This window comes from Mustela nivalis (assembly GCF_964662115.1).
Source record: "Mustela nivalis genome assembly, chromosome: 1".
In the NCBI taxonomy this organism is placed as follows: domain Eukaryota; kingdom Metazoa; phylum Chordata; class Mammalia; order Carnivora; family Mustelidae; genus Mustela; species Mustela nivalis.
In genome coordinates this window covers 210,812,606-210,880,185 of record NC_139020.1, presented here as the reverse complement: position 1 = coordinate 210,880,185, position 67,580 = coordinate 210,812,606, and the positions used below count along the sequence as shown (strand labels likewise).

General features: G+C 56.9%; 3 protein-coding genes and 1 long non-coding RNA gene across 14 annotated transcripts; 2 read left to right on the top strand and 2 right to left on the bottom strand.

The window, feature by feature from the left end:
- Nucleotides 1-1,074: 1,074 nt before the first annotated feature.
- LRRC8E (leucine rich repeat containing 8 VRAC subunit E) lies at nt 1,075-8,354 on the bottom strand. Of its 2 annotated transcripts, none has more exons than XM_082691860.1 (3): nt 8,240-8,354; nt 4,916-5,058; nt 1,075-4,337 (listed from the first exon to the last, which is right to left on the bottom strand). In XM_082691860.1, the coding sequence occupies exons 2-3, from the start codon at nt 5,051-5,053 to the stop codon at nt 2,094-2,096; spliced, it is 2,382 nt and encodes a 793-aa protein (XP_082547986.1). In that variant the 5' UTR covers nt 5,054-5,058; nt 8,240-8,354; the 3' UTR covers nt 1,075-2,093. The 2 variants fall into 2 exon arrangements, with proteins under 2 accessions (XP_082547986.1, XP_082547985.1); XM_082691859.1 differs by lacking the exon at nt 8,240-8,354 and adding an exon at nt 5,230-6,581.
- Nucleotides 8,355-13,338: 4,984 nt separating this feature from the next.
- Nucleotides 13,339-18,444, top strand: PRR36 (proline rich 36). The gene is made up of 6 exons (XM_082691756.1): nt 13,339-13,775; nt 14,329-14,603; nt 14,720-14,819; nt 15,034-15,146; nt 15,240-17,429; nt 17,622-18,444. Exons 2-6 carry the CDS (start codon nt 14,336-14,338, stop codon nt 18,125-18,127), a joined length of 3,177 nt encoding a protein of 1,058 aa, XP_082547882.1. The 5' UTR covers nt 13,339-13,775; nt 14,329-14,335; the 3' UTR covers nt 18,128-18,444.
- A 2,837-nt stretch (nt 18,445-21,281) lies between these two features.
- Nucleotides 21,282-49,747, bottom strand: EVI5L (ecotropic viral integration site 5 like). Of its 10 annotated transcripts, none has more exons than XM_082691779.1 (20): nt 49,568-49,745; nt 38,298-38,481; nt 36,969-37,158; nt 36,343-36,567; nt 36,165-36,239; nt 35,467-35,592; nt 33,937-34,080; nt 33,661-33,750; nt 32,478-32,575; nt 32,335-32,395; nt 29,033-29,086; nt 28,135-28,167; nt 26,894-27,034; nt 25,415-25,585; nt 23,794-23,934; nt 23,557-23,712; nt 23,306-23,452; nt 23,131-23,226; nt 22,948-23,043; nt 21,282-22,771 (listed from the first exon to the last, which is right to left on the bottom strand). In XM_082691779.1, exons 2-20 carry the CDS (start codon nt 38,447-38,449, stop codon nt 22,487-22,489), a joined length of 2,481 nt encoding a protein of 826 aa, XP_082547905.1. In that variant the 5' UTR covers nt 38,450-38,481; nt 49,568-49,745; the 3' UTR covers nt 21,282-22,486. The 10 variants fall into 10 exon arrangements, with proteins under 10 accessions (XP_082547905.1, XP_082547907.1, XP_082547902.1 ...); XM_082691781.1 differs by having other exon boundaries at nt 25,415-25,543; XM_082691776.1 differs by having other exon boundaries at nt 23,557-23,934; nt 49,568-49,747.
- On the top strand, nt 27,043-30,787 carry LOC309844696. The gene is made up of 2 exons (XR_014300838.1): nt 27,043-27,694; nt 28,290-30,787. It is a non-coding gene; the product is annotated as an uncharacterized lncRNA (long non-coding RNA).
- Nucleotides 49,748-67,580: the final 17,833 nt, after the last annotated feature.

The following is a 67,580-nucleotide window of genomic DNA, read 5'->3' as shown; positions in this document are numbered from 1 at the left end:
CTGTTTTGCAGAGAAAGGCGGGGGCGGGGGGGGGTTCGGTGCGCCTGCGTACGGAGGGGTAGACGCGATCCCGCGCGTGGCCTTTTTTACGCATGCGCAAGCTTGGCCCGCTCTTTTGCCGCTGTTCCCGGGAGTAGCTTACTGCTGTGTGTCCTCCCCAGCGTTGTTTTCGCTCTTCCCCGCCCGGCCGGTTCTCTGGCACCCACGCTCCCTCACAACTGCCTTTCTCGTCTGGGACAGTGCTTCATTAGGATCCCTGTTAGGCTTAATTGCTGCCTTCTCACCATAATTAGGCGCCCGTGGGGAGCCCTTTCTATTTCAGCAAGCTCGGGGTTGGGCAAGGACTGGCGGGAGGGGCGGGGTAGGGCTCCGTCACTGTAGGGTCTCTAGGACCAGCGGCATGACCCCTGATCTCGAGGACACGGCCAGGGTCATGGCCAGAGTTCCAGGTCAGACCCAAATCGGGTATTTCAAGACTTTCCTTCTTCTTCCAGCCCCAGAATGTGAGCCCTGCTCCTGGGCAATGCAGAAAATGGGCCTTGGTGTTAATGCCCCTCAGCCTGTCTTCCCCGAGGCTTAGCTAGTGTGATGAGTGCCTCGGAAAATGTCCCCAGCTGGAATCCTGGTTTTCGGAAAGCAGTTTGCCTCTGCTCTCAGTTGCCAGGAAGAGGCTCACATTTTGGAGACACCTCGTGGTGTCCAGTTGCAGGAGGTCAGGGTCAGGCGGCCTGTCCCATATGCCCCACATACTCCTGGTCCAGCACAGGAACACTGGTGGGCGATGAAGCCTTGTGGGAACTTCTGTGGTGACAACTGACGAGTCAAACCGGTACAAGAGAGTGGGGTCTGGAGAACTAACAGATAATGTAGAGGAAAAGGGGTTCTCCAGAAAATAGGTAGGCAGAGGATGCCACGTCATTTCTCCTGGTAAATCAAGATCGCTCTGCCTCTGCTTCCAGGACAGAAAAACTCATACCCTCGATGCTGGCAGGTGAGTATCACTGCTTGCCTATAACCGACCGGTCTGGTGAAATGGAAGGCTTAGACAACAGAATGGATACCAGAGATCAGAAGTTTAGTTTTCATAATTCGTATTATTTATTGAGCATCCTCTGATAGATGCTCCCTCATACAGGGAGTATTTGAAAGACAAGTTCCTGCCTGTGCTCAGAAGAATGTAACCTCCATCGCAGGCGTTCTGAACCCTGGAGTCTGCCATCCTTCGGATGTCCATGAATGGCCCTCTGGGACGTCTGGGGGAATCTGCTGCCTGCCTGAAGTCGCTTGTGGAAATTTGCATGTATGTGTACCTGAGCATTTTCCTGGGAAAGGAGGTGCCCAGCTTTTGTCAGATGTTTACAAAAGTCTAGGACTTAAAAAGGGTTCAGAATCCCTGCACTGGACATCCAGATTCTGGAGGCCCACAATTCCCAACATACAGACCTAGGACCACCTTCATTAGAATTACCTGGGATGCTTACTGACAGTCAGGTTCCTGGTCTCCAGCCAGACCTGAGTCAGTCTTTCAGGGGTGGGGCCCAAGATGTTTTGTTTTGGGGATGTTGATTTTGATGCGTAGCCAAATGTGAGAACCATTTTTCTGAGTGCACGTGTACGTAGCAAACAACTTCTAAATAAGGGATTGGCATCAAAGCTGGGGGTGAGGGTCGCCGGTCTCCTGTGTCTGTGTCCCCTCCTTGGGAGAGGACCCCAGATAGAAGCTGTTTTTGGTCCAGGGCGGGGGGAGGGTTAAAATCCCATTGGGATGTGCCGCACCCCCTTATATGGCACTAATTGAGCTAGAATGTCCACGGGCGGGGCAGGCCAGCCAGCCAGCCAAAGACACAGGTGTGGTTTTAGCCTGAGAATCCAAGGACTGAGTTAATCCCTCTCTGACGTTCCACCCCAAATCCACGGCCTCCCGTCTCTTCTCAGACCAGCCCCAGGATCTTGCCTGGACCCCACGAGGCTGATGTGTCTGTTCCTCCTCTCTTGGCCTGGGCCGTCTTGGCCACCTCTCTTGAAGACAGCAGCAGAGACTCTGGCGTGGAAGCATCCAGAAGGCCTCTACCCCAACCTTCCCCACCTTCGCTTCATTCCTCCTCCAGTTTCTCCCGCACCTCTGCTGGCAGGCCCTCGTAAAGGGCATCCTCTACCACGAGCCCCACTTTCCTGAGCCCCACGCAGTTGCCAAGCTCTTCTGGCAGCACCTCCAAGCGGTTGCCCCTGAGCTCCAGGCGCCCGAGGGCTCTGAGGGCCCCCACCTGGGGCGAGAGCTGGCTCAGGTGGTTGTAGCCCAGGAGCAGCGTCCGCAGCTTGCGGCAGAAGAAGAGCTCGTCGGGCAGGGCCTCCAGGGCATTGTAGGACAGAGCGAGGTGCTGCAGGTTCTGGAGGAGGCCCAGCTCAGGGGGCAGGGAGCGCAGCCCATTGTGGGAGATGTCCAGCAGGCGGAGGCTGCAGCACATGCCCAGCTGGCTGGGCAGGGTCTCCAGCTTGTTGTGGCTGAGGTAGAGCTGCTCGAGCCCCCGGAGCTTCCGCACGTGCTCGGGGACATAGGCGATCTGGTTGTGCCACAGCCTGAGCGTGACCAGCTTGCGACAGTGCTGGAAGCTGAGGATCTCCTCGATGGACCGCAGGTGGTTGTCCTTGAGGTCCAGTTCCTGCAGCGCGCCCAGGCTGAAGATGGCGTGGGGGATGCGCTCCAGCCCGCAGGCCACCAGCTCCAGCTCCCGCAGCGCCGCCAGCTTCTTGAGGCTGTTAAGGGCCAGCAGGCGGGCCCCATCGTTGTGCAGGCTGAGCCGCTGCAGATGGCCGGCCACGTCCGTCACGCTGGCGGGCACCTTGCCGGCGTTGCTCCGCAGAGATAGCACCTTGAGCTGCTTTAGCTCCCGGAGGCTCTCAAGGGTCGCCGCCCGAGCCAGCTCCGGGGGGAAGAGCCCCTCGAGGTGCAGCTCCTCCAGGCCCCGCAGCCCAAACACCCACAGGGGCACCTCGCGGAGCTCCTCGCACTTGACGCGGATGACCTTGAGGCGGTCCCGCAGGAAGACCTGCAAGGAGAAGGGCAGCCTGGCCGGCGAGTGCAGCAGGCTGAGCTCCTGCAGGCCCACCAGCTGCGAGAGGCCCGGGGGGAACGTGACGTCACAGATGGCCTCCAGCCGCAGCGCCTCCAGCTCGCTGAGCTCGAAGACGGTGTCGGGCAGCCCCGGGAGCATGCAGAGGGCCAGCTCGAGCCGGCCGCGGGCGTTGCGCTGCAGCTTCTGCCGAAGCTTCTCGGGCGTCCACTCGTGGTTCAGGTTGAGTTGCTTCAGGCGGCTCTCGCTGACCTCGGAGAGGAAGACGGCGAAGCGCTTGGAGTAGAGCGAGTCATACTGGTCGATGAGGTGGAGCATGAAAGCGAAGTCATTCTTGACGTCCGGTATGTCCCCCATGCCGGTCTCCTCCCGCACCGAGCGGAAGGAGTACTCCTTGAGGGGCCGGTGGAAAAGCCAGTAGAGGGTGTAGAGACAGGTCAGCCCGTAGACGCACACGAAAGAGATGTAGCAGAACGCCAGCTTGGAGAAGAGGTGGGCCTTGGTGTGGTTGCAGCAGAAGCTGGCGTAGCCTGTCACCTCCGAGGTCTCGACCCTGCAGGCCACCAGGAAACTGATCTTCTCCACATAGACCAGGTTGTAGACCAGGATGGCGAAGAACTTGCAGACCTTGAGCACCGTCTGCCGGATGTACATGGTGTACAAGATGTCGCCTTCCTCCACGTGCACGCGGAACTTCTTGACCTTCTCAAACAACGCCTTGGCCTGTTCACCCTCCTTCTTGTCCAGCAGGGTGACGGCCGGTGGCTCCGTCACCACCTTCTCAGGCTCCATCAGCACCTTTTCCTTCTCACCCTCACTTGCCTTTCCTGGCCCCGCGGACGCCTCCACGGTCGCCGTCGCCCGTCCCGCAGCGGGGCCCTTGTGGTTGTCCCCAGAGACCTCGGACAGGGCCCGCGTGGTCCACGGCGAGTCGAAACACTTGCCCAGAATGGAGATGAAGTGCTCGATCTTGGAACTCGTGCCGGGGAACTTGAACCAGAAGCTGGTGCAGACCATGAAGATGAGTGTGTGGATGACGACCAGGTAGGGGAAGTACTTGGCGTACCAGTGGAGGGCGGTCTCGTAGCACAGCTGGTTGATGAAGCTGTACTGCTGGAGGTCCAAGTTGTTCTTGAGGCCGCTGACCTCCCGGAGGCCCCCCATCTGCTCGGAGACGCCCCGGGGCAGCAGCTGCTGGCATGGGGCTTCGGATAGATTCTCTCGGAGTTCGTGACTGGGCAGACAGATGATCTTGTCCTGTGTCACCTGGGAATGAGGCGAGGGAAGAGGATCAAGGAGCTGGGTCGGCTTGGATAGCTGGTGTGAGGGGGGCAGGTGGGCTGAAGGTGGGAGGAAGCCCCAGGCCCTGCTGACTGTCCTCAGCTGGCTGTGATTTTGGAAGAGTCGCTAAGCCTCTGAAAGCACCTCAGTCTTTGAAAAAAGGAGTTTGGTTGAATGCGATGCTTGGTCTCTCCCCCTCTTAGCCCTGGCAAAAGATCCTGAAGTCCTAACCCTTAATACCTGTGACTAGATCAGTCTTTGCAGAGCACACGTGATCAAGTTAAGGTGATGTCATTAAGGTGGGCCTTACGTCCTTTGGACAAAGACACATGCACAGGGAAGAGGAGCTACGGGCATCTATACACCAAGGGATGTCAGAGGCCACGGGAGAGCCGGGAAGGAGAGAGGCAGGGAACGCAGGCTCCCTCTGCCTCACAGCCACGGAAGGAAACAACCCTCGTCAACGCTTTGATGTCCCCCTTCCAGGCTCCAGAACGGTGGCACCCCCGCAGGAAGACTTCCGGAATCCCCAGGCCCCGCCCCGCCCCGGCAGAGCGCCTTACCTGCAGAGTGCAGCCGAAGACCCCGATCATGAGCATAGCCACCGTGAGGTACTCAGCCAGCACGTCCCACCAGGGCTTGAGCACCTTGAAGGCGGGCTGCTGCTCCGTGAACTGCTTGAACTCGGCCACCGGAATCATCTTTCCTGCGGGGGAGGGGCAGGCAGGGGTTGCAAAGACCCTCAAGAGGGGGGACCTGGTCGTGGGCCCCCAGCGAGCGGGACACCTGCCTCTGCTCCCAATTTGCCTTCTCGCCTGCCCCAGCCTGGCAGAGCGCACGAGCTGTGTGCCCCCTTCCCCTCTGCCCCAGACCTCACCTCCTTCCTGGAGCCGAGCTCCTACTGTTCTTCCCACTACTGCTCCCCGGCTTCCTCGCTCCCATCTGACGCTGCTGGCCCTTTCAGAGGTCAGGACCCGCAGTCCACAGGGCCGCAGTCCCCCAGCTGGCCCGTGTGGCGCTCTCCCAGAACGCAGCCGCCGCCCACCCTCGATGCAGAGCCCGAAGCGCTCGCTCTGCGGCTCTGACTCCAGACACCCAGCCCCAGCTCTCTCTGCCACTGGGCCAGAGCGCGTCTGAGGCAGGCTCAGAACTTCCGGGGTGTGGGCCCCCCACCCTCTTCAGGGGCGCTCCGGGCACCACCTCCAACCTCCAACCGGAAAAGCCGGCTGGAGCCTGGCTCTGGTTACAGGGCCCGAGGGGCAGGGAGTGGCAAAACCGAAGGCTGGTCAGTTAGGGGGAGGGAGCACTAGGACACCTGGGTTTCTACAGGGGTTGGTGCCCAGAATCAGAGGCAGAAAACAGAAGCCTGGGTAGGGGGTGCCAGGATGCCTGGAGGGCAGAGGATCAGGAAATGGAAAACACAGGGAGAAGCCAGAGTGACACCTACAGCCCGGACTGGGGCAGGGCGGCCGGCCCACTCTGTCTGTCCCTGGGTTTCATTTTAGACCAAGGTATCATTATTTCAGATACAGACGGCCAGGAGCAAGTCACATGGGGGCGTGGGCCCCAGGCTGGGACATCACCCTCCCAAGCAGGGAGGTGGGGGGGGAGCCTGCCTCCCACAGGGAGCCTCCCTGCCCAGCGCCCTGAGGCTGAACAGAAGGAAAGTGAGGCAGCAAGACCTGCACTGCTTCTCAGGGGCCTCCGAGGCTGGACCGCCCCTCCCAGCATCCGTGCTCCTCTACCCTGCCAGTTTTCCCATATGGGGTTCCCGGCGACTGGGCAAGGGAGGGAGGCATCCGGGCCATCAACGGGTCCCCCAGCCTCTCACCCATTTCCTAGGGGAGGGGAACCTGGCCTTGGCCCACACCTCAGTCAGTTACTCGACATTTCCCTCCGACCCTCCTTTTTGTTGGTCCCCAGGTCAGTGAGGCCTTGGGTTGGCTCCTGGGTGGGGATGGGGTGGAGGTGGGCAAGGATACAGGATGCGGGTTCTGCCCACCAGGCTGAGGGCGGGGCAGTCCACCACACCTTCTAATCCCATCAGAGGCCCTCACTTTGGGATGGCAGGGGCAGGGCCCCTTGACTCAGGCCCTGACTCACCCCAACCGGGCACGCAGACAGGGGGTGCTCAGACAGAACCGAGGCTCCCTCCCACAGTGCCCCATCCTTCACTCTCACTGTGACACCCGGTCCTAAAAGGAACACTGTGTGTATCAGTCCAGTCCCTGGGGAATCTTAAACACGTGGGGCTCATGCCCGGGGGGCCCCAATGTACACGGCAGCCATCCAAGGGGACACCTGGGGGCATTCTGGAGTGTGCGCCTGGATGTACACGCTGAGCTGAGGGGAGAGCCGGGAGCCAGCTGCTGGGGACCTGTCCCTGTGAGGGACCCCACTCCGCTGTTCAACCTAAGGAGAGCACTTCTGGGGGCTGTGGCAAAAATACATGGGCAGGGACCAACGTTCTGCCTGCGTCCATCTCGCCTGGCCAGGAGCTCTAGCGCCCACCATACCAGGACTGCAATCAAAGGCAACAAGGCAGAGACACCCAGGGTCCCCAGTGGAAGGTCCTGTGGCTCTCACGGAACAAGGTATACATACACAACACCATCGGAGGCAGACAGGGGGGTTATCATTATCTGTCTCCATGACTCAAACTGGATGGCCCGAACCTGCCATTAAGCTTCCACAGACACAAGATGGCCCCCCCACTTTGTCTGAGCTGGGCCCCAGGGCGGAGGGCTTGAGGGAAGGGGAGTCCGGAGGAAAACAGCCACTGGGCCACACGATCCTTATGGCCACCAGATGCTTCCAGGACCTCCTTTCATCCCAACTCTCGGAGGGAGGGTGTTGCAACCCTCATTTTCCAGACTCTCAAGGAGGGAAATAATCAGCTGGAGGTTTCACAGCTACCAGTGGTATTTAAGGCGTAACCCCCAAGTCTCATCTGCCTGGTAGCACCCCCCCCCACACCGCCTTGTACGCTTGTGGGTGAGAACCTCTGCTGAGATGCCACCGTGTCTTCTCCAGGAGACCCTCAGAGGGGAGCTCCGGCAGAGCAGATGGGCGGTCGGCAGCTGCTCGGATGGCCAGGCTGGAGGGTCCTGGTCCACCTAACCACCAGGCCCAGCCCGAGCTCCACCCATCCGTAACTCACCCCTGCTTCTGCTCTCTCAGGCCCTCCCCGGAGCTCCCAAGTGGCCTCCCAAAACAGGGCACTGGTGGGTGCTCCTGGTCCCGGCCCCCCCTCAACCCACAGCCCATGCTCATGGGCAGGGAAAACACAGTGATAGTTGTCAGCCCTGAAACAGGCTTTGGAACACACGGGTCCAATCTTTGACTTTTACACAAGAGAGAAACTGAGGGGGGGGGGGGATCTTAGTAGCAGATCTTGGGCCAGGCCCCGGCTTGGGGACTCCCAACCTAGTATGTTTCCAAGCCGCACTGCCAGGCAGGACTTGGGAGCGGAGGGAGTCTTGAGGTTTAAGAGTTCTGGATGGGACACCCTGGAGAGGATCCCAAGGGGTGAGGTTCTGGGGGCGCTGAGGGGTTCGCAGAGGTGAGTTGTCGCTGTCTCTTTCCCCCAGCAGGCAAGGAGAGGGGAACAGGATCAAGACCCCGGGGATTGGGGGGGGGTCCTCCATCCTGCTGACCTTCGTTCCGTCCTAGCCCAGACCCCCCACCCCCACCCCGCTCCCTGACAGGCGCCCTCGGGCTGCCGACGGCCGAGTCTCTCGCCGCCCCCACCCCCTCCCCAGTTCATTGTGCGTCCCAGCGGGCCGCGGGCTCGGGCGCCAGGGTCAGCGGCACCTGGGGCGGTCCCCATGCGGGCCAGACCCGCGCCCCGCCGCCCCGTCCCCGGGGACAGACAGCCATCTACTCACCGCTCCGGCTGGGACGCTGGGCCCAACTCCTGGGTCCCTGGGAGCCGAGCGGCCGGGACTCCCGCAGAGTTCCCGGGCCGGCCTGGGTGAGTCAGGGCGGGCGGGCGGGACAGGAGCCCGGGAGCCGCCCCGCCCGCCCGCCCCGAGGACGGCCCGGCCCCGCCTCCCTCTGGGCCCTCTCAGGTCGCCCCCAACTCCCGGCGCGGAGGGGTTGTGGGAGGAGGGCAGTCGTGCCCCCGCTCTCCCCGCGGTGGGTGAGGGGCGGGCCGGAGGAGCGGGGGTCTTAGACCTTTGGCTCAGGCTGCAGTCGGGGAAACGGAGGGGCCCGGAGGGACTGCGCTCCCAGAACCAGCCTCGGGGCTTCCTTCCAGGATCCAGGCTGCTTAGACCCTGTCTGGAACAGGTGACGAGCCTCCCCACCCCCGCCCCTCCCCCAGGTGTAGCCACCTTCAGGCATAGCCAAGGGACCAGTGAACAGAGTCTGGGGAACCAAGGGGGGTTTCCCTTTTCCTGCTCTGAGCACCAGGCGAAGGGAAGCTGAGCAGAGTGGGGGCGCTTCTTGGTCTGACCCTGCCCAGCCTTGAGTTCTGCTCTGGACTTCCCTGGGAGGCATAGGAGCAAGCTGCCCTCAGGTCTGGGGTAGGGTGGGGGGTGCGGAGCCAGGAAGCACAGGGGCCAAAGGGCTCTGAGATCCCAGGCTTGAGGGCAGCCTGGGAGGCCAGCTTCTAGAAAGGATGACTGCCTCTCCACCCCCACTCATTCCTCCCCCGCCGAGGAGGCCTACGCTGAGTCTTAGAATCAGAAAGCACCCGCTTCAGCCTGAAGGCCTTTGATGAACCTTGATCGCTTCTATCTGTAAACCTCAAGGGATAGGGGACCTTGACGAAAGGGGAGAATGAGATCCCTCCCCTGCGGGAATAAGGAGCCCAGGAGTCCGCTAGACCCGAGATAGCCAGACGCTCCAAACCTTGAGGATGGGGACCACCCCCTCTCCGCTTAGGTTCCTCTGTGAAGCCTTGCGATTGGCATGACCCTGGGAGGCACAACTTCTCCAAAGTGTCTGTGAGCTCCCCCATGGGCAGCCCCAATGTAGACCTTCATTGTGAGGCCGAGATAAGCAAGGCCCCGTTCTCTCTCAGAGCTTCTGCCGGAGCAGGGGCAGCCAACACAGAGGTAAGCAGGCAGACAGGCCAGGGAATGAGATCTCGGTCTGGGAAAGTGCTGTGCATGACACTACGCAGGGTGAGGTGGGTGAAAAAGGCCAAGCGCCACTTTGGGGCATTTGAGATGGAGTCATGTCTCCCTCTCCTTCACCCCTTCCTGCCCAGGAGTAGCTCCTTAGATCCATGTCCTGTGGGTGGGGGTGGTGTTTAAAGCTTTATGTTGAAGTGAGCATCCTTTTTTTTTTTTTTTTAAAGATTTTATTTATTTATTTGACAGAGGGAGAGAGAGACCACAAGTAGGCAGAGAGGCAGGTAGAGAGAGAGAGGGAAGCAGGCTCCCTGCTGAGCAGAAAGCCCAATGCGGGGCTCGAGTCCAAGGGCCCTGAGATCATGACCTGAGCCGAAGGCAGAGGCTTTAACCCACTGAGCCACCCAGGTGCCCCTGGAGTGAGCATCCTTAAAAAAAAAAAACAAAAAAACAAAAAACAACTTTATTTATTTATTTCAGAGAGAGCGTTTGCAAATGTACATAAGAGCATGGGGAGCAGCACAGGGAAAGGGAGAAGCAGACTCCCTGTGGAGCAGGGAGCCCAACACAGGGCTCCATCCCCGGACCCTGGGATCATGACCTGAGCTGAAGGCAGACCCTTAATGGACTGAGCCCCCCACACACCCCCGGAGTGAGCATCCTGAGACACCTTACTTTACACCCTTGTACGAATCTCTGAGGTCACTGGGATAGAAGCCCTAGGACCCTAGCACATGAGATTCCTGCTCCCCGCTGGGTCCCCAACATTGGCACGGTGCCTGCCACCCCATGGGGCTTCAGTAAATGATGGGCGTGTGGAGGATTGAGGTGTTGTCTCAGTTCAGACGCCTCTAGGTGCAGACCCTGAGACAAGGAATCGGACTCCAGTGGTCTCCCTGGAAAGTGATCTCAGGAAGCGCTGAAGTGGGCCGAAGATGGGGAGGGGAGACCCGCAAAGGAAGGAGGTCGGTAAGTATTAGCAGTGGCACACGAATGAGGGCAAATGAACAGGTGCGCAGGCCGCTAGGGTTCTCTTCTGCTGGGGAGCTCTGGGAGATGGTGCGGGACCGACCTCCACGGGGTCCCACCCAAGAGCCGAAGTGTTGACGCGCCAGCTCCTGTCAGACTAAGAGCTGCTCTGGGGAAGGGGGATATAGAGGGTATTAACTCCCTGGCACTTTGGACTTTCTGCCCACGTGGGGGCTGTGGGTGCTCAGATGATACAGAGGAGTTTAGTTGCGGGAGTGGAATGGCTATGTCACGGGACACGCATACTCACTCTGCTTTCACACAGTCTCTCACTAAGACTGCAGACTTTACATTCCCATGGGTCCCGCGTGAGTTTTTCCACATTGATAATAACCAGTCTTTAAAAAAAAAATCAAGGTAAAACACTGTAACACAGAACCCACCATGGTAACCATTGTTAAGTACATTCCCCTTGTCCTGAAACCACCACCACCGTCCGTCTCCGGAGCACTTCCCATTTTGCAAAAACTGAGACTCTGTCTCCATGAAACATTAACTCCTCATCCCCCACCCCAGCCCCTGGCTTCCACCATCTACTGTGTCTTTATGAATCTGATTCTTCTAGAGATCTCATATAAATGGAATCATACAGTATGCGTCCTTTTGTGACTGGCTTACATCACTGAGTACAATGTCCTCAAGGTCGATCTGCATTGTAGCAGGTGTCAGGATGTCCTTCTTTTTTGAACGCTGAGAACTATCTCATTGTGTGGATGTACCACGTTCTGTTCATCCACTCATCCATGAAGGGGTACCTCGCCATTGTGGTTCATGTTACCATGAACATAGTTGAGTTTGGATCTATTTCTTTTTTTCTTTTCTTTTCTTTCCTTTTCTCTCCCTCTCTCTCTCTCTCTTTCTTCTTTCAATTCTTTTGGGTGGGATTGCTGGGTCATATGATATTTCTTTAATTGTTTCCTTTTGTGAGGAACCACCATACTGTTTTCCACCGCGGTTCCCCCATTTTGTACTCCCACCAATGGTGCACAAACCTTCCTATTTCTTCACATCCTCACCAATGCTTGGTATGGAATACCCAACTTTTTAGGTTTTGTGAACATGAGGTCGTTTTTTATCTCCCCACCCCCTGCCCCATCCTAGCAGCTTAAAACCACTTGCGTTTATTGTCCCACAGGATTTCGGAGGCTCAGGAGTCTGAGACTGGCTACAGTGGGCCGTTCAACAGTCTCCCTCCCCCACCAGCACCGGCTACCAGTGCTTTGCTTTCTGTCACTGTAGATTAGCTTGCCTTTTCTGGAGTGTTATATAAATGGAATCAGGCAGTGCATGGTGTGTGTGTATGTGTGTGTGTGGGGGGGGTTCTTTTGTTCGGGAGAATGTTTTTGAGATGTGTCCCTGTTTTGAGTGTCTTGGTAGTCTGTTGTTTTTTTCTTGCTGAGGACCATTCCACCGTAAGGCATACTTTGTTTTGTATAATCTGTCCCCGTTGATGGACATTTGGAGTGTTCTTAAAAGAGGGCAGAGTCCAGATCCCAATGGAAGGCAGGATGGATTCAGAGTAGCCTTGGAGGGATCTTGCCCTGTACAAGGTAGGAGGCAGATATCTGGGTGGGTGGCTGTGACTCACTCAGAAGGGCACTGCTGGTGAGGGGGCGGGTGGGCTGGCGGAGGGACCAGGCTGCTGTCGTGCCAGAAGGGGCTCACACAGGTGACGCTCGGGAAGACTTGGGGGCAGGAGGCAGGGTCTAGAATGATCTGATCGAGAGGGCAGTGCCCCGAGGAATGGTGAGAGGACACTCCCGCAGTCTGGAGGAAGGTTTTCCTTGGAAGAAGAGCTACTGCAGAGTTCCGACCTGTTCTCTTCCATTCCCTGACCCTCAGTGGTGAGCACAACTCCTAAAGTGCAAAAACCCAAAGCCCTACTTCCAGCCCCACCCTATTTAAGTCTGTCCCCCCACCCCCTCCCTCCAGGACAGCTTCAGCCAGGAGACAAATGACTCCTCTTCTTGTCCTGTGCATGGAAGTCCCCCAGTTCCAGACAAGGAATGAACAGCCCATGTGTGGACGGACATGCAGACATGCGATGGAGAACGGGTTGGGTCCGAGAGCGCTGGTGCTTTGGGATGGGGTAGGGGGTGGCTAAGTCCGGAGAGAGGAAGCATCCTAGGCAGAAAGCACTATGTGTGTTTAGGGTGGTGGGATGGGGAGGGTTGGGGGGGGGTAGCTTGTGTAGCAATACGTAGGGGTGCAGGAGGACGCTTGGCATCAGTGGGCCAGTGTGGAACAGCTGAGGATGGCCATCTCCTTCTTCACGCTTCTGCCTCCTCCATGCCACTGTCCCTGGTCAGGGCCCTCCACTGAGACCCCTGCAGGAATTGTTTAAAGTCCCCAAAATGACACCTCCAGCTCCGCGCCCCCCCCCCCCCCGGCTGTGCTGGGCAGCCTCGGCCAGGATGGGCTCTGCTCCTTCATGCACCAGTTTTGACCCCTTCCACCCCATTCCCAATTTTGTATCTGCCCGCTGCCCTCGCCCCCAAAAGCTCGGCTCTGCCGACTTGACTCCGCTTTTTCATATGACATAGGAGGGCGTGGAGGGGGTGGTGCTCTGCCCTGCCAAAGGCTGGATCACCTCTCACAGTCCTGTCTCCTCCTCCCCGTCGTTCCTTTCTTTTTGTGTTCCCCCAAACCCGAATCTACCCCTAAACTTCCAGGGCTGTATTCTCTCCGTAGCCCGCCCCCCCCAACCAATTAGGATTTTTCTGGGGTCCGGGAAAAGTCTTGGATATGAGAGGGGCCGAGGCCCCCGAGGATCCTGGGGGGGCCGGGCCTCCGCGGTCGCGCGGTTGCGAAGGCGAGGACTGGGACAAGGACCCCGAGGGCCGGATTGGTTGAATGAGCACGAGGCACGATGCTCCCGCCCCCTGGTTGTCAGGGCCCAGCCTATCCGCGTCCAGGCGGGCCTCGGTCGCCAGGTGGTTGGGGTCGGGGGGGCCGGGGCAGGTGTGTGTGTCGGGAGGAAGGGGCTAGGCCCTCCCGGGACTCCCAAGGGATTCCGCCGAAGCCCCTGCGGCTGGGAATCGGGGGCCCTCCGGCTCGGGAGCGGAGAAGCCGCGCCTCCCTCCACAGCGCCTCTCCCCGCCGCCCCCCGGCGCGCTCCCGCCCACCGCCTCCCGGGTCTGGAACGAGCGCGCGCGCCCCCGTCTCCCATCGGCGGCGGAGGGGCGGGCCCGGCTCCCGGCGCCACCGCCCGCAGCCCCCTCCCCTCGCCCGCCCGCCGCACGCTGCAGCCCCGGCGCTCCCGCCCGGCCCCACCCCAGACGACCCAACGTGGAGAGGCGGGCGGCCGGAGCCCGAGGTGAGCGCGGCGCGAGCAGGTGGAGCGGGCGGCGCGGACCAGGGCCCGGCTGGGGGAGGGGGACGCGCTCCGGACGCGGCTCTTTGTCTCCCCGAGCCCCATCGCGGGCCGCTGGGGCCGCTCCTCCTCCTGGCAGGTGCCCGCATCCTAGGGGAAAGGTCTGGGGGGCTGGCGAGGGGACCCGGGCGTGCGCTCCCGTCCCCCTTAGCTGGAGCCTATAGCAGCCCCCCGTCCCCGAGGCTGGTGGTCCGGGTCCTGAAGGGGCGAGGGGTGGGGGCGTGGGTCTCGTCCTGAAAGGGAGCAGAGGCGGGCGGGCTGGGGCTTTAGCTTTGGAGGAAGGCGGTGGGGTTGGGACTAGGGGACAATCCTGAGCAGCTGGGCGGGTGGGTGGGTGAGTGGGTGTGTGCGTGGGAAGGAAGTGGATCGAGGCCGGGTTTCGGGCGCCCATGGGTGACAACGCTGGGGAAGGGGCAGCGAGGGACCAGGACCAGGGTCCGTGCAGGCAGCATAGCAGTGCAGGAGATGCTGATCCATCCGTCTGTCTCCTCATCAGGTGCGGAATGGACAAGAGGGACAAGGGCAGGTCAGGGGCGGCCACGCGGACGCAGGCTTCTCGCCCTCCAGGCCTTCCTACCCCCAGGCCCCCAGGGTCTCCCCGACCTCCTCCTCCAGTAACCAGCGCGGCTCTCCGCGTCCTGGGAGCAGCGGGAGCTGCGGGGCGAGGGCCCCTGGCTGAGCGATCCGGGGGTATCCGGGCAGCCGCTCCACCGGAGGCTGGTCCCCGGGTGGGACCAACACAGAGCGCTGGGACAGGCCCCCGGAGTCCAGGTACCGCACCATCTTTCCCCCATTCAGATCCTATCTTCCTGCCCCCCTTTCCTTCTAAGGCTCCAGTCTCCCCTTCCTTACTGGGGCACCAACTTGACTTGGCCTTCTCCCCACAGCCTCCAGGCCCCCAGCTGCTGGGAGAGGAGAGCGGGCCCCTGCCAAGACCTCAGGCCCAGGCTCTATCTCCAGCCCAGGACGTGCCAGCGGGACCACCAGGTAAAATGCCTCCCCAGTCCCTTTGGTAAAGGTTAGTGTCACTATCTGGAAACTTAATTTCACATGTGAATTGGGGAGTGGGAGCATTTGCAGGTCACTGGGTGCAAGTTGAATGAAAGCCATTATTGGTCCGCAGAGAGGGTATAAATGAGAAAATGTAGACTTGGGAGAAAACAAGGAGCTCTGTACTGAGGGCGGCCACTCCTGTCCCTAGGCTAGGCTCTCTTGCACAGAAGGGGCTTCGTCCCCCAGCTGAGGAACCCGTGACCAGAGGAAAAGCCCCAGAAACCCCCAGAAGGAGCGCGCTGAGCGCCGGGGCACGGAGAGGTACGTGACCTGGGGAGGATGGGGGTTCCTGGGCAGTGAAGGGGAGGAGCCCTGAAGTATCTCTGACCCTCCCGCCTTCTGCTTTGTCCCCAGACTCTTCTGGGCCCTCCCCAGGCGCCCCTTCCCCAGCCACCTCCCGTCGGTCTCGGGCTGCAGGCGCTGAAGTCGGTCTCCCTCGGGCAGCTCCCAGTGCCCGGCCGCGGCCTCCAACCGAGGCTCCCAGGAAATCAGTGAGCAGTGCCCCGCAGCATGGTACCGCAGAGCCGAGCCCCGCCGCCAGGAGGCGACCCGGCGCCGGCGGAGGCCTCCAGAAGCCAGCCTCGCGCCCCTTGGGCTCCAGCGCCACTCCTCTGTCCTCTCCCGCCCGCCCTGGGGCCTCGCCGGGTGGAACACCTCGGGCTCTGGGGCATCCCTCGCCGCCCAAGACGAAAGGGGTGCAGGTTCTGCGCCCCCGCCAGTCCACACCCCCAAGGAAGGGCGCAACCCCTGCGCAGGGTCTTCCTCCTCCTTTAGCCACACCCTCTCCGCCGGGTCCGAGGGCACAACTGGCACCGCCTCCGCATATCACGGGCACTCCCCTGCCTGCCACGCTCCCTCCCTCTCCACCGACCACGCCCCCTTCTCAATCAGCAAATGGTCCTTTGGCCACGCCTCTTTCTCTAGCCCCTCCTCCCTCCGCTCCACTCCCTCCTCAGACCCTCCCCTCTCCGCCGGCCACACCTCCTTTGCAAGACCCACCCACACACCTGGGTACCTCCTTTTTGGAGGCGTCCGCCTCTCCCACGAACACTTTTCTGGCTTCATTCTCTCCATCATCGTCAACCCCTCTGCAGAGTATGCCCCCAACCCAGGCTTCTCCAGCTTTGCCCCCTCTTCTGACTCCCCCCTCTTCCTTGGCCACATCTCCTTTGTTGGCTCCAGGACCACCAAGCAAGACCCCACTCCAAGCCCCTCTTACTCAAGCAACATCTCTGCTAAACCCGCCCTCTCCCCAAGCCACACCCCCTCTGCAGGGCCTTTCCACTTTGACTACTACCCCTCCACTGGCCAGTCCTTCCCTATCTCCTCCCTCTCTTGAGGCCACACCCTATACAGTGACCACGCCTCCCACACAGGACACCTCTCCGGCCACACACCCTCTGCAAGCCTCTCCCTGTCCTCTGACCACCCTCTCTTCACAGGGTCCTCCTCCTCCTCTGTGCTCCCCGTATCCCTTGGCCTCACCATCTCTGCAGGCTGCACCCTCTGCCCTGGCCGTGCCCACTCCACAGACCCCACCTCCTCTGGCCACACCCCATCTACAGGCCACTCCCTCTTCGGCCCCGCTCCCTACACAGGCCCCACCTTCTCTGGCCTCACCTCCTCCGCAGGCCCCACCCTCTTCCCTAACCACTGCTCCTCAACAAACTGCAGTGTCTCTGGCCACACTCCCTCTGCAGGCTAGTCCATCCCCGAGCGTGCTCCCAGTTCAGGCCCCACTCTCTCCGGTATCACCTCCTTTGCATGACCCTTCCTCTCCCTTGGCCGTACCCCCTCCCCAGGCTCCACCTTCCCTGGCTTTGCCTCCTCTTCAGGCTCCTCCTTCTCCCCCTGCCTCACCCTCTCTGCGGGCCCCTCCCTCTCCTGTGACCCCGCCCTCCCCGCGGGCCCCACCCTCCCCGCGGGCCCCACCCTCCCCTGTGGCCATACCCTCTCCGCGGACCCCTTCCTCTCCCCTGGCCACACCGTCTCCGCAGGCTCCACCTTCCCTGGCCTTACCTCCTCTGCAGACCCCGACTCTCCCTTTGCAGGCCACGCCCTCTCCCCTGGCCACGCCTCCTCAGGCTCCACCTTCCCTGGCCTTGCCTCCTCTACAGACCTCTCCACGCCCTTTGCAGGCTCCTCCCTCCGTGGCCACGCCCCCTCCTCAGACTCCACCTTCCCTGGCTCTGCCCCCTCTGCAAGTCCCTCCCTCTCCCCCGGACTCACCCCCTCTGCAGGCCCCTCGCCGCCCCCCGACCCCAGGTCCGGATGCCCCGATCCCGGGCCCACGGCTGACCCTGGCGCTGGCCCCGGCTCCGCCGCCACCGCCCTCGCGCAGCCCGTCCAGCACGCTGAGTGGCCCGGATCTGGCGGGCCACAGCAGCAGCGCCACCAGCACGCCGGAAGAGCTGCGCGGCTACGACAGTGGGCCCGAGGGCGGCGCCGCGGCCTCCCCGCCCGCCGACGCGGAGCTCGCCGCCTGCCACCCGGCCTCCTGGAGCCGAGGTTCCGCTCCGCCGCTGGCCGTCCGCAGCACCCCAGGTAAGCGGCCCCTGGATCCCGCCGGGCTGTGGGAGGGGCAAGGTGGGAGGGGGGCGGGGTGGGAGGCCAGGGGGTGTTCAGCTCGCGGACAGGTCACTTGGGTCTGGGGCGGGACGGAGGCGAGGGGCGGGGCCTTGTGGCGGGAGCCGCGCTTTCCGCCCCATAGGCCCAGCCCGGCATCTCTCCTCGCAGGAGCGCCCCTGCCTTGGCCTCCCGCTGCCGGCTCGGGCACCGCTGACGGTCTGTGCACTATCTACGAGGCTGAGGGACCCGAGTCGGCGCCCCCCGCCCCAGGGGCGCTGGATGCGGGGCCCGGCGCCGGCGCGGGTAGCGGGAAGGTGGTAGCTGGAGCCGGCGCGGCGGCGGCCTCGCGTGGCGCGAAGCCGGCGCGCCTGGGCGAGCTGCCGCTGGGGGCGCTGCAGGCCAGCGTCGTGCAGCACCTGCTGAGCCGGACGCTGCTGCTAGCTGCGGCGGAGGGTGCTGCTGGCGGCGGCGGCCCAGGAGGCGCGGGAGCTGGTGGCGTCGCGGGGGGCGCCCGGACTGCGCTCAGCGACGCCGAACTGGGCCGCTGGGCTGAACTGTTGTCTCCCCTGGACGAGTCCCGCGCCAGCATCACCTCGGTCACCAGCTTCTCCCCGGACGACGTGGCATCCCCGCAGGGTGACTGGACGGTGGTGGAGGTGGAGACCTTCCACTGAGCCAGACCCTTAGCCCCGCCTACGACACCCCTTCTCTCTGGTTATGCCTCTCTTGTCTTGGGCTGCCCGGCTGCCCTCTTTCGGGAGTCTGGCTCCCGGTGGATTGGACATAGCCCCTGGAGGCCTAGATTTGGGGCCAGGCTCCCATTCCACCCACGCCTCTGGCCAAGGTCTTCCCCCTGGAGCCCGGCCGGGTGTCCTGGACTCCCTCCGGCTCCCCTCGAGCCCCGCCCCCTCCCTGGTCTAGGCCCCACCCCATGTCCTGAGTATTGTCTACTACGTGCTCCCCGAGTTTGCAATAAAGGCGGGACCCTGCAGCCTGCGCTCCTCGCGGTCGCGGGGGGGTGGGGGGGTGGTCCGCCGCGGGGCGGCGGGAGGGGCAGGGCACGAGCGGGTCGTAGCTCTGGCTGAAGGTCTCTCGCACACAACGCAGCGGTGCCTTTTCTCTGTTAAGGCGCGGGCTCGAGAGGCAGGGCTGCGATGGGACCTGGTGCGGCTGAGTCCCCGCGGTCCAGCGCGGCGCCCCCACGCACGTGCGTGGGCCTGGGCTTTTTTCCTGGGAGATTTGCGGTGGCAACATTAGGCGCAGGAGCGGCCCATTGATACTGCGAGATCGAGTGCAGGAGTGATGCGTGCCGGGCGTGGCTGAGCTACCGAAACTCTTCCTATACTCCCCTAAGGGAGCCGGCATCTCTTGCCGAGAGGAGAAAGACAAGTGGGAAAGGCTCTTCCAGGTCTGGGACGAGGGCAAGGCGTCCCTTCCTGAGGCCTCCTCACAGGGCGCACCTCGGGAGTGCCCAAAGGAGGGAGGGGAGGGGTCGCTGAAGACCTGAGGGCGATCTTGGCTCTCCTGCGCTCTCCCAGCCCAACCCAATCCAGGGCGCACTGCGCTCTGTCACTGAGGAGGCTCCAACGCAGAAGGTAGGTCTGCAGTTGGGCCCTGGGCCCCTTAAGAAGGCCTGGTGTAGACTACAGGGTCCTCGTGGGTCAGGAGGCACCGAGGATTCCTTGCCCCTGCGAGCCCGCTGTGCAGAGAGGGTTCTGCGAGGAAGGAGCAGCCTCTCCCCAAGGCTGGGTGGGAGACCGAGAAGTCTTCACATTGCCTCTCGCTCCCCAGGTGCTCCCACCATGCCCCTTTGCGCCTCCCAACGCATGGGCCTCCCCTTTCTGTCCATCTCAGGATGCCCTCAAGCCCCTCCAGCCAGGCGCCCTCGCCTGTGCCCACAGCAAGGGTTCTCAACAAAGTCAGTCTGTTTTCACCTGTCTCCCTATCAGAATTTCTTGTCCTTCCTCTGGCAGCTGAATCACCCTGACCCTGGACGACTCTAGCCCCACCCAGGCCCTTCTTCCCAAATAATGGGGCCAAAAATTCGGCCCCCAGGCCTTTTTTCCCTGAGGGTCTCCTGTGTTACGGCAAGTATGATGCAGGCCTGGTGGGGACCACAAACGGGGCTGGTAAAAGGACAGAGCAGGACCTTGTTGGACCCTTAGCCCGGTCTCTGCCCCCAGACCTGGTCCCTGTAGTCCTGTCAGGCACAGATCACCGAGTCCTGCCTGTCCTCACCCCCGATGTCAGCCTGGAGTCCTAGTACAAAATCTACCTTCTCCCAGTGGGACGGTGCACCTCCGCCCCTGGGGGCCAATGTACATGGGGGGGGGGGCAGGCTGCTCCCTCACGCAAGATTGGAGTTCAGTGGCAAACCAGAGGGCCCTGCAAGGACCCAGGCGTCCTTGTTTCCACATGCTAGGGGCTGAATCCTGACGTGCTGGGCAGCCAGGGCATCAAGACCAGCCCCCGAGATGGAGCAGGGCAGAACCTCAGACATTGCCCCCTGGGACCCTGCCCCTTCCTGGGGAGCCAGCTTGGGTAGAATTACCCATGGGAACAGAAGAGACAGCAACTGTTGGGGCTCTCAGTGTTCAATCTGTATGATGGGAATGGTGTGGGGACACACACTGGCTGGGCGATGGGTCAGTGCGTGGGACTTGGCCGTCCTAGTGCAGAAGCAGCTTCATGCCTTGCTGCTGGCAGGTGTCAGGCCACTGCGGGTGGGGGCGCTTCGGGTGCAGAGGGCAGGGCCCGGCTGGCATGTGCCTGAACCCAACCAAGATTCTCCTCCTGGGAAGCCTTCCTTTGCCATCCCTGGCTCTCCCGCTACTCATCCCCCCAACCCTGCCTCAGCTCCACGGGGAACCCCACCTCTGCCTCTTTGGGCCTCCTTCCCTCCGGGGGGCCCCTACTCACTGTCCCTACTGCCCAGCTGTTGGGGTTCCGTCCTGACCTACTGACCCCCAACACTGTGGTCCATCTGATGGTGCCCCCTCTCCCACCTAAGCTCTCCATGGCTCCCCGGTGCCCTCAGTTCAGAGCACAAATTCTGGTTCCCGAACCAATTCTCAGTCTGGCCCTGCCCACTTCCTTCTTCAATGGCATCCTGCGCCTCCTGCTGACCTGCCAAGTCTCGCTCTCTGCTTTTGTCTTTGGAGAGGACTCCACCTCCCACCCCCACCTTCCAGGAAACCTTCCTTGATTCTTTTGGGCAGTTACCCCACAAGTCAGCAGGCTTAGCCCAAAGTCCCACGGCACTGTCTGTCTCTACTACACTGGGGACTCCTCAGCCCGGTGCAGGGCAGAGGACCCCGAAGGTCTCCGGAAGTGTGAGCAGAATGAACACTGATCAGATCCTGCATCTTCCTGAAGCCTTGTGCCCCCACAATCCTCCAGGTCTCTCAGGGGAGGCACAGGCTAACTTGCCTGGGTGAAAAATCATGCCTCCCACCCAATACCTCCTCACTCCCACCATCTCCAGAGCCGCCCTTTCGAAAATGGGCATGCCATAATGGTCCATGTGTCAGCCTGACATCTGAAGACCTTTGTGACTTGTCCCCCCATCAGATCCCCCCCAACCCCCAACCTTTTGTTCACACGGAACCAGCGCCTGCCCTTTTCTCTCCCATGCTGCCCCCCCACCCCAGCTGGGCAGCCTCTTTGGTATCCCTGCTGGCCTGCTGGGCCCCCTACCTCTGATTCCCTTAGACCGTGGGAGGCTCCCATAGGCAAGGACCGTCTGGTCCCCTTGGCACCGCTTTTCGGGACAAGGGGCTGGGGACTCACAGCTGCTCGCCGTTCCCCCAGGCGTGCTGTGCCCTTGTCTGTGACTGTGTAAATACACTTTATTTTCCATCTTTCCCGCCTGGGCGACATGTGGAGTGTGAACAGGCAGTGTGCAAAATGGTGGTGGGCAGTGTGGGGGGCACATGGGAGAGCCCCTCGGAAGCCCACCCTGGTCCCCGGGCTTTGTTAACACTGAGGAGCGGGCGACCGGAAAGGGGTAACTGGGCATGGATCCCCACCCCAGGAAGCGCCAGGGAGATTGCTTTTGACGCTGCTCCAGGCTCCAGGAGCACCAACAGGGTCTGAGGCCTGAAGGTCACAAGGCCCTGGGGGCAAGGGGCTGGGGGTATCGTTGGACTTTGGCACCGTTCTGGGCTCTGACTCTGCAGAGACCACGGGACCACCAGGGACCACCATGAGCAGCCGAGGGGAGGTAACGCCTCTGGAAAGGCTCCTGCCCCTGGGGCATGGCCTTGGCCAGAGGGTGAGGCTGGGGACACAGGAAAGGAAGAAGGGATGGGGAGGCGGGGGACCACTTGGAGAGCAGGCTAGCTTGGGTGGGGGAGCCCCTCCATCATTGGCCAAGACAAGGTGATGGGAGTGTCCCAAAAGGGAGATGTGGGGTGCTGGGGAAAGGGGGTCTCTTCCTTGCAGCTGCTCTGGCCCCCAAGAAGCAGGGACAGACACTGCCCAGGTGTGGGCTGGTTCCTGCTGTCCACTCGCACCCCGGCTGGCCCTGCGAACAGTAGGGGGGACTTTGGTTTCTGCTGCAGGGGCCATGATGCCCGCACCAGGCAGGAAAGCCTAGCCTGGTCATCTGTGCCCAGCGCCAACGGTCCCCAGGGGCATCACGGGGTGGTGACGTCCAGCCCAGAGCGGCCCCTTCTTCCTTACGCCTTCTTTAGCTCCGGGGCCCTTCCCAGCAGGGCCACCGTTGTCCCAGAAGAGAGACTGCTGGGAGGGGGGAGCTTCCTGCTCATCCAGTCCTGGGACCTCTGGGTCATTCCCTGCCCTGGCTGTTAAGACCCTCCAGGGAGCCGGGCTGGAGGAGTACAGACCAAGATGGGTAAACACTGCTGGGGAGAGTAGGCCTGCTGGGGGGACCCTGAGGATCCTCAGACCGCGGCCGTAGCCTCTGCGCCCCGGTGCTCTGGGCTGAGCCCTCCGGTGGGCGGGACCACGGAGGGCGTGGAGTTCATCAGGTGGGGGCCCCCCTGGCTCCAGCACGCAGGGCACGGAAGGCCTCAGTTGTCCAGGCCCTGGCTATAGGGCGCGGCCAGCTCATCCGCGTCGCTGTCTGAGCTGCCCTCGCTGTCCTTGGCCGGCCGCTCCAGTCGACGAAAGAAGCGCGCGTCGCGCGGGGACAACGGGTAGAGCGCGTCCTGCAGCGCCGCGCCCACGCCCACGCCGACCCCGAGCAGCTCCTCGTCCGACGACGGCAGCGAGTCCTCATCCAGGTGCCGCGCCAGGCCCAGCCCGTCGAAGGCCAGCGGGTCCTCGAAGGGCGGCGGACCCTTCAGCAGCCGCACCTGGGGCGGGGAACCCGAGCGCTGAAGGCCCGCCCCGCCGCGCCCCCGCGGACAGAACCCGGCCGCCCCGCCGCTCCTCCCGTCGCCCCGCCGCCCTCCCCGCCGGCACCGCCCGCCCCTGCCCCGCGGGGGCACACGCAGGGCTTCCGCCCCTCCCGCGGCCGGCCTGCGCTCACCTCCGCCTTCAGCTCCTCGATCTGGTCCTTGAGCTCGCGGATGTACTGCGACGAGTCCGAGTGGTTCAGTTGGCCCTGGATGCGGCCCTCCTCCCTCTGCGGGGCGGGCCAGGTCATCGCGGGTCAGCGCAGGGCCCGCCCCGGGGTCCCCCCCCCCCCCCCGGCCCGGCACCCCCGGCTCACCTGGATCTCCAGCTCGGCGATGCGCTGGCGCATCTCGGCCACCGCCGCCATGCTGTCCGCCTCCCGCAGGCGCACGGCCATCACCTCCTCCTTGCTCTGGGGGCAGAGGGGGCGAGGGCGGGTCAAGGGGCGCGGCGCGCCGGGGGCCGGGCCGGGGCGGCGGGCGGGGGCGCACCTTGCACTCGGCCTCGGCCTGCTTGCGGCGGCTCTCGCTGAGCTGCGTCTGCAGCCCCTTGTTCTGCGCCGCCAGGTACTGCAGCTTCTCCTGCAGCGCCGCGCGCTCCGCCTCCACGCGGTTCAGCAGGTTGCGGTGGATGTTGTCCTGGGGGCGGACGGGCGGGCGTCACGGCCTGGTCCCGCCGCCCGCCTCCCGCCGCGCCCCGCCCCGCCACACCCCCTGCGAGAGGCGCGGGCGCCCGGGCCCACCTGCGTCTCGAGTTCCACCACGCGCTGTCGCAGCTCGCGACCCTCGGCCAGGGCCTGGGCCTCGCGCAGACGCACGCTCATCAGCTCGTCCTGCAGCTCGCCCAGGACCAGCTTCCGGGGGGACTCCTTCCAGCGGCCGCCGCGGGACAGGTGGGCCTGGGGGGAGAGGGGGCCGGTCCGTCTGCAGCCGCGAGGGCCGCGCGGGCCCTTGCGTGCGCGCCGGGCGGGGGCCCTCACCTGCCAGGTGTCCGAGAGCTCCTGCAGCTGCAGCTTCAGCTCCCGCGCCGAGGCCACGGCCTCGCCCTCCCGCACCTTGACCGCCTTCAGCTCCTCCTGCAGCCGCGCCACGTTGTTCTCGTCGGGCAGCGAGCTGTTCCTCTGCAAGGCGAAAGGGGGTCAGAGCCCGGGCAGCTGCGGCCAGGCGGCCCCGACAGAGACCCCTCCGTCAGGTCTCCTCTGAGCCCCACCTTGAGCACCCCCCGGGAGACTGTGCCCCCGGCACCCCAGGAGACACCAGGTGAGGGGCCCCAGGCCTCTGCGGAGCAGACCCCACCCATGCGGCCACAGGGAGAGATCTCAGAAGTTCAGGGGTGTGGAGAGCGCCAGCTCTCACTGGACTGTCTCAGGGTGACCCCCTGACGCCTGCATTCTGCGTAAATGTTACTGCTGATAACACCGGGCAGGCTGGGCAAGGGCGGGTGCCTCCCCATCCTGGGAACCTGAGATCCGCCCCCTGGGGCCCAGGATCACACTTGGGACCTGCCCCAGCAGCAGCTGAGACCATGGGTGGCCCCTCCCTATCGCTGCTCCTTACCCCTCCAGACCCCAGGCTAGGCAGCCCCTTCTTCTGGAACAGGCTGAGGGCCAGCTTAGACCCGGAGTCCAGCGTTCCAAGGGCTCAGTGATGAGGGACTTGTGCTCCAGCCAGATGGGAATCTGGCTTGCTGCGGGGGTCCTCACTGACCCCTGTTTGAGTGTGGGCGTTGTTGGGGGGTGGTGTTGGGGGCAGGATCTCCCGGGGCTTATTTCCCTTTGATGTGGAGGCAGGTGGGAGGGAAGCCCAGCTCTGGGCCGGCGGATGGGGACTGAGAAGTCCATGGATAGGGCCGAGACACCCCACCTGGGAGGGCACCCCAAATATCACTGGCTTGAGAGGAGTGAGGCCTGGTTCCTGCCGTGTGTGAGTGGGTCCTGCTGCCCCCTGCTGGCCGGGGCACCTCTCTTCCAGCGTCTTTGCAGGAGCTGAGTCAATAGGGAGTCAGGGACAGCCGTTGAGCTCCGCCCAGGAAGTCTGGGGCCCCCTTCAGGGTAGCAGGCTCCAGAAGAGGGTGATCCCAGTCCAACCCCTGGGTGGTATCTCCCTGGGGGGGGGGTGGAGAGCAACCCTGATGGGCCTTGGCCTTCCCTCCCAACTCCATCCCCGAGCCCAGGGAGGGAGCCACACACACACAGGTGGGGCTGTCTGCCCAGGGAGCCCATGGAAGCCACCACACCGCTGGCCTGGGGCACGAGGGCAGGTGTGCCCCTTGAGGAGTCATTCTGTTTTGTGTGTGCCCTGACATGTGTGTGCATGTCTGGGGCTTGGCAGGGTCTGTGGTGAGGGGCCCAACTCCCCAGAGGCCCAGAACCTTGCCGGCGAGCATGGGGGAGCAAGCAGGGCACCAGAGGGTCAGGGAGGCTCTCTAGGTTCCTTGGGAAGCCGCAGGGCAGGGGCTGGTCTGAGGCGCCCTGCTGGTCTGCCTGGTCACCCCTTCCTGACCAGGGCCTGGCCACACGCCTCCCACAGTGCAGCCGGCACCTCCGCTTCCTCTTGCCCATCGTTCCCCGGACAGCCACCCACATGCCCACCCAGTCGCACCTTCTCCATGTCCAGAACCTTGTCCTGCATCTCTCGCAGAGCCCCCAGCGTCTCGGTCTCCCGCAGCCTCGACTGCTCCAGCTCGGTCTCCAGGTGGGCCACGAAGTCCTCAGTGAGGCGTGGGTTGTCCTGGGGGGCAGGCAGAAGGCTGTGCTGGGCCCCAGGCTGCCGCTGAAGGATAAGCAGGCCTTCCTGCTGCCTGGCTGTGGGCCCGGGCCTTGCCCCGCCCCCCAAAGCCCCCAGGCTGCCAGAGGGGCTCAGGCTGCAGGCAGACACGGCTGGAAGGTGAGGAGAAGCCGTGGATCCCCTTCCTGTGCCTTCTGACCTTGTGGGGAGAGAGCCCAAGCCCATCATGGGGGTTCTGATGCTCTGTGCCTAGGAGTGTCCTGGCTTAGCCTCTTTCCGGGGAAAGCCACAATGAAGAGACCTTCTGAAGGGGCCTTTGCAGGGTCTCAGGCTGCCCCTGGAGGGATGCCAGTGGCTGGTCCCAGGACTGGGCACCCTTCTCCCTCGGTGGTCGCTGTCAAACCAGACAGTGGGGGTGGGAGCGGGGTCGGGCTCAGGGCTGTGCCACTCCTGCCGCCCCTTTCTCCACCTCCCTGCTCTCATTGGACCCCCATTTCAAAACAGGAAGGGAAACAGGAAAGTCTGCTGGGATCCCTTTCTTGCTTAGTGCCCAGAAGGTACCCCATATGGGGGCCCAGGGAGGCGGGTGCGTGCGGCCCGAGCTCAACAGTGAAGACCTGGCTGGTGGCTGAGGGAGGCCCCTTAAAGGCTGGAGCTCGGGGGGCGGCAGGGGAAGGTCTCCCTGGCCCGGAAGTGGGCATCGTGCCAAGGTCGGGATGCGCCCGGCCTTGGTTTCCCCGTGGGCCATGCCGCTGGCGGGTCATCAAATAAGGAAGGTGGCCTGGGTGCAGCTGAAGGAAAATCCCGAATCCACATCCTGGAGAAGTGGGTTCTTCACAGTGTTCTGGCCCGAGGGCCTGCCTCCCAGGATGCAGAGGTCCTGACTCCACAGCACAACCTGGGCCGCCCCCACACCCCCACTCGGCCAGCTCAGAGTGGTGGGCACAGACCAGACCCTCTTCTGGGGGCAAAGTGCTGGGCTCTGGAGAGGGGAGCCCCCCCACCATCTCTCATGCTAGCTCCCACTCTGCATGGCTGGCCCCTGGGGAAGTCTGACAGCCCTGGGGACACTCCAGGGCTCCCCTAAGGAATCACAACCACATCAGTTGGGGGGGGGACCCTGCAGGTAGAGCCGGGGTCCCAGGATGCCTCACGGACGGGGAGCGGGGGAGAGAGAACCCCAGGATTCCCCAACCTGGGGGTGGGGCCGCTTCCTTGGAGGGGGACAGAATCTGCACTCCCTCTGGGTTTCTCCTCCCCTCCCCTGCCCCTCCCAGGGTGTAGGGGGCTGATCCAGAAAGCAGGAGCGGTGGTGTGGGGTGCAGCCCCCCCCCCGCCCCCGCTGCCTGGTACCTGCTGCTCCTGGAGCTGCCGGATGGTGCTCTGGGCCTTCTGCAGGTCCTCGGCCGCTGAGCTGCACTGCTGCCGCACCACCGCCAGCTCCCGCTTGATGACGTAGTTCTCCTCGGCCTCCTGCGCCCGAGTCACCTGCCCCTGAGCACAGGGAGGACAGGACACCGTGACCCTCTGCTCACACTCCAGGCCCTCCCTCTGGCCCGCCTCTTGGGAGGCCCCGAGAGGGCGGACGTGGGGTGGGACAAGGGCAAGGCCTCCCGCACTCAGAGCCTGGGATGGGGCGTCCCACCGGGTCTGGGCCTGTGGGGTTGGGGGGGGGGCACAGGCAGGAACAGGACACGGGGAGGAACCTTAGGGCACACACCCACCCCAGGCCCAAGCTCTGTGGGGCTGAAATGGAGAATGGGGACCTCAGGCTGGGGCCAAGGCCAGCTCTTTCCCCTGCTGGCTCCCGGCTCTCAGCCTTCGTCCCAGGTGAGGAGAAACCATCCTTATTTAGGACTGAGGCACAGCAGAGGCCGGGCTCCCCTGGCAAAGGTGGGGGTCTGGAGGCAGTGGAGGGCCCAGGGACTCAGGACCAACCCCTTAGGGCAGGGTTGGGAGGTGGAGCACAGCTCTTCTGGAACCTTCTCCAGTCCTGAATCCTGGGGCCTCCATCTACCTGGGGCTAAGACCTCCCCCTACCTCATCCCCTCAACCCACCCAATCCGGGTCCCCCCATTCCAGGCTCGGAGCCACCAGGTGGCGGGCAGAAGCTTCCAGATAAAGCCATTCAAGATGAGGCAGCAGCAGAAGCAGGTGAGAGAAGATGGCAGGCCTTGCAGGTAGGAGCAGTGAAGGGCCAGAGTGGTGTGTGTGTGTGTGTGTGTGTGTGTGTGTGTGCGCACGGCTCAGTGCAGTGCACACATCAAGGCCTGTGGCTGACAGAGCCTCGGGGTCCACACCTGTGTCCCCTGGAGGGAGGAGGCTTTCTGTCCCCGTGCGTGTACAGTCACAGACAGACTCACACTTACCCACACCATGCTTTCACACGCACACCCCTCCTTCCCCCTCGGGAAAGCTCTGTCTCCCCCGAGAAGCAGTCTCCAGCCACCCCCATGCGTGGTGCCAAGCCTGCCCCCTTCTGCCCGCCCCCGCCCCGGGCTGGCAGTGGCCAGGGAAGAGGCGGGTCCTGGCTGTGGTGTGAGGGGACCAGGAGGGACATGGGGGTGGGCGGGAGGGACAAAGAGCTACAGTACCTGGATTAACCTATCAGCCAGAGCAGCGCTCTCCTACCCGGCGGAGGGGGTTCCGAGCGACAGGGGGAGGAGGCAGAGCGGAAGGCGCAGGGACAGGAGAGGGGGAGAGACAGACAAGAACCACTTGTCACTAACACGCAGTGGACTATCTCTAGAAGCAGGGGAGAGAGGAGTGAGACCAGAGAACCAAAGAACCAGCAGGAGAGGACCCGGAGGAAGAGCAAAGCCAGAGCTGGCTCCGTCCTGGAGAGGGACGTGTGTGTCTGGGCAGATGGGGCTGCCGTCCCGGGGGGGCTGCGGGATGGGGTGGTGGCAGGGATGGGCGGGGAGCGGAATATTTTAACATGGAATAAGAATCGAGGCTTTGGCGCAAGAATCGAGGCCCCCCTGTGGTCAGCGGGGGCGCCGAGTGGGAGTTGGAGAGGAGAGGCAAGTGGGGCGCCCCTCCCCGCCTTTACTCCCATCCTTAAAAACAGAATGGGGGCCAGGATCAAGGTTGTGGCATCCCCCCACCCCCACCCCTCGGCGCCAGTGTAAGGCCGCCCCTCCTCTACCTCCTTTCTTTCCAGGGTGAGGCCTCCAAATTACAGGGTTGGGAGCCTGTGGCCTAATTCGGGGCACCCCGGTCAAAGCAGCAGTCTGCCTCCTTCCCCCTACACAGGCAGCCCAGAAGGGACCCGTGTTTACAGTTAACTGGGTTGTAATTTCACACCCAATCCCAAGCAAAGCTGCCCTATGCCTCTGGTTCTGCGGCAGCCCAGATCTCAGTGGGGCTCTTGGTGGGGGGCCACTGGTTCAGGGTGGGGTCCGGGCAGGGGGCTGGCTGGCCCTCTGGCTGCTGGGTCCCGCTTGGGGCCTGCAGAAGTTGGTGCCCCAGACTGGTGGCTGCACTCCTCACCTTTTCCAGGGTCTCGATCCGTTGTTTCAGGAGCCGGTTCTCCGTCCGAAGCCTCTATGTAGGGAGAGGGGGAAAGTGTGTCAGAACCCACTCCCACTCCCATACAGACAGAAGTCTGTCCCCTTAAGGGCCAGGCTGCCTCCAGGCAAGATAGAGCCATCATCGAACGCTCTGGGGAAGGCATCCGAGAAAACAGGGCCAAGTCCCGTCCAGCATGGCCCGTTCGATTTTTTTTTTTTTTTTTTTTTTAAACAAACTTTGGTTCATTTAAAGTGATCGCTTTCATGGATATGCACTTGTGTCAGGGGTCAGCCATCAGCACCCTTGCCTTCCTGGGAAGTCCCCGGGGAGCCCATGCTGGGGCCTGTCCAAGGCCAATGTGATGCTTCCTACAAGGACAGGCCTTCCTCTGGGCCTATCTGTTCCCACCCCTCACTGCTTTGCTCCTAGCACCAGAATGAACTGTCCTCAGAGTCAGGATCCCGGGGAGGGGGTCCTGTTGAATCCACGGGCCTCCTTGAGCTGGGTGGCTATGTTTCTGTGACCCACCAAAAGTCAGGGGACTCAGAAGCCGTCACTTCCCTCCAGCGGGGGTTCTACAGGCCTCTTGCTTTGCTTTTCACCTTCTCCCCTGGACTGATGGGTTTGGGTTAGATATTTGTGGTTTTAAGTTCCCCATGGCCTTTGGGAAGCAAAGTGAGGTTTATATATGCCTTGCATCTTAGTCTCTACTTATGTTCCCTTTAAGGTGCGGGTGTGGATGGTTGGATCTTAAGTGTGTTCTGAACGAAGACCAAGCAGACCCTCCATCTTCTTGAAGCCCCGAGACCCCGCACTCATCCATTATTAATGGGGGAGCTGCCTCTCTGTGGGCCACACAGAACATTTTCCGGATTCTTCCGGGAAGAAGAAGGTGATGGAAACACCCAGAACACTCCCGGGAAGCATCTGCAGTCAGAGAATCACAGACGTGATTCACAGTCATTCACCGATGTCATGCATGGGGAAACTGAGTCAGAGGGGGGCAGTGTCTTGTCTGAGCCCCCCAGCTTGCCTGGGTTAGAGGTGTTTCAGGCACAAGTCTCTGCCCCACATCTGGAATCAGGAGTCCGGGTCTCTTGGAGGGCTCTTGCCCCATCTCTGGGCTTGACCCACCCCTCTGTAAGCACAGAGATCCTCAAGAAGTTCGATGTGGCCAAGTAGCAACTCCCCTCTCCCGCTTACTCCAAAGAGAAAACGACACAAGGAGTGAGCCGGAACTTCGGGGTCTAGGTATACATCAGGCTTTTTTTTTTCCTTCTGTATTTTTGATGCTCTGACATCTAGCCACGCGGCCGGTCTTGGAGAGAGACTGCCCCGCCTGGGACTGGCTGATTCCTAGACACAGCAAACCAGTAGTAGTGTGCCTTTCAGATGCAAACCAGCCAACCCAGTGCCTACACCCACCTACTACATCTCACTCATGCCATCCTGCCCAATGTTCTCTCTGCCTTAAATTGCCCCCAAGACAACGAGGGACCCCCTGTAGACTGCAGCTCCCTGAAACTGTTCAAAGGAATCAACCCTTAACTCAAACTCGACTACCCAGCCTTGCCCATTCTTTTCTGTGGAGACCACAATAAAGGCTCTGGCCCATGCTTTGCCCCCTCACCCTCTGCCTCCGGACCCACTCTGATGCTTCCCCATGTTGCCAGGCATGGTGGGGTGTGCCCCCTCCCTTTGGGAACTGTGAATAATAAACTTCTTTCAAAGGCAGTCTCTGTGTTGTCTCCATGTCTGTCACTTTGCCACACCTGATTAAAGCAAATTCCAGGTACATTTTGAAATAGGCTGTCAGGGAAAGAGCAAAGAGCAGGGCCATGGGACAAGGCATCTGCCTGGATCCTTTAAGCCCGTGGGCTCTCAGGCTCCTCTCAGGAGAAGTTTCCAGGTGGGGCATGTAGTCTGAGTATCTGCTGTGTCCCTACCTACTGCTGGGTCCTCTGTCACCAGATGGGGGCAGGCCCATGACTGCATGAGCAGGACGGGCACACAAGTTTGGACTGGTGCATCAGTCAAGCCACCATTTCTGAGAAAGGGGAACGCCTGCAAACTTGGGACACAAAACTACTTCTGGAAAACATACAAACGGGGCCAGGACACAGACGGTCTCTTTCCCTTCAGGTATGGGTGGCAGGTGACCTGGATTCTAATCTAGATTCTGCCTCTCCCTTTCTAGAAACTTTTTTTTTTAAGATTTTATTTACTTATGAGGAAGAGAGAGAGCAAGAGCAGGGGGAGTGGCAAGCAGAGGGAGAAGCAGGCTTCCCACTGAGCAGGAAGCCCGATATGGGACTCGATCCCAGGCCCCTGGGATCATGACCTGAGTTGAAGGCAGATATGTAACTGACTGAGCCACCCAGGTGCCCCTCCCTCTCTAAAGGAGGTGGAGATGTTGATAGTGGTGATGGTAAGAAAAATAGAAATAAATAATAATAATTTGAACAGCAGAGCAAATCTTATCCCCATTTTGCAGAAGGGGACACTGAGACTCAAAGAGGTGAATCTTCCTGCGTCACATGGCTGGTCCATGGTCGAGTTGGGATTTGAATCCTGGTCTGTGGGACTCTAGTCCCAGCTGCTGTGGGGCTCTGTCCCTGAAGAGGACAAAGCCAGGGGTTATGTATTTGTGTCTGTTCCTCTCACTGGACCAGGGGGGCAGGGCCTCAGTCTCCTATGACTCTGGTACACCGTAGGTGCTTAATAAATGCTTGTTGCATGAATAAGTAAAATTACGTGTGGAATGTGAAAGCAGAAAGGAGAGGGAGGAGAGTCTGGAGGGTCGGAGGGTCACAGTGGGTGGGGAGCCCTGTGGCACCTGGCTCCTGCCGGCCGGACCCCAGGGCTCCGCCCACCGAGCCAGCCTTCCTGACATTCCTCGACTCCATCAGGCCTGCTGCAACCTGGCCTTTTGCACGGACTCTGTGGGCCTGGAGCGATCGTCCCTGGGGTCAGCTCCACCTCTCTCCTGCATGTTTTTACCCAGAGTACTTTCTGGAGTCCGGACTCTGTACCTATGGGTTCCCCAACCATCTCCCCATTGTAACTGGGGGGTCTCATGAGGGCAGGGACCTATCCACCTTCTCTGCACCCCCAGCCCTGGGACGGGTCTCCAGCAGCAGGGTGGGCCCTGCTGCTGGATGAAGGGACAGGTGGGCGGAGGGAGGACGCCTCAGATTCTGAGGACAGGCTGGCTCGCGGCCTGGGCAAGGCTGCGTCCCAAGAGCATCCTGTCGCTGTGCCCCCCCTCCCTGGGGACTCACTTTGATCTCGATCTGCTCCTCCATCTCCTTGCTCTTCATGGCCGCGTACTCCTTCTCCAGCCTGCGGACAGGAGGGCCGCTGTGGTCACCATCCCACTCTCGGGGACCCCGTTCTGCCAGCACCCTGGCCTCCCGGTACTGACCTCTTCATCTTCTTGGGGTTGTACTTGACCTGGTAAGCCTTGAGGACCAGCTTGTCCGGGCAGCTGTCGAACTGGTGGGGGATCACCCTCTGGAAGTACTGTCGGGGGTGGGCACAGGCCATCCTTGACACACAGGCCCTGACTCGTGGGGGGGGGGGCAGAGCCCTGCTGTACCCTGTTTCCCTGCAGGAGGAGCCGGTCTGCCAGGGACATCAAGTCCCAGCTCAGGGTCCAGCCTGCAGTGGGCGCTCTGTCAGCGCATGTGGAGCAAGTGAGTGCGCGGGCTGTGGGGGGTAAGCAAGCGCCTGCAGTCCGGACTGCCTTCTGTCCCGGAAAGGAAAGCAGGGCTTCAGCAGCTCCTGCAGCCGGCTGGAGGCCCGGTGGCGGTGGGCCTTTTGCAGAGGAAGGGGGTCCTATCGCTGTCCCAGGGCAGGGAGAGGAGGAATCAGGGCCATGGGAGCAAGGCGGAGGGAAGACCCCTTGGTGGCCGGCCTGCCTGCCTGGGCCCAGGGAGCCCGGGCGAAGGGTTAAGCACTGGCGCCGGTGGAGGACACAGCTTGCTGCGGTTCAGGGTCAGGCCGGCTCCCGCCACCCAGCCCAGCTGGCCCCCTCTGGCAGCTGCACACAATGGATGCCCGTGTTCACGGACACAGCCGTGGCCTTTGTGCATTCTTCCCTGAAGCACCAGCTGTTAGATGCTGGGAGGGGAAGGGGCCTGCCTGATGGGGATATGGCGGCAAAGCAGGCTGGCCTCCCCTCCAGCCGGCAGGGCGGGCGTGAAGCTGCCCCGGGCTCCTCACTCCCGCCCCGTTGCTCTCACCTGGCCCAGCTGCCGGGGCTGAAACCACACCCAAGGCCTTGCAATCTGGCTACTATCACTATTTGCCCCATTAGACCCTGGAGGACCCAGAGCTGAGAGCAGGAAGGAGGTGGTGGGACCTCCAGGGGCTTGGCCCAAGCCTGGGCCTTCCACCATTTCCTCTTGACCCCCGAGTAGCCAGGTTGCTCCTCAGAGCCCGCCTCGTCCTCCAGGAAGGCCTCCGGGAAGCACGGGACAGGGCAGATGTTCAGGAACACCTTCCGCCCGTGAGGCCAGGCCCTTCCCCATCTCTCAGGAGGGCTTCACCTGCCCGGGTGCCCCTGGTGTAAGGGAATCCCACCCTACCCGGCCCTCCTGGCCCACCTGGGACATCCCCTCCATGTCCAGCTGCATCAGCTCTGTCTGGTTCACCTGCAGGAGCGCGAGGCCCACCCGGAACACAATCTCCAGGCCCTGCAAAGGGGGTGATGGCAGCGAGTGTGTCATCCTGCTCCCCCAGGGCGAGCAGCTGGGAGGAGCTCTGATACCCCCCCCCCCCCCGCCTCCCCCAAGCCCTGGCCCTTCCTTAGCCTGGGCCTGGCTGGGATTTGTTTCCCACGGCAGGTATCTGGGAGAGGAAGCGGTGTTTGGGGTCCTCACCTCGTACATGAAGATGTCAAAGACACGGGTGGCAACGGGGAGCGGGAAGGTAGTCAGGAAGAGTGTGAGAAACCAGGACGAGGCGTACATGGACGTGTGGAAGCTCTGGGAGCGGAAGTGGGTGTTCAGATCCGGGAGCTGCTCCTGGGGCGAGGGGGTGGGAGGAGGAGGCCAGGCACCATGAGGAGGCTGAGGGCACAGTGGGCCCCCTCCCCCCGCTAGTGCGGGGGCTCAGTGCCCCCGCCTCCAGGGAGACTTCCTGGCCCGCCCCGGGCAGCCTGTGGCTCCCTTCCTCTGTGCGCCCTTGGCACTGTGTTTGGGTGAGGCTGAAGCACCCGAGAGCTCTGCGTGGCAGGCGGTGGAGAAACAGGCAGGGGTGGCAGTAGCAGTAGCAGCCGGTGGGGAGGGGGCTGAGTACACACGGGGAGCCTGTGCTGGCACAGTTACTTATGGGATCCCCACCACTGCCTCAAGAGGGAGCCTCTAAGGCTCGGGGTGGGGGAGGAGGATGGTTATGTGGTCAGGTCACTCCCCCAGCTCACCCAGACAGCGAGGGTGGGGTGCGGTGTGAGCCCAGTGCAGCTCACCCCGTATTGTGTGACCCGCCATCGCTGTGCCCACCCACAGCCCCCTCATCACACTTGGTGCCCAGCAGTGCCCAGGGGATGCGGGTCTGATGGGCTTGAACTTCAGACTGCTGAAAAGGGACAGAAATTGGGGAAACTAAGGCTGGACAAGGTGTCAGGAGCCCCTGCATGTCCTTCGCAAAGAGAGATCAGACTCTAGGGCTGTCCCCCCCCCCCGCCCCCCCGCCCTGGGGCTTCGTCCCACAGCCCAGGGTTCTCTGGGCCTGTCCCCCTACTCCACTGTGGATGGCCTTGCCTACCCAACCCGGGGCAGGTGGCTTCTTCTCTGTGGCCCAGACCACCGGCTTGCCAATACTACCAGGTCCCCTCCAGCAACAGCACCTTGCTACCCAGTGCTATGCAGAACTACACAGCCCCACAGGCAACCAGCTTCTAAAGCGGGCCCTGTGCGCGCGCACACGTGTGCGTACATGCACGCACACACGCACGCGCGCCCGCCCAATCTCTGTCTGCCAGCCAGGGGCGGGGCCTGCGGGGGCTGCTATTTATAAACAGAGAAGGCTGCGCTCCAGTATCAGCAAAGGCAGGCAGACAACACTTTCCCTCCTTCCGTCACACTGGGGAGCAGACAGGGAGGGGGCCGGGGGTGCTTCCGACCAGAGCCAGGCTGACCCCTCTTGCCCTAGCTGCTCCGGGAGCCCCGCGCTTTCAGGAGCCCCCACTACCCATGGCTGGCCCTCGCCCAGTCCCCGGAAGCCCCCTTCGGGCCTGTACCCCACAGCCTCGCTGGCACAGGACCCCTTTCTGAACTGGAACATGCAGGCGACTTCGTGGCCCTGGGGTTGTCAGTCGAAGAGACGGAAGTGGGGCTGCCCTAGTTTAGCACCTGTGGGTGCGGCCGACAGGGGTGGGAGGGTGCAGACCAGCCCCGGCCCGCGCCCACCTGGAGCATGTACTCGAACTGGTAGATGCAGAGCCCCAGCTCTGCCATGCTGGGCTTGAAGAGCTCCCGCAGGCGGTACTCTTGCATCAGCCGCACGAACACACAGAAGGCTTCTTCCTCGGGCATCTGGGGGAACAGGCAGGGTTGGAAGGGGTGCTCGCCACTCTTTTTATGGCCCTGGGGTGCAGGGCTTCGCCTGCTTCTGTTCCATTTAGATTTACAGAACAGGGACTGCGGGGGCGGCCCAGACTCTCCTAACGGGCCTCTGGTCAGTATGGCCACCTGGGTTTGACTGATGGGAACCCTCCTGAGGCCAGGGTCACCTGCCACAGGCCGCCTGGTAGGAAACTGTGGCGCTGGGACTTGAAGCCCAGGTCTGCCCAAGTCCAGAGCCCAAACTGAGACACCCTCTGGTCCCCCCCACCCCCAGCTGTCTCCATTCTCGCCTCCTGAGTCTGCTGGGGTCTCTGGAGGAAACCCTCAGCCCATCCAAGACCACACAGGCTGACCTAAGTCCCCTGCCTGAGATTCAGCCCCTGGATGGTGCCGGTGGCCAGCCTCTCTGCGCCCACCCTCTGGTGGCTTGGCCTGGAGACTGGCAGAAGTCACAGACGCATGGAGAGGGAAGCTCTGACTCTAGAAAGACCCTGGGTGGAGGGAACACTGCTCCTGCCACAAGCCTGGCCCCAGCCACCTACCTGCATGAGGAGCAGGCCCACGATGAAGGCGCTGCCCTGGCAGTAGCCCACCTCCCTGTCCACCAGGGAGTACGCCTGAAAGGGAACACACGCGTCAGGGCCCACCCCAGCAGGCCAACACCAACGGGGTGGGAGTGGGGGAGGTGGGGGGGTGAGGACCGAGGGTTCCAGTCCTCACCTTCATGACGTTGAAGAGGACCTCCTGGCCCAGGCTGTCCTGGCCCTTGAAGAACTCATGCTCTGGGTAGGTGCGGGCAATGTCCCTGCGGATCAGCTTCTCGCACGGCGAGGACATCTTGAGCAGCTCTGAGTACTGGTTCTTGACCGGCATGTCCGTGGCGCTGCACAGGAGCTGCCACACGATGGCCCGGAAGTGGTGCGGGATGCCCTTGCGGATCAGCTCCTGCCAGCGGGGCGGGGCGGGGGCGGCAGGCTGGGCTGGACCCTGTCCTGGGGCAGCCTCCCCACGGCCCCCCGGACCAGCCCTCGCCCGCGGCCCAGAGCTGGGGGAGCCACTGTGCCGCAGAGTCCACACCACTTAATGTGCTGTCCCCAGCCGGGCACCGGACACAGCAGGGCAGGAGACAGCTGGGTACCTGAGACGCCAGCGTGACAGCCGCTTGTCTCGCCATTCCCACCCCGTGCCTCGTCCCGCCCGTATCCTGGCAAGGCTCATCTCCACCGCTGCCCTCTGCCCTCGAACCCCGGAAGACCCCCCCCCCCAACACCCCGACCCGACCCGGGGCGGCTACCGGGGGCTAAGGGGCTCAGCTGGACCCGCCCCGCCTCACAGGCTCCGCCCACCTTCAGCAGCTTCTCTTTCCTGCGTCGCCACTCCTCCCACTCGTTGGCGATCCGGCCCCACAGGATCCAAGTGTCCTCCTCCAGGTGGCTCAGGTTGGAGGAGGCCGAGGAGCTGGACACCAGTGAGGAGCCGCTGTTCCGCCGCGAGCCGTTCATGGAGCGCATGGACTTGGAGTCGGCTTCCAGGAGCCTGGGCAGGGAGGGCTGGTGGAGGCGGGCCCAGGCTTCGGGCACCTCCCGCCGCAGCCCCGGGCCTCTAGTGACGCCGTGGGGCGCCCCGCCCCTCCTCCCGGGAGCCCCAGAGGCTGCCAGGCATTGGGTCTAAATTGTTCTTGGCCAGTGACCTTGGCCGGTGCCCTAAACTCTCTAAGCCGCACCCCTATTCCGGGGCCCCTGGAGAGGCTGCCTTCCTGGTGTCCCATTCCGTGTCTAGCACTGGGCTGAGAAGATGTGCATGAGCTGACAGTCTTATCAGCCTAGCAGGGCAGGTGTTGTTAAGATCTGGGCTTTACAGACCGGGGTAGAGAGGGCGAGCCACTGGCGGGGCAGCCTGCTGCGAGTGTTCCCGCAGCTCCGACATCTGGGGCCTCCCAGCCGGTGGAGGGACCGCCCACGCAGGCCTAGCAGATTCCTAGAGATAAGGACTTGCCTGCCAGTGCACCTTTCCTATGCAGACCAGCCAGTCTAGAAGCCACAAACCGATGGTCTCTCCTGTTCTGATGCCCCCAGGCGGGTGTGTGTGTGTGTGTGCAGACAACTAGGGCTAGCCCCCACCCCAGAGACCGGTAAGATTATTTAAACCAGCCAGTGTTCTACCTGCTCACACAGCCTTGCTGTTCCTTCTTGCAGAAGCCACAGCACATTTTCCCTCACCCCCTCTGCCCCCCACCCCCCACTGATCCTGGTACTTTCCTGTTTAGCCCCACATGGTAAGGTGATCCCCCACTCCCAAACCCCCTTAGGGACCATGAGTAACAAACTCTTGACTGTGGTCCTCGTCATATCTGAATAATAATAACAACAACACCCACATTTTAAAACGGGGAGGAGCCGAGGAGAAAGGTGGGAAGGCCTGGCTTTGCTCTTCCATCCAACAGGGGCTCAGTCAGCAAAGGCCGGGTTCACACGGCCTCTTGCAACCTTGGTCTCATCTGATTGGGGACACTGTTCCTCCAGGGGTGAGAGAACCACACACAGGACCCCTGTCGAGCCTTTGCCCAGGGCCAGGCCCAGCTCTGAGCGTGAGGGGCCACCAGGAACTTCTAACTTCTGTTTGGGGTCCCAGCTGCACCCCTGAGGCTGCGTGGTGTGCCCCAGGCCCGCACTCACCGGTTCTGCTCCTCCAGCTTGGCCAGCAGCTCCAGCTCATCGGGGCTGAGGTTTTCAGAGTCTGAAGTGGGGGAGCAGGTGGGGGCCGACAGGGCCTCTTGGGATGAGGAGTCGGGGCTCAGAGTGGGGCTCGCCATGGTGGACAGGCTCATCGGCTGTGAGCAGGGCCAGGTCACAGCTCTGTCTGGGGACCAGAGACACACGTGGTCAGCACTGGGTGGGATGCCTACCCTGTCCGGCCGGCTCTGGGCCCGCTGAGCCTGCTGCTCACCTGGGTGCGTTTCCCCGCCCAGGGCTTCCCATCGCTGGTCTGTCCACTGGCGCACCCCTCATCCCCATGCACTCCAGCCCAGCGGATGGCCGAGCTGGCTCCTTCCACTCCAGACGCTACCTACCAGAAGCCCTGCCTGTGTCTAGCTGTATGGACGGAAACAGAAGCTGTCCTACTGTCCCTGGGCATGAAGGCCAAGTCTCAGCTTGACCCCTCTGAGTCTTCAGCAGGGCCACGGGCCAAGAGTCCCTGTCACTCAGACTTTGGGGGTGCGGAAGCCACTGCTTCAGTGGCCCTTCTGATAGCCTCAGTCCCTGTCTCTGGCTGTGGCCGATCCCGGGAGCCCAGCATCGGCATCTGACCTTCCCCATCTCATCAACTGAAGTGGGCTGTTGGCACAGCCAGAAGCAATTATTCCCTACTGTTAATTGTCCGTTGCTGCCAACAGCCGGAAGAGCCGACTCCCCTTGGGCTGGGCAGCCAGGGATGGGCGCATCAAAGTGCTGGGAAGCTGCCCCAGTGGCTGCAGAGAGAGAGCCACAGGCTCTCATCAGTACCCTGACGGCGGTCTGCTGTGTGCCGGGTGGGTGCCAGGCCCATTTGTCTTGTTCTTCTTGGGGATGGTCTGGCCTCACCCTCCTGGGGGGGTTCTAGAACACTGGCCTCTTGCTTCCTGCCAGCTTCAGGACAGGCAGTTCAGCACCAGGCCGAAAGCCAAGCTCTGGACTCCAACGAACTTGGGTCTGAACCGTGGCTCCCCCTCAACCAGCTGTGAGGCCTTGGGCCGGCCATTTGGCTCCTCTGAGTCTCCAAAGACAGAGGATCATGTGGGACTGACTTCAGAGTAACATGGGAGAACAGTGATATTTAATGACTGCTCTCTCCCTCCTTGCTGGCCATTTTTATTCATACCAGGGCCAGGGCCAAGGCCAAGGTCTAGCTGGACTCCAGGGTTCTGCTATGCCTGGTGTGAGGACTGTGGGCAGGAGCTGGCGTCACCCCGGTGGGAGGGTTTAGGGGTTGGGAATGGCTAGAAGAGCGGAGGCAGGGGCCAGGGTGGTGTTCCTTCTACTCGGTCATGCTTCTGGTAAGCCCAGGCTAGCATCAAGGGTGTAAGAAGATGGGGTCTCCAGGGCCCTGGAGGCAGGAAGAAAATGCTGCTCCCCTGGCTGTCGCTTTGGAGGGCTCCTTCACACCCACCTACTGCCCCGCATAGTCTGAGCCACGAATGCACTCCTGCCCTTGGACCCCACCTGACCTGGCTCTGACAGCTCAGCCCACAGAGGGGCCCTCTGACCCCAACCAACACCTGAGGTTCCCCACAGGTTGGCTGGCCTTGACCTTGGCCATGCACTTCATTCCAGCTTCCTTCCCTGTGCTTCACTGTCATGGGCGCAGGGGAGGTGGGCATCCTTTTCCCACCTTGTAGGGTACCCAGAAATCCTCCCTTCCCTGGTCTCTGTGGCTCCTTGGGGCCACTGGTCCTGCCTCTGGGTTCCAAAGGCTCTCCAGTTCTGTTGGGTGCCAAGGACTCTGGCTTTGGTGAGTGGTCCAAACCAAGTGGCCCATGCCGGTGGACCTGGAAGACTTTTCCTTCTCATCGCCTAGCTGGCCGGGGATGACTGGCCCAAAGACCAAGCCACTGTGCACCGTCTAGCCAGGAGTTAGTTAATCTCTTCTGAGAGGTGGACAGTGGGGGCCACTCTGGGGCCCTCTGCAGGGTCAAAGTCTGTGACCAGCCAGGGCAGAGTTGGGCTGTGGACAAGAAGTGCTGACCTAGAAAGATCTCTCTGGGCAGGGAGGGGCTGGGAAGACAGTGTGGGTTTCCCGACGTCAGATTTGGGAGGTGGGGAAGATGGGGTGGAGGCGAGGACTGGAGCCTCCTAAGCACAGCTGGCTTGGGGGAGGGGGGCTCTAGGGAAAGAGACCACATGTGGCCAGGGTAGTGGTCTGGGCCCACCATGTCCTTGCTGAGCCCGGGAGATCCAAGCCTTGGAGTGCATTGGCACTCCCACTGCTGCCCCCAAAGGGCCCAAGAGAATGGTTCAGCTCTGGGTTTCTGATTTAAAAACACAACCAGGGGCCAGCCACTAGTGGGATTTGTTCAGCTGCTTATCACATATTCATGTGAACTTCATACAGGAAATAAAACTGATTCAATACATAAGGCTGAAATTTGCAGTCTGAGAGGCAGAATCTTCTGATCCCTCAGGAACTTTCTCTTGACTCATCGCCAGACTAAACACAGCCTGGCTTTGGAAGCCATCCTCCTGATGCACACATGTACACACACACACACCCCTTGTGCACACTCACACACTCATAATTCACACTCACACGCCCACACATACTTACCTACATTCACACACTATTTCACACCCCATGTGCTCACACTCATGCACTCTTGTACCACTTTCTGGCATGTGGGTACACACACGGACACATACAATCTCGCACCCATGCACATGGATACACATGCAGACACACACTCAGATACATGCACACTCATACACATCTACACCATCTCACACCCACATTGTCACATGCACACACACACACATACACGCATGCACACTTCCTGACCAGATCTTGTCACCCTCGGGACTCAGTAGATTGGGATGGACCCTGGCTTTCTGCCCTCCTAGCTCTGTGGGTGGCCCGTTGCCTCCCTGATGCTCGCTGAGGGCCATCTGAGGCCCAGGCACTGTTCTAGGCCCAGGGATACAGAGCAGAAAGAGGCAGATGAGACACTAACTACACAGCCCTCCTGCCCTTACTGGGTGGGTACAGAGACACAGAGACAAGGCAGGCACCCTCGAGGGCTAGGGGGCCACAGGCCTTTGAGATCCACACACAGGCCCACTAGGTCTGAGGTTCCGGCCTCTCGGCATCCTCAACTTCAATCTCCTTTGCCTCTGTTCCCCTCAGCCACTTAAAGGGGGCGCTGGACCCTGCAGAGCGGGCAGTGGGCCACCTACCCCTGTGCCCGCTGGCATTACCACCCTCCACACCCTTGTAGCGTGGCCCATGGCTTACAAGGCTGAGTCAACCCAGAGGAACACCAGTGAGCTGGAGCTGGGGCAGGGGGGCAGAAAGGTCCAGCTGCTGGATGTCTCCCACCTCCCTTCCCTTTCCTTCTAGGGCTGTTTGGACGCAGCCACTCATACTTCCTCCTTCTTGAAGTCCTCTTCCAGCTAGCTCAGAGAGACTAGGCTGCTAGCTGCTCTCGAGTCTTCAGTGACCACATATGTGATTCCTTTCCGTATATAGAGGTGTATGAGTGTGAATGCATTTGTCCTCTCTCCTGAGCACCGTCTAAGATTGCCAGCCAGCCCCCCAACATCTCCCTCGGATCCCCTGCCAGAGCAAGAACTGCCCCTGTCTGGGTCCCCACTTCTGTGGTGCCCCACACGGAGCCTACAACACAGCACTTGAGAAACATCTGAGGAACAGCACCCACCTGCCCGTGCACCAATGTTTGCTGAATGCCTGTCAGATGCCGGGCACCACAGTGAGCAAAGATGGACGGAGCTGCCGCCCCCCACCCCCCGCCCCGAGCGCTCAGGGTGTCGAGAGTAAGAAACTATCATCCAAGCTTTCTCTTACAGATTGAGAGACATGCTTCAAAGAACAGATAGAGTGGCACACCATCTGGCAGCTCCCTAAGCAGTTAAATATGGAGTTCCCATGTGACCCAGCAATTCTGCTCCTAGTATCTGCCCAGAAGAATGGGAAACATACATCCCCGTGGAGACTTGCACGTGACCCTTCACGGCAGTGTCATTCGTGCTGAACAGTGCAAACAATCCAATGTCCCCTGAAACGGATGAGCGGATAAGCCCAGTGCGGTCCATCCATGCACTGGAATATGATTCAAACATAAAAAAGGAAGGAAGCTCTGACACATGTTGCCGTGTCGAGGAGCCTCAAAGACCTGTGCTCTGTGAATGAAGCCAGACACAGACAATCACAAGTGACATGACTGCCTTGAGTAAGAAATGTCCAGAATAGGTAGATCCATAGGGACAGGAAGTTGGCTAGAGGTTGCCAGGGGTGGGGGGGTGGCATAGGGAGACCTGCACCCGGGATTTCTTTTTTGGAGTGATGAAATGTTCTGGAACTAGACTGTGATGAAGTTGTACCACGTTGTGGATATGCTGAAACCCACTGACCTGTTCACTTTAAAAGGGTGAATTTTATGTTATGTTAACAATAACTGAGAAAAAAGATGATAAGGGCTGGGCTGGGCTGGCAAAGGAAGGGCGGTGCCGAAGCAGGAGGGAGGCATGCCACTTCAGGAAAGACTAGAGAGTTCTGCAGGGGCCAGGCTCCCACAGGGCCCTGCAGGCTCAGGCAGGAGCCTGACTGGGCTTGAATTTTAGGAAGACCCTCCTGGTCCCTGGTGTAGAGATGCTCGTCCAAATCATTACTCCCCTGACTAAAGCCAGCGCCTGCTCCTGCTGCACACGGAACTAGCTGGGCCCATGGTCCTGCTCAGGCCAAGCCTGGCGCTACTCTCCTGCTGCTTGCCCAAACCCTTCAGCCAATCCCTACTTGGTGATGGAGCCCAGATGTTTTCACCTGGTGCACCCAGTCCTACCACCCTTGCCTCCTCCTTCATCCCGGCCCCATGTGCTTAGCCCTCCAGGACCCCCTGCTTCTTCCTGTCTGTACCTTCGCACATGCTGTGCCCTCTTGCCGGAAAAGCATCCTGCAACACCTGCTTTGAATTTTTTTCAGTGACATCATTCCCATCAAACCCCACCTCCAGCATGACGGCTCACTTCTCTCTCTCTCACTCTGAAAATACTTGCCCTCTACACTTCAGCCCTAGGCACAGTCCATGGCAGTTCCTTCTATACGGGCCTGTCTGCCCTGCTGGGTCATGAGCATTCTGAGGGCAAGGACCTATCTTCTTAATTTTCTACTCCAAGCTCCTAACCCATCTGGAATTTAGTAGGTGCTCAATTAACATTTGCTGAGTGAACGGAGATAAAAATTTCTGTGCTGCTCAGCCAAGTGACCAAGGTCAACATCAATAGCGATAAGTCATATTGAGAGCCAGGGCCCATGATGAGCTGAGAAAGGCATGTCACCTCTGCATCTTTCTCCCCAGAACACATCATCCCGGTTTAACTACGAGAAGAACATGTGACAAATCCAGATCAGGGGACATTCTAGAAAATGTCTGACCAGTCCTCCTTAAATCTGTCAAGGTCATCAGAAATAGGAAAGTCCCAGCCATGAGAGCCTAAGAAATATTGGTGACAAAATGTCATGCAGGATTCCAGATACGATCCTGGAAGAGGAGAAGGAAATTAGGACAAAACTAAGGAAAGCTGAGTAAGTGTGGACTGTAGTTAATGTATCAGCGTCGGTCTGTTAATTATAACGAATGCACCAGACCACCTGAAGATGTTGCTAATTGGGGAAGCTGGGTGTGAGGTCTGCAGGAACCCTCTACTGTCTTCTCAATTTTTCTGCAAATCTGAAACTGTTCTAAAAAATAAACTTGATTTTAAAAATAATTTAAAACAAAGACGCTGTGTCAGTGTAGACAGAAAAGTAAAGGCCGGCTGTAACTCATGCGAGGTCCCATGGTGAGTGGGACACTCACAGGACCCCTTGACTAGGCCACAGGGAGGAAGGCTTTGCATTTGGATTTCTGACTCCAGAGTCTCTGCCCTAAGTAGATCCTCTGTGCTGCTGCTCTCTCTGCATTCTTTTACTTTAGAAACAATATACATAAAGCACAAGAGCCCAATTTACCGGGTGCTCAGTAAAGCACAGTCATTACTTTGCAACAGGGAGAGGGAGTGAGGGTGTGCGCATGCGCCATTTTGCAGAACTTGGCATTTTCAGAGACAGGAATAAAGACCCCAAGTTTCCTTTCAGTTTGGCTCCCTACCTCCCCTTCCCCTGGCTTCTGATCCTCTACTTCTAATGATTACGGGGGACACAGACTCATTTCTGAACCAGATGTCTTTGGAGATGCCACGTGACCCCATATGCCCAGTCTGCCAGGACTGACGGTGTAGGCCAACTACCGTGGTCCTGGCTATTGCAAGTCCTGGGGAAATGGCCTGGGATTTGGGTCCTTTTCCTTGCGAAGGGGGGAGCAGCTGATGGGGAAGCTTGGATAACGAGGACAGCAACTGGAATTCAGGGCTGTCTGCCCCTCTCTTTTCCCCAGTCCTACCTACTCTTCTGTGCTCTGGATATTTCCATATCTGTGTCCCTTCTTTGCCTGGCTGTGTGTGTGCATGTGTGCGTGTGTGCATGTGTGTGTGCATGTGTGCGTGTGTGCATGTGTGTGTGCATGTGTGTGTGTGTGCATGTGTTTGCGATACACTTGACCTCAGTTTCTTCACCTGAAAACAGGGCTAATGATAGTACCTGCCTCACAGGTTTTGTTGGGAGGAATACCTGAGCTAAACTTGTCACGTTCTTAGGACAGGAGCTGGTCCGTGGTATTCGTTCCCTGCTGGATGGAACATTCCATGTGAGCAGGGGCTGTCTAGCCACCACTGGATCCCCAGAGTCCAGCACCCCACCAGGCATACAATATTTGTGGAACGAATAAACAAACCTCTTCCGCAGTAGGCCCTCCCGCAGTGGGGTGGCCCCCTTTAAAGGTTAAGGGTGGTAAAACTATAATTACCGTTATTGGAAATAGTAGTAGCAGCAACTACCTTCAGACTAAAATCTGGGAAGTGGACCATTATGATCTATGGAATCCCTTCTGGCCTAAAAGAAAAAAAAAATGCTTACTGCCCTGTGAAACCACCAACTTCCTATCTACTGCTGGGAACAGGCTCCTTCCTGGAAAATCCTTCATTTCTCTTTACTCTAGATCCCTGAGAATGACCAGGGAGAAAACTGAAAGCCCTTATAAGCCTTCCAGGGACAGGTGAATAAGAGAAGAGGCATCCTGCACAGGCTCCTGGCTCTTTAAAGCCAGAATGGTGTCTTTCCTGCTGCCTGTGTCAGTGGATAAGTCTCGCTGGGCCAGGTGACAGGAGGTTGGGGTGAGATGAGTATGCCCTGCCTTCAGGAGCTCTCTGAGGCGGATGGGTCAGCCTCTTTCTGTGGAAGAGATCCAGGCCATCTTTTGTAGGTGGGTGGGTAGGGAGGACTGTCAGATCCTAAAATGAAGCAAGTATTTACTAAGCACCTGTTGTGTGCCCTCCACTCGCCTGAGCCTCAGCCTTGAACAAACAGAGGCTCCCTGCCCCTGTGGGACTTGTCGGCTGGTGGTGTGCGAGGCGCACCTCAATGAAACCATTTCACAACCCACCCCAGCGCACTGAGCCAGGCAAGACCAGGGCAGGTGAGTCGCACTGAGGGGGTCTTCTGAGAGAGATCTCTCCCCTGGCTCCAGTGAGCCTGTTCTTACTCCCTTCACCTGCGCTGTTTAACTCCAGGAACATGTGTGCTACACACTCCCCTGGGCAGGGTAGGGCTTGCTGCCTCTCTTGAGTTCCTGCAACTACAGGTCCCTTTTCCCAGCGAGGGGTACACAGTGTGTGACCCATGGATCGCATCGGGACCACAGGGCCTATGGGATGAGGCCCACCAAACAAGGCACGACTCCCTGGATGCACCAGGCTTGCTCCAGCTTTGTAAGCCTCTGTCCAAATACTCTGCCTGCCATGCCCGCCCCGTGAGCTCCTCTCTGGGCCTATCCATCATCCCTGTTCCGCCTTCCCTGACGGCCCCGGGGCCGCACCGGACCCTTTCCTGCACTCCCGCGGCATGCTGGGTATAATTCTGTCCCGTGCTCCCACCCGGCAAGCAGCAGGCCGTGATGGTGAGGGTGCAGGCTGGAATCTGGGTTCCTCCAGTGGTTTGGAGGATTAAATGAGATAATACGTAAATGGTGCTTGGCCCTGGGCCTGACATACGGGATGGGCCCAATCAGACCCAAGAGGGTCTTTAGAAGCAGGACAGAGACCATGTGTGACCTGCCTTCAGACCCCAGCACCTGACTCCGTTCCCGGCACCAGGTGGGGCTTTCCCTGGACAAGCCAGCATCAGTATTCTGCCAGAAGAAACTGAGATCACTCTCCGCCTCGCCCCCCCCCGCCCCCTTCAAAGCACGCAGACAAAGACAGAGGCCTGTACCCCCAGCCTCGGGTAAAAGTGCACTGATCCTTCGCATAGGCTCTTCCCAAGCGCTTTCTTGGGTTTTCCTAAGGAGTTCATTGTCTATTCTGAAGAGCCTTCTGGGCCTCACTGCATCGGCACAAGGGCCCACCCTGGGGAGGCTGTGGAGACTGTTTCCTGTGCGCCTCGTGACCTTCAGGAGTCTTCAACCACTCCTCCCTTCAGCCAACTGGGCAGAATGAGCCTCTCCCTACCCGGGTCTGTGCGTCAGAGGTGTGCATGAGGCAAGGGCATTGCCAGCAAGTAGGCCCCTCCAACCTTCTGTCCCCATGGGAGGCTTCTGTGTGGCCACAAACCCTACAACAGCCCATCTCTCAGCCCCCAATTGGGCCGGCTTCCTGAGATGCAGCTTGGCTGCAGAAAGAAGGCCATTATCCAGTGAGGTGTCAACGAATGACAACCAGGGGACCAGGACGGCCAAGGATTCTGCTAGCACCCATAGACGGGTGACTGCCCTGCTGGACCCCACGGACCCCTCCCCCACGGTGCCCAAGGGACATTCAGGACCACATCCTAACCTCGTGGGCTCCCCTGCAGTACAAAGCAAGGTTCTAAGGATTTATCCCCCCATTTTCCAGATGGAGAAGTTGAGGCCCTGAGCCAACAGGAGCTTCTTCCCGGGGCCATCCAGAGCCCACTGCAGAATATCCACAAAGAAGCCTGGGCTTGTGTTTCTGGGGTTTTCCAGGCTTGCTTGTGTGGCTCGAAGGATCCCAGACAGGCAGTGCTGGGGGCTGGACTGGTCTGGATTCTGCACAGCTGGGACTCAGGCTCCTCCTCACTCCCTGCAGTCCTGGCCACACCATCTCGCCAGTTCCGTGATCTCCCATCCTCATGCCTGTGCCAGGGCCAAGCCACCTGCAGCTGCTTCCAAACCACCCGCGGCCGACCACAAAAGCCCAGGGGAACCCACAGGTTGCACCCGAGGGGCGGCAGGACGGGCGGGGAGGACCAACACAACCAGAACCAGGAAAGGTGGGTGGACATGGGTCCTCCGGCTTGGTCAAAGCCCGGCCAAGGGAAAAACCAAGCTGACTCCTCGCTCGTGTCCTACCCGAGCCTCTTCAGCACATTCTTCCCCTCTGAAAATATTCCTTAACAAAGAGCTGTCTGCTTCTGGCAAGCCCCAACCCAGCCCCACCGGGTCCCAAATGCCAGGAGAGAAGGAAGCCGTTTCATTTAGGCATGACACACTGGTCGTGGGTGAAGGAACTCACGCGGGCTACCCGGGGCTGCCCCCGGCAATGGTGCAGGCCCTGCCACTTGAGGCCAGCGGGCGAGACAGGGTCAGGATGCTGGTCCTACCAGTCCGGTAGGACTTCGGGAGCAGCCTGAACTCCCCCTCCCCACCAGGGGGTGGCATCAATCAGAGGGCAGCCTGTGCTTCCCTTTGGGAGACTTCAGTGTAGGAGGGAGAGTGAGTGCCCTTCCCTTTGAAGAAGGGCAAAGCAGGGAGAGACGGATGAAGGGGAAGAGGCCCGGGGCAGGTGTCCACAGGGGTGCTGGGAGATTCTGAGTCACCCTGCCACCTTTCCGGGCCCCGATGGGGATACGAGGTCAGGGAGGCTGGTGTGGCCGAGCAGGCTGGCTGCCTGGGGCAGGGCGGGTAGCTCATGTCTCTGAGCAGGCCTGAGCTGGGAGCTCTGGGCACCACAGGAGGACCTGGGCAGGTGGGATCCTCGGAGGTGTGTGAAAGTGCAAGGAGTCCTGTGTGTGAGAGAGTGTGTGTTTGTGTGTGGGGGGAGGGAGGGCCCAACTGTCTGGGTCTGGGTTGGAGGTCTGAGTTCCTGTGTGTGTGCTGGGGATCCAAGTGTAGCTGTGTGTGTGTGTGTGTGTGTGTGCGTGCACGTGTGCCCACGGCAGATCAGGGGCTCCTGGATGTCTGTGTGTCTGAGTTGTCCAGGGTTCACAGCCATCTCTCTCTCTGAGAACTGTTGGCTTCCAGATGTGAGTGTGTGTGTGTGTGGGGGGGGGCCACACAGGTGTGAGCGTGCGGCTCTCAGAAGATGCGTGCCTCTGCACCTGAGGAGGGTTCCGAATATCTGTTGGGAGGTCCTGAGCAGGAGGTGGGTTTTGGGGACGAGTCAGACTCAGGGATGTGTGTGGGGCTGCTGGAGCGTACTGGGAGGAGCCTGAGGAGTGATCCCCCCCCACCGCCGCCCGTGCCCTTGGGCATGGGGTTGCGGGGGGTGAGAGATGGGCCAGCAGGCTGAGGGGAGGCCTGCGGGGAGGAATCCTGATTTACAGAGGCCAGGGGAAGGGTCCTGCGGGGCTGGAAGGGAGGGGTAGGGTTCTGAGGCTCTTAGCCTTGGGGCTGGGGGCAGGTCTGGGCCCAGAGATGGGATGAGAAGTGAGGGGAGGGATGGGGTGGCAAGGGGTCTGCAGATGGGAGCGGTCCTGAGGGATCCGGACGGGGCGGGGGGGTCCTCGGCCTGCGAGGGGGGGCGCCTTGGGGGGCGGGTCTGCGGGGTGGGGGCTGGGCGAGCCCTGAACGGTCTGGGAGGAGTCCTGAGGGTCTATGGAAAGGGTGGGCGGGGGTCACGGCCGCGGGCGGGGTGACGACCCTGGAGAAGGGGTGGGATGGGGGAGGGGGCGCCCGGAAGGGCCAGGGGAGGGGCCCCGAGGGGTCCGGAGGCATCCGGAACGAGGGTGGGCGGGGGCCTGGGCCTAAGACTGACGGCCAGGATCCGTGCCGGGAGTGCCGAGGGCTCCCAGCCCGGGTTCCGTGGCTAGGCAGCCCGAGTCCCGGTCTTGTCGGGCCCCCGCGGGCCGCAGCGCGGAGCCGCCGGCCTGAGAAGGGGCCCGGGAGGCCGGGCCCGCGCCGCCTGCCTACCTGCGCCGAGCACGCCGCCATCGCCGTGCCGAGCTTCACTGTCCCGGGCCGCGCCGCTGGATCTCCGCCGTGCTGCTCGCCCCGCAGCCCCGGCCCGGCCCCCTCAGCCGCCCCCCGGGACCGCGGCCGCCGCCGGTTCTGCCGCTGCCATTTCACCCGCTGACAGGAGCGGCTGCCCCGCCCCCGAGGTCCAGTCAGCCAATTCACCGCCCCCAGACACTCTGGCTCCGCCCACTATTCAGGAGTGACGGGGTGCCGGGCCAATCCGTAGCCATTCCGTGAGGAGGGCCCTGGCTACGGCCAGAAGGTTGCCGCCTCTAAGGGGAGAAGCAAATTGAAATTAGGAAAGCAGTGAAGGACGGGTGGTTTTGCCTATCGAAATGTGGAATGCTGTTGAGCAACACTTGGCGTCACCAATAACAAGGAGCGAGGGGTGTGTCTCTGAGGGAAGGCTGCGGCCCTGAAGAACCCCAGACTGAGGCAGCCAAGCGTTTGGCTCTAAGCCCCGCCCAGAGCCGGGCTTTCTGCCCAATAACTAGCCGTCCTGAGCCGTCCATTATTATCTGCCCCTCAAATCTCGGCCATGGCAACTGTTGGGGCTCTATAAAGAAGATTGACACCTAGGGACCCAATAACACTGATGGAAGGCGGTGCAATAACACCGCTTGGCCAATGGGATCATGAGATTGGTTTTAGGTTGGCCTCCCGGGCGGTGGGGCTTGAGGCCGGATTGAATGAAACAGGGGAGGGGCTGAGGGGGGCGTGACCTAGACCAACAATGGGGCGGGGCCAGTAAGGGAGAGGCTAATGGGTTGGGTCTGAGAAGGGGCGTTGGCAGGCTGAGGGGGCGGTGATGCGACCGCATTTTTGAGTCCGGCTCGGTGCCGGGGGCGGGGCTGTGGGGGGTGGGGTCACGTCCAAGGCTCAGGCCCGTCCCCTAACGTTGTCTAGGCCTGCTTGAGTGTCTTCTCCGGGGCTCACAGTGCCTTATGATCCCCCGTCAAAACTCTGATCAGGCTGTGTCATCACTGCTTACCCGGCCCTCCCATCCTCCCGCTGGGGGGTGGGGCGCGGGTGGGGGTGATGCAGGGCCTAGGTCGGGTCTCCCCGGGGTCCCCAGCGTTGCTGAGGAGGGGCCTGGCTGGTGGGAACTAAGTATAAATGCTTGATGAATGAATGAGTAAATGAATGGTGGGCCCGAGACTCTCAACAGGGAAGAAAAGGGCGGGGGAGTGTCACTCAGGCTGGAGAGGATCATGTAGGGACAGTCGCGGACAGCACGGCAGACTTAGCAAAGAGGACAGGATTCCACCCCAAGGGGTGGGCCCTGGAGTGGGTGGGGCAGGGAAGGACCCAGTCACAGAAGAGAGGGTAACACTGTAAGTTCAGGTCGGGGCCTGAAAATGAGGAGGCAGAAATGCGTGTGGGAGGGCTGGGATGGAGCCGGGGGCGTGTCCCGGACTTGTAAAGTCTGTGACCTCAACCTTCTAAGTACTAGGGGCTTCTATCTGGGTGGGGGGCTTCTATCTGGGTGGGGGAGCAATGGCTGACATCTGTTCGCAGCCTGTCCCTGGCCATCTCTCTTTGCCTCTGTCTACACTTTGTTCCATCTGCATTTTGCTTCTGTCTGTATCCTCTCCGCCACTGTGTATCCTCTCTGCCCCTGCCTCACTCTCTGAATCTATCTCTTACTATCTACATTGCATCTATTAAAATTCTGGAACTGTAAGAAAAGCCCCAAAACATATTTCTAAAAACTCCAGTGGTAAAAATAAATGTAATGCATTCCTTTTCCCCACATGCCCGTATCCCCTCTCCCTTTTTTTTTCTTTTTTCTTTTTTTTTTTTAAGATTTTATTTATTTATTTATTTGACAGAGAGAGATAACAAGTAGGCAGAGAGAGAGAGAGGAGGAAGCAGGCTCCCTGCTGAGCAGAGAGCCCAATGCGGGACTCGATCCCAGGACCCTGAGATCATGACCTGAGCCGAAGGCAGCGGCTTAACCCACTGAGCCACCCAGGCGCCCCTCTTTTTTTTTTTTTTTTTTTAAGAACAGATCTTTACCTCCCTTTTTTAAAAGTCAGCTTTTCTGCTGGCCATTTCATAGTCCTGACAAAGTAATAAGGTGACTTTGGATTTGCAGAGTATGAAGCTGAAATGATTCTCATCGACATCGTCCCCTGATTTCTGGGTGGGCTTGGGGGGGTGCTGTAGACCTGCATGGGGGTGGTTTGAAATGCAAGCCAAGGTGGGCCTTAAGTCAGAAGGGTAAGAATAATAGCAAGACATGGTAGGGATCCAGTGACCAGCAAGGGACAACCTTTATGTTGGCTGCCTATGGTCCCTTAGTGTGGGGAACTGAGGAGCCATCATAAGGGCCAAAGTCTTGGGGTTTACCTGGGTTTCTAGAGGTTTTCCCCACAAGGAAAAACAGTTTGGTGTGACCACACCTTCCCAGGAACAGAAAAACCGACTGGTAGCAGGGATGTGAGAGACAAAGGGGTCTATAGAGTCACATGTCTGGGTGGGGTCCAGGGTGCCCCAGAAAGGGGTCACCACCAGTTCATTTCTGGGGCCTTGCCTGGGAGATTAGCAGCATCTGGTGCCTGGAGAATAAAATCAAACCCAAGAAAGATGCACCGCGCATTTGACCCTCTTGTCCTCACATTGCCATTTTCACACAAAGGAGGATTTTATTCTGGGGACACTTTGATTCCATTTTTATAAGCACAGTGGAAAAAAAAATCCAACACATTTCTGTTGGAAAATACTTTTGAATCACAAACTGCATTTAGCCAATTAGATTCCTGGATCACTTTTCTGTTTAGTGCAGCTAAACTGTTCTCAATTTTTTTTTCTATGCTCATTTTTACTTGATTGAAATCATCTTTATCAGGAACATTTTTTTTTCCCATGTGATTTTTTTTGAAACATTCGATTCATTAATCAGGCTCATTTTGTCCAATTTTTACCAACTGTTAAATCTACTGCTGTGATTTTTTTTTTTTTTTTTGGTGTGTGGTTGTCATTTCTCCAGAGCCAAATTTTGCACATTTGAGTTTATTAAAAGACTCTTCTCTCAGTGTTTCACTGATAACAAATTTTAGCACGATCAAAATTTTTTTCTGGGTTAAACTTTGGACTCAAAAGTCATTTGCTATGAACATTGACTAGTGTCAGCCTAGACCTCATTTGTCTCATAGAGAGAGAGGTTAAAAAAAAAAGCCACAATATCTGTGGCTCCTTTTATGAGGAAGTAGAATCTGTTTTCTTGTCACTTGAATCTGTGCTGGCTTGTCACCTGTTCTTACGAACTAGCCCAGCATTTATGATGCTGGGCTAGTTTTATTTATTTATTTATAAAGATTTTATTTATTTATATGACAGACAGAGATCACAAGTAGGCAGAGAGGCCGGCAGAGAGAGAGAGAAGGAAGCAGGCTCCCCGCTGAGCAGAGAGCCCTACAAGGGACTTGATCCCAGGACCCCAGGATCATGACCCCAGACAAAAGCAGAGGCTTTAACCCACTGAACCACCCAGGCACCCCAATGCTGGGCTAGTTCTAAGCCTAGACCTTAGGAGGCACTGTGACTTTCTTTTTTGAAAAAAAATTTAAAAAAACCACATTTTTAAAAAAAAGTAAGCTTCATGCTCAATATGGGTCTCAAATTCATGACTCTGAGATTGAGAGTTGCATGTTCTACTGACTGAGCCAGCCAGGGACCCCTCTTTTTGGAAAATTTTTAATTGTGATGAAATACATTTAACATAATGCTTGGCTATAAACCAGTGGCATTACGTGTATTCAGAGTGTTGTGCATCGACACTACTATCTATTTCCCAAAAGTTTCCATCATCCCCAAGGAGAAACTTGTTCCCCATTAAACACTAACTCCCCATTCCCCCTGTCCCCAGCCCTTGGTTACCTCTATTCTACTTCCTGTCTCTATGAATCTGCCTCTTCCAGGGACCTCATATAAGTGGAATCATACAATATTGGTCCTTTCATGTTTGGCTTTGTTTACTCAGCATGAAGTTCACAAGGTTCACCTGTGTTGTAGAATGTATCAGAACTATATTCCTTTTTCATGGCTGAATAATATGCCATTGTATGTGCGAACCATGTGTTGTTTATTCATTCCTCTGTTGATGGACATTCAGTCATCTTCCAGTTTTGGGGGATAATGCTGCTGCCAACACGGATGTGCCAATATCTAGCTGACTTCCTGCTTTCAGTTCTTTTGCTTGCTACCTAGGAATAGAACTCCCGGATCGTAGAGTAATTCTGTGTTTGGCTCTTTGAGTTTTCCAAAACAGAAGAGCTTTCCATGGTGGCTACGTCAGTTTCCATTCCCGCCCGCAATGCATAAGGGTTCCTGGTTCTCTGCCTCCTTGACAGTACTTGATATTTTTCACTTAAAAGAATTATAGCTGTTTTATTTTTTAAAGATTGTATTTATTTATTTATTTAAGAGAGAGAGAGAGAGAGAAAGAGAGAGAGAAAGAGAGAGCACGTGTGCATGCTCATGAGTGGGGGAGGGGTAGAGAGAGAGAATCCCAAACAGACTCCACATTGAGGGCACAGCCTGACTTGGGGCTTGATCCCAGGACCTGAGATCATGACCTGAGCCAAAATCAAGCGTCAGGCACATGAACAACTGAGCCACCCAGGCGCCCCATGAAGATCTTAACTATTTTTTTAAAAGATTTCATTTATTTGTCAGTGAGAGAGAGAGAGATCACAAGCAGGGGAAGCAGCAGGCAGAGGGAGAAGCAGGCTCCCGCTGAGCAGAGAGCCCAATGTGGGACTCGATCCCAGGATCCCAGGATCATGACCTGAGCTGAAGGCGATGCTTAGCCAACTGAGCCTCCCAGGCGTCCAGAAGATTCTAACTTTTGATGAAGATCCAGTTACTCTATGTTTCTTTTGTTGGGTGTGCTTTTGATGTCCTATCTTAGAATCTATTGCCAAAGCCAGTGTCATAAAGAGTGAACCCCACGTTTTATTCTAAGAGGTGTATGTCTTTAGCTCTTATATTTAGTTTTTTTTTTTTTAATCAATTTCCAGTTAACTTCTGTACCTGGTATGAAGTAGGGGTCCACCTTCATTCTTTTGCATGTGGAGAACCAGTTGTCCCACACCATTTGTTGAGGACACCATTTTTTCCCATCGAATAGACTTGGTACCACTATAAAAAATCAACCGGCTGGGGCACCTGGGTGGCTCAGTTGTCAAACGTGTGCCTTCAGCTAGGTCAGGATCCCAGGGTCCTGGGATGGAGTCCTGCATTGGGCTCCCTCCTCGGTGGGGAGCCTGCTTCTCCCTCTCCCACTCCCCCTGCTTGTGTTCCCTCCCTCATTGTGTCTTTCTCTGTCAAATAAATAAAATCTTTAAAAAAAAGTCAACTGGCTGTAGATATATGGGTTGATTTCTGGACTCTCAGTTCTACTCGACCGGTGATATGTCTATCCTTATGTCAGGACCACAGTGTTTTGCTGACTGTAGCTTTTTATGAAGTTTGAAATCTCAAAGTGTGAGTCCTCTGACTTTGATTTCATTTTCAAAATTTTTTTGGCTTTTTGGGGCCCCATTGCAATTTCATAGAACTTTGAGGACTGGCATCTTCACATCTGCTAAAAAGACTGTTGGAGGGGCGCCTGGGTGGCCCAGTGGGTTAAAGCCTCTGCCTTCGGCTCAGGTCATGATCTCAGGGTCCTGGGATTGAGCCCCACATTGGACTCTCTGTTCAGTGGGGAGCCTGCTTCCCTTCCTCTCTCTCTGCCTGCCTCTCTGACTACTTGTGATCTCTCTCTCTCTGTCGAAAAAGTAAATAAAATCTTAAAAAAAAAGAAAAAAAAAGACTGTTGGGATTTTGTCAGGGATTGTATTGAATCTGTAGATAGTTTCAGGAGTATTGACATCTTAAGAACATTAAGTTCGCCTCTCTGTGAACAAAGGGTATCTTTCCACCTATTATGTATTCTTTAATTTCTTTCAGCAATATTTTGTAGTTTTCAATTTACAAACTTTCCACCTCCATGGTTAAATCATTTCCAGGTATTTTACTCTTTTTGATACTACTATAAATAGAATTGCTTTACTTACCTTTTTCTGATTGCTTGTTGCAGGTGTATACAAATGTGGCTGATTTTGTTGTTTTGATTTTTTATACTGAAATTTTGCTGAATTAGTTATTAGTTTTACTGGCTTTCTTGTGGATTTTTAAGGATTTTCTAGATAAAGGATTATGTCACCCACTGGTGAACAGAGGTAGTTTTACTTTTTCCTTTCCACTTTGGATGCCATTTATTTCTTTTTCTTGTCTAATTGCTCTGGTTAGAACTTCCAGTAAAATAGCCGTGACAAAAGTGGGCACTTTTCCTTTTTCTTGATCTTAGGGGAAAGCTTTCTGTCTCTCACTGTTGAGTATTGTCTTAGTCCATTTGGGCTTTTGTAGCAAAATGCCATAGAATGGCTGGCTTATAAACAATGGAAATTTATCTCTCTTTTGTTCTGGAGGCTGGAAAGTCCAAGATCAAGGAGCTGGTAGATTATGTCCCTAGTAACTTCTTTTAGCATTTCTTACAGAGCAGGTCTAGGGCCATGAGCTCCCTCAGCTTTTGTCCGAGAATCCTTTCATTTCTTATCTTTTTTAAATTTTTAAAGATTTTATTTATTTGACAGAGATCACAAGTAGGCAGAGAGAGGCAGGCAGGGAGTGAGGAAGGGAAGCAGGCTCCCCGATTTGGGGCTCAATCCCAGGACTCTGGGATCGTGACCTGAGCTGAAGGCAGAGGCTTTAACCCACTGAGCCACCCAGGTGCCCCTCTTCCTTATCTTTGGAGGACAATTTTGCCAGATACAGAATTCTTGGTGTATAGTTTTTTGTTTTTTTTGTTTTTTTCTTTCAGACGTTAAATATGTCACCACAGTCTCTTCTGGCCTCCATGGTTTTTTGTTTTGTTTTGTTTTAAGATTTTATTTATTTATTTGACAGAGAGAGATCACAAGAAGTAGGCAGAGGCAGGCAGAGAGAGAGAGGAGGAAGCAGGCTCCCCACTGAGCAGAAAGCCCAATGCAGAGCTCGATCCCAGGACCCTGGGATCATGACCTGGGCTGAAGGCAGAGGCTTTAACCCACTGAGCCACCCAGGCACCCCAAGGCCTCCATGGTTTTTGATGAGAAGTCAGCTCTCAACATTATTGAGGCTTCCTTGGAAATGATGAATCACTTCTTCTGTAGCTCTCAAGATTTTCACTTTGTCTTTTGACGGTTTGATAATAGTGTGTTTCGGTCTCTGGGTTTATCTTATTTGGAGCCCATTGAATTTCTTGGATTTGTAGATTTATGTATTTCACCAGATATGGGGTGTTTTTCTACCACTCTCTCTTCTCCTCCTGGGAATCCCATAATGTGTATATTGGTCTATTTGATTGTATCCAAAGATGCCTTAGGCTCTGTTTATTTTTCTTCATTCTTTTTTCTTTCTGCTCCTTGAGTTCAATAATCTCAATTATCCTATCTTCAAGCTCTCTCATTCTTTCTTTCGCCTGCTCAAATATGCTATTGAACACTGCTAGTGACTTCTGAATTTCAGTTTTGTACTTGTCAATTCAATTATTTCTGTTTGGTTCTTTTTTAATAATTCCTATCTCTTTATTGATGTCATTTCAGTCACACATTGTTTTTCTAATTTCTTTTCAGTCTTTGTCTTTATTTTCTTTTAGCTTGTTGAATATATTTAAGACAGTTGTTTCTAGTAAGTCTAATGGTTGGACTTCTTCAGGGATAGTTTCTGTCGATTTGCTTTTTCCTTTAAACAGGCCATACTTTCACATTTCTTTGTATGTCTTTGATTTTTCTTGTTGAAAATTGGACATTTGCATATTCATAATGTGGTAACTTTGGATATCAGATTCTCCCCTTGCTCCAGAGTTTGATGTTACTGTTTTTGGTTTTTGATTGTTAAAGGCTCTGGTAGCACATTTGATTAGTGACTTTCTCAAGCAATTCTTGCAAATGCTATATTCCTTCATGTGTGTGGTCACTGAAGTCTCTGTTCCTTAGTTTGTGGATCAGCTGGTGTTTTTACAGAGATTTTTTTGATCATCAAGAGATTATAAAGCAAACAAGTAAAATAAAACAAAAATCCCACCTTTCTATCTTCACAAATCACTTCTGTGCCAGAGCACCCCTTCAGCACTTAGCCAGGCTTGCACTGAGCCTAGAATCAGCCTAAAGTAAACCTTGGGGTCTTCTCAGGTCTTTTTGGAACATGTGTTTTGCTTTGGGCATGCACCAGATTTTCTACATTGCCACTGATACACAGGGGTTTCTGAATGTCTTAATTTTCCAAAAACACTCTCCCCAGCTTTTGAGCCTCAGGCAATGTATTGCATGTTTTGACCATAGTCTTTGCCCCGGATGTCTATGAATGGTTAAGTCAGCTTGCAGGGTGTCCAAGCAGCACCCAAGCCTTCTCTAGTTTGAATGCCAAGTAAGCAAAACAGAGACATGTACTTTGTGTTAGTCTTTTAGGTAGTTCCCAGACAGGTTAGAGCAGACATACATTATAACTTCTGAATAAAGTCTGCTGTGCTCCCTTCAGGACCAGGGACCAGGGTCTCACACTGAGAACATGGACTTCCCTTTTTAAGACACTGCCACACCAGGAAGAGGGTGGGACAGGGCAAATAAAAATGCCACAAAGCCTTTTACCATTCTGAAGTTGCCTTTTTATTAACCAGTGTTTACTTGGTTGCTATAAACCCTTGACTCTTCCAGAGTTCTGAAAACTTGGTTGTGGCAGTTTCTGCTTGTTTTTTTTTTTTTTTTTTTTTTTAATGTTTCTGCTGGGCGTTGATGAAAGCTGCATACTCTGATTTAGTCCAAGCTGGTCCAGGTTATGAGAATTATATGATTTCATCGCCTCTATGGCCTCAACCGCCTTCCAATCAGCCTCCAGCTATGAGTGAGGTTATCTATTCCAACTTCTTATTGCTGTGCGACAAGCCACCCCAGGACTCAGTGGCCTAAAACAGTGGCCATTTTCAAATATGTTTCTGTATTTGTGGACAAGACACAGAGGAGAAAGTTTGTTTTGCTCCATAGCTTCTAGTTCTTAAGCTGGGAAGACTCAAAGGGCTGGGATGCCTAGTGGTTGGAGGCTGGAATTATCTGGGATAATTACTCACGTGTCTGGCTCCTGGACAAGGATTGCTCAAATGGCTGGGGACTCATTGTGTGGGGGGGTCTCTCTCTCAATGCTCTTGGGACTTTCCATGTGGTCCCCCACATGACATCCGCAGCATGGCATCTCCAGGGTAGCTGGACTTCTTACATGATATCTCAAGACTCTGGGAGTGAGTCTTCTGTTAAACAAGGTGGATGCTGACCAATGAGGAATACCAGGGGCTCAAAGTTCAGGGTCAACTGTTTAGATTTCTGAGATCGGTAAGAATTTTATTCTATCATGATTCTTAAATGGAAGAGGATTCATGTTATTTTGCACCCATAAGTTTTAAAGTTTTCGCTCTTGTGGTCAGGTCTCCGATCTGTTTAGTTTTTTAATACGGTGTAAGGTCAGGGTCTAACTTCACCCTTTTGCATGGGAATATCCAGTTTTCCCAGCACCATATTTTGAAAAGATGTTATTTCTCAACATCAAATCAAAACAGCTGAGTCCACCCAATGACTACCTCCCTCAGCTGGAATACTGTCCAGTGTTCCAGACCAGTCTCATCACCTCTGAGCCTTGTCTGAGAAATGGGAGCACCTTTCCCCGTCCCAGGCCTCCCGCTGAGCAGAGAGCCCAATGTGGGGCTCAATCCCAGGACCCTGAGACCATGAACTGAGCCGAAGGCAGAGGCTCAACGCACTGAGCCACCCAGTGGTTGCCTGTATATTGATTTATTTCTCTGCCAAGAGAAGAAAATCTTCAAATGTAAGGAAAAGAGTCATCTCAAAGGCTGAGCCTTGACACCACAGTTCTGTCTTCAAATTCTTGATATCTTAACTTCAATGTGAAAAATGGTTGTAGTCTTGTCCTGAAGCCAAAGGTTCAGGGTGATCAAGATATTGACGGTGCCTCCCAGAGCTGCCAGTGCCACAAAGACAGTATTTGCTGTATTTTGCCTTATTTTCTCTTATTTCAGAGCCTCATGTGAATATCTTTCCCCACTAGCCCATGTACTTTGTTCAAAAGTGTCTTGTACTTGCTGTCCATTTCTCTGCACAGTAGTTGAAGAGACACAGAGAGATAAAAAAAAAAACAAAAAACAAAAAAACAAGGTGGATGCTTGCATGGTCTTTAATGCTATAATATTGGAGGTCATGCAATATTTCTGCTGTACTCTATTGGTTGAAGCAGTCACACTGAGATTCAATCTTTTGATTGTTTAAGTATTTTCACTGTCAAAGTATTTTCAGTTAGGGGGTGCTGGGATGGCACAGTCCGTTAAGCCTCCAACTCTTGGTTTTGGCTCAGGTTTGTGATCACAGGGACTTGAGATTGAGCCCGGTGTTGGGCTATGCACTCAGTGTGGAGTCTGCTTCAGATTCTCTGTCCTTCTGCCCTTCTGACTTGTGCTCTTTCTTTGTCTCTCCCTAAAATAAATAAATAAATTTTAAAACCCCACTATTTTCTATTATGTTTTAAAACTGTCCTGGCTAAGTAACCAAATTTAGCTAATCTACCCACTGACCACAGATGTAGAAATAAGCCCAGCTGTCCTCAGCAGAACTTTCCATCTGAGCCTGACCCAAATCTCTGAATCACATAATTATAAATGAAATAGATTTTATTTTGAACCATTAATTTGGAGGGGGGAAGTTTGTTATGCAGCAAAAGCTAACTAATGTATCTTGGCAGATATATGACACTCACCAAGCATGGTATCACCTGATCACTTCCTGGAGCCTTACAAGGTGATGTGAGCGAGCAGACCTTGACTTCTATGGTCCGGTGACTCCTCCCTGCCTGTGCTCACTCTACAGTCCTCCACCCTTGGTTCTACCTGCTGTGACAATTCCACCCATCCCACTGGTCCTTGATTAGTTTCAACAACCTGTGAATAGAACATAATAAAAGAAATGTCAAATTGAACCATCCCTAGCTCTTCTATTCTTAGACCATACACCTTACTTTGTTCAGTCTTTCATTTTACAAGTGTTGATTGAGCACATGCTGGATGCCATTTGCTCTTCAAAACACTGGACGAGTGAGAGTTAACATGAACAAGCATATTCCTGGTGTAACAAAATTTATATTCTGGTGGGATATGGTAAGACATTTCTAAAATCATTCGCACTGGTCCCCACTTCCTGGTATTCATGGCCTTGTGTAATCTTCTTCCAAGGAGTAATTTGCTTCTAACGGAAATAATGCCTCATCATTGAAGAAATGTCGTTTGTGTAATCAGGTTACAAAAGAGTCTGACTTCCAATTCTCTGGCACACTTTCTCCCTTGCTGGCTTTGATGAAGCAAGTTGCTGTGTTGGAATAATTCATGTGGCAAAAACCTGAAGACATCCTTTGACCAGCAGCCAGCCAGGAACTGAGGCCCTTAGTCCAACAGGAACCAAATGCAACCAAAAACCATGTGAACGAGCTTGGAAATAAATCATTCCCCAGTTGAGCCTTCAGATAAAAACCCAATCCTGACCATCCCCTTGACTACAGCCTCATGAAACACTGTAGGCAAAGGATCTACTAAGTCATGTCTAGATTCCTGACCCACAAATCTGGGATAATAAATCTGTGTTTCGGGGCACCTGGGCGGCTCAGTTGGTTAAAGCCTCTGCCTTCGGGGGCGCCTGGGTGGCTCAGTGGGTTGAGCCGCTGTCTTCGGCTCAGGTCATGATCTCAGGGTCCTGAGATCGAGTCCCATATCGGGCTCTCTGCTCAGCGGGGAGCCTGCTTCCCTCTCTCTCTCTCTCTCTGCCTGCCTCTCTGCCTACTTGTGATCTCTCTCTGTCAAACAAATAAATAAAATTAAAAAAAAAAAAAAAAGCCTCCGCCTTCGGCTCAGGTCTTGATCTCAGGGTTCTGGGATTGAGTCCCGCATCGGGATCTCTGCTCGGCAGGGAGCCTGCTCCCCTCACCTCTCTCTGCCTGCGTCTCTGCCTGCTTGTGATCTCTGTCTGTCAATTAAATACATAAAAATAAATAAATAAATGTGTGTTTCTTCAGTTCACTTGGTTGGTAGCCATCTGTTATGCAGTAATGGGAGAGCTTCCCTGTGAGGGGAGTTGGAATGAACAAATAATTCAGAAATAAATCACAGAGTGATACAAGCTATCCAAAGGACCCAAGACGTTGGAAACATGAACGGACTAAGTATCACAGGAAACGCTGGAAAGGAAAGTAATTAAAGATCTAGTACACCACCAGGCCAAGATGATTCTACAGCCTTCACTCTGGTGTCCCCATACCCTAACCTGACCATTTGGTTCCTATGGCCAGTTTGGGTTTTCAGGTTTGGCTTCTTGGATCTTGGATGGTCTCCTCCTTCAGTTCTGGCCTTGGCGCCTCCTTCTGACTTTGCTGCCCCTGCAGCCCCACGTAGGCTCCAGTCCTGGAGAAACTGGGTGAGCAGTCTGTCCCTGGCTGCCTTTCGTCCTCAGCCCCCCAACAGGGGAAGGGGATTCGGATAGCAAACTTCATGAGTGATAGGCGCATTTCAAGGTCAGGCAGAAGAGGAGCCTATGAAGGGGATGGAGAAGCAGCTGGAGAGACAGAGGAGAACCCAGAGATGACACCATCAGGGAGGGAAGTCTTAGGAGAGTGGGATTTCCAGCAGAAAAGGGAGTAGTCTCCTTTCTGTGGGTGCAACCAAGACAAAATGGGTCTGTTGATTTTCTCAAGGGGAAGGGTAGACTGTCATTGGTCATTTTCATGGAGTGGTAGGAGGTAGCAGTGAGGAAAACCCTTTTCCAAGAAGTTTGGTGACACCTAGAGGACTGAGGAGTTGTTTGTTTGTTTTTTCTTCCGAAGAGGGGAGGGGCATGCCTATGTTCCTGGAAGTCTTCCTGTTCCAAGATGTGAGGTAAGGATCATCCACATCCCCAGAAACGGAGCTTCCAGGACTAAAGAGGAGCAGAACCAGGAATTGACTTCGCGGCAGGGCAGAAGTGTGTGGTGGGGCTGCCCTTCTTCCTGGAGCAGCAGTGTCCAGGGAGTGCGAACGCTCAAGGAGAGGAAAATGAGCAAACCCCGGGGGGAATTGTGAGGTCACTCTCAAGAACATGCAAAATGTTGGAGAGATGGAGGAAGGCTGTGGCACGCTAGGCAGACGTCCCAGCCAGTGCAAGGCAAGGAGGCAGGAACAGGTGGCATCTGTTCCATAAAGCAGCGTTGAAGCCGCTCTGAGCGCTGGGTGGCGCTGTCCAGCCTGGCAAGAAAGCCAACATGCTGTTTCCTGATTCCTGACCACAGCCGGGGGATGGTCTCCTCCTGGTCTGTGGCTGTTAGCTGAGGTTCTGGAATTCTGTTGCCAGCAAGTTTCTGAGATGCCAGCCGAGCCTGGCCAACATTTCAAAGAAGAGGGAGAATGCCACCTCTAAAGCCACAGGTGTCACCTGTTGGAGCCATGGGAAGTAAGTGGGTTTTGACCTCCTATCAGGGGAAACTTCCTATCAGCTCAAAGCTTACAGGGTGTGGCAGAGTCTGTGAGCCCAGTTAGTTTAGGAATGGGCTACAAGTGGGTAGAGAAGGAAGACTTCTTGGAAGAGGTGGTATGAAAAGGTGATGAGATTTGTCATGGGGAGAGAGATGGGAATATGAGTGGGGATGTAGGACTGGGTAGCCATATGTGTCTATGCATGATGTTGACGTCGAACTGGGTAGTAGAGTAAACCAACATTTGCTCATTCCATGTGTTCCCTAGACATTTCCTGAACATCACTTTTGAGCTGGTTTCTGTATGTGGAACTTGGTTTATAGTGGGGACACTGATCTGAAAGACAGATCTAGGAAGAGCTTGGAGGAAGCACCAGACCCAGCTCGGTGGGGAGATCTAGGAAGGCTTCTCTGATATCATAGGGAATATATCTGGTGTTTGTGCCAAAGGTTCCAAGACCCTTGCAATTTTCTGAGTGATAAGAGTGTCATTTGTTACTTAGAAGGGTCTCTTTGGAGCATACCTGAGTTTGAGATGACTTGGCATAGGGCCCCTTCCTCAGCCTCAGGAGGATCTGGTCACCAAGAAGTCCAAACGATTAGAAGGTTGCAACTTCTGGGGGCTTAATCTTTCTTAGAGGTTAATCTCTTAGAAAATTCTTGAACAACAAGACTTGGTTAGCTTCCCGGTTGGTGAGGTGTCCCTATGTGGGGGTCCTGTGCAGCCCAGTTTTGTGGGGACGGAGTCACCAGCCTGCTGGAACTTCTGGCTCATTCTGTGCACCTCTTCATTTGGTTGCTTACCCGTATCCTTTATAACAAACCAGGAAATGGACGTCAGTGTTCCCCCTAAGTTGGATGAACAGTTCTCACAAATGATCTGAAGAAATCTGAGGAGGTGGTCGTGGGAACCCCTAATTTATAGTGGGTCAGTCAGAGGTAGGGGTGGCCTGGACTTGCAGTTGGTGTTTGAAGTTGGGGACGGTCCTCTGGGACTGAGCCCTTAATCTGTGGGATGTGTTAAAAACAAGACAACAGGCCCCAAACACGCTAACCCCACCGTCATGACACCGAAGTTTAACTCAATCACAGCTTGGCTCTCTCAGAAGTGGAATCTTAACCAGCCAGTCAGGAATCACCTGATCAGCCCTAGTTAGGTGACCTGCCTCATGGACCCCTGCCCTCCCGTATGGGCGAGGAAGCTTGCAGTAATGGAACCTCGCTTTTTTGGCCCAGCACAATTTCCTTGTTCTTGCTCCCTTCTTGCCTCGTCCAGCTTCTCCAAACTTTCTATCGGGCTAGATTGGAAGCTGCTCGATTCATGCATAATGGAATAAAGGTAGTAAGAGCTTTAAAACTTACTCAGTGGAATTTTTTTTTTTTTAAACAGATCTGGTGTTATCTCCAGCTTGATAATGTCAGCGCTGAGTTACATTAGTGGGACATCCTGTTGGTGTTGGCTGGGGATTGGAAAACAGTTTGGTGATGCTGGAAAATACTCCGAGAGCTTCCAGAAGGGAATTACACTCTGGGGGGATAGGTTACATTCTGAAGGACAAATTGTTTGAGCAGAGGTGGAGTTGGGTGCTGAGAGAAGGAGTGTCACCTTCTGGAGCGATTCGCACACGCAGAGATTGGGAAGTCAGACAGAATGTGACCTCCCAGAGGAGCTGAAAGTATTTCAGCAGGACTCCCAGCCCCAGGAGGGAAAACTGGATGGCTGGTCTCGGATCGCTCAGGAGGTGCTCAACCCCAGATGAAATGGTTAATAACGAAGGTGGTAGGAATAGTCCATCCGAGAGAGAATATCTTGCTTGGGGTTCCGAGGGGTTGACATTTCATCTCTGCTGATGTGTCTGCAGATGGGAGAGCCACCACCTCCCCAGGAGACCCAGCTGGGCACAGAGAGGATGCCAAATGGGGCAGACTTGACCTTGGACCCCAGGTCTGCCTTGTGCTGTGCAGCCATGGGCAGGTCTCCTCAATTCTCTGTGCCTCCGTTGTCCTCATAGGTGAAATGAGTGTCACCACTTCTCCACACCAGCGATGATAATTCATTTAGTCATACCTTCAGCAAACACTGATGGAGCGCCATTTCTGGACACTGGGGGTACAGCAGTGAAGGAAACAGACTTAGTCTCCTCCCTCTGCACAGCCAGTCCCCCTCTATTTGCTGACATACTGTCTGTGGTGCCTTCATGTTACCGTGGCAGAGTTGAGTCATTGTGACAGAGACTGTATGACTTACAAAGCCAAAAAATATTTGCTGCGTGCCCCCCCTTTTTTTTTAAATGTTTGCCAACTCTTGGTCTAGAAAGTTACATTCTGGGGGAGACAGAGAGTGGACAGAGAAACAGATTTTGAGCCTGAATCTGGCTTCCCTCCTCTCTCTCGTGGACTCCCTAAATCTGAGAGGCTGTATTATCAATCCCCCCTCCCGTTTTTTTGGAGTTTGAGGCACAGACAAGAAAGAAGATGGTGTGCTTTCTTGCTCTGTCCCCCAGCTCCAGCATCCATGGGCGGGGGACATAATTTCTGAACTTTTTTTTGCTCTTAGGTGAAATGAAATAATAGTAATGAAATGAAATAATAGTAGCTGTGTTATGGGAATTAGCTGAGATCGTGTGCAAAAAGCACTTAGCAGAAAAATCAGCACTCAAGGAAATGCTGGTTGGATCTTTCCTTTCAGTTAAAATGTAGAAGAACCCAAAAGACCCTCACTTTCCTTGTGACGACTAGGAAAACCCAGAGAAAAACCCATTTTTTTTTCAATAGAGTTAGTTAAGAGTGGTGATCGCAAGGAAGTTGTGATGATCTGGTTTTCAGGGATAAAATGAGCCCTTCGTAGATGAGCCAAGAGCAGTGGCACCTTCCATACCAGGGGGCAGGCAGACACCAGCTCTGGGTATGGGAGGGTTTGCAGGGATAGAGAGATGTTTAGGAGACAGAGCAAACCATCCCGTTCTTAGATGAAAAGAGTAAATGTTCAGAGTGATGGCCACTAGAGTGCTGGAGTCCAAACCTGGTAAGGAGGGCATTCATGCAGAGGGGTAAACTGGTATGGGGTGTTGGGGACTAAGAGAGGTAAGAAGGATGACACGACAGTCTGTCTGCCCCATGCAAGGAGTCAGGGTCCAAGCACAGTAAAGAAGACATCCATACAGAGTTGTGGTGGTGGAAAAGAGAGATTGATTATATATGGGGGAATGGATTAAACAAAGAAACAAATAATAAAATTCAGGGTAATGGGAACCAGATTTCCCAACATCAGAGAAGGGTGTTATAAAGTTGAATGGAAAGAAAACTCGAATGAACCCTATTGCATTTAATTGGAGGTGTTGGTGTGAAATCATGGTTTTCAAATATTTGGAGGTATGTGTGTGTGTGTGTGTGTGTGTGTGTGTGGTGTGTGTGGTGTGTGTGGTGTGTTCCCATTTGTCTACCAAAAGGTCCTGGGACCAGTGATACCTCAATAACAATGAGCACATCCAGGTCTTGGTTTCTGAATGCCATTCTCCATTTAAAAGCAACTAGGTGCAAAAATAATGAATACTGTTATGCTGAAAATAAATAAAAAATAAATTTAAAACACACACACACACACAAAGCAACTAGGGCTCTTTGGGAAAATGGCTGGTTCCAGAATTGGGACAGAGGAAGCCTGAAACATCTAGTTAGACCAGAAAGGAAGTGTTGGAGAAGGTCTTCAATTAGCAATAATCGCGCCTCGGATAAACCTCATTGGCTACGATACTGCCACTGCGCAAAGCTAGGAGAAGGTCTTCAGTTGGAGAAGGTCACTCGTTGAACTGTGAGCTAGACCTGAACACCTCAGATGCTCCCCACTCCCTCCCCAATCCTTGGAATGTGGGTGTCACTTGCCTTCCCCATGCCTAGAGGCTGCTGCAAGGACATAGCCTTTGTGAGAGTGATGTGGTGTTATGGCCATCTGGATAATATATATGAATGAATTCTGTTAAGGCCTCTGTATAAACTTTTAAGATTCTGGTAGGCAGGTGTGGAGATCTACTCGTCTTGTAAACACCCAAGACAAACTTCATATGTAATTCCTTTGCTTATTAGAACTGCCACCTAGCAATCTGGAGTGGACTTTTTCTTTTTCACCCTGCCCTATGTGTATGGGGACCGGTTTCAGATTTCACCCGGAGAAATTCCTGAGGTTGCAAATCAACAGGAAGGAAAACTGATTAGCAAAAAATGGATAGGCAGATATCAAAAGGACATAGAATCAAATCAAAGACAATTTAAGCATCAAAAATATGGGGGGGGGTTGTTGGGAGGAAAATAACATCAGCAAGAATGGCAGAGTAAATTTTGCCCCTCTATAAAAACAAGGGACTAAACTACAAAATTTGTCAGAATCAGCATTTTT

Excerpts from the sequence above, each read along its gene's own strand:
- LRRC8E (XM_082691860.1), bottom strand. The coding sequence starts at position 5,053 with ATGATTCCGGTGGCCGAGTTCAAGCAGTTCACGGAGCAGCAGCCCGCC. Across the intron at positions 4,338-4,915 it reads TCTTCGGCTGCACTCTGCAG|GTGACACAGGACAAGATCAT; the intron begins GTAAGGCGCTCT and ends CCTCATTCCCAG.
- PRR36 (XM_082691756.1), top strand. The coding sequence starts at position 14,336 with ATGGACAAGAGGGACAAGGGCAGGTCAGGGGCGGCCACGCGGACGCAG. Across the intron at positions 14,820-15,033 it reads CGTGCCAGCGGGACCACCAG|GCTAGGCTCTCTTGCACAGA; the intron begins GTAAAATGCCTC and ends TCCTGTCCCTAG. Across the intron at positions 15,147-15,239 it reads GAGCGCCGGGGCACGGAGAG|ACTCTTCTGGGCCCTCCCCA; the intron begins GTACGTGACCTG and ends CTTTGTCCCCAG.
- EVI5L (XM_082691776.1), bottom strand. The coding sequence starts at position 38,449 with ATGAGCCTGTCCACCATGGCGAGCCCCACTCTGAGCCCCGACTCCTCA. Across the intron at positions 33,751-33,936 it reads TTGACATCTTCATGTACGAG|GGCCTGGAGATTGTGTTCCG; the intron begins GTGAGGACCCCA and ends CCCCCTTTGCAG. Across the intron at positions 23,453-23,556 it reads TGGTGGAACTCGAGACGCAG|GACAACATCCACCGCAACCT; the intron begins GTGGGCCCGGGC and ends GTCCGCCCCCAG.